Here is a 63763-nt window from a genome sequence, read left to right on the forward strand (position 1 = left end):
TGCATCGGCATTGAATACAAAATGCACAAAACCGACATAAGTACAAGAAGAGTGAATCAACTAAGAGTTTGTGGGTTTAGCGGCTCCTGGCAGACCAGTATTAGATTCCGATGCACCTGTGCAGGTTTACTGTATCCCTTGGGCCTTCACATTGACCATGAAACAGAGAAATTGCATTGGGATTAAATACTAAAGTCACAATGACAACTTAAGCACAAGACGTGGGAAACTTCGAAGAGTTTGTGCTTTGAGCGTCTCCTGGGGGACCAGTATTTGATTCCGATGCACCAATGCACGTCGACTGTATTTTTCGGACCTTCGCATTGACCATGAAACACAGAAATTGAATCGGGAATGAATACAAAAGGGATAACGCCGACTTAAGTACAAGAAGAATGAATCCTCCTGGAGTCTGTGCTTTCAGCGGCTCCTGGGAGACCAGTATTAGATTCCAATGCACCAGTGCAGGTTTACAGTATCCCTTGGACCTTCACATTCACCATGACACAGAAATCGCATCGGGATTGAATAAAAAAGGCACAATGCCGACTTCAGTACAAGAAGAGTGAATTTTCTAAGAGTTTGTGGTTGGAGCGGCTCCTGGGAGACCAGTATTAGATTCCGATGCACCAGTGCAGGTTTATTGTATCCCTTGGACTTTCACATAGACCATGAAACACAGAGATCGCATCGGGATTGAGTACAAAAGGCACAATGCCAATTTAAGTACAAGAAGAGTGAATCTTCTAACAGTGTGTGCCTTGAGCGGCTCCTGGGAGACCAGTATTAGATTCCGATGCACCAGTCCAGGTTTACTGTATCCCTTGGCCCATCACATTGTGTATGAAACACAGAAATTGCATCGATATTGAATACAAAAGGCACTATGCCGACTTAAGTAAAGGAAGGTGAATTTTCGAAGAGTTTGTGGTTTGAGCGGCTCCTGAGAGACCTGTATTAGATTCCGATGCACAACTGCAGGTTTACTGTATCCCTTGGACCTTCACATTGACCATGAAACACAGATATAGCATCGGGATTGAATACAAAAGGCACAATGCCGACTTAAGTACAAGAAGAGTCAATCTTCTAAGAGTTGGTGCTTTGAGCGGCTCCTGGGAGACCAGTATTAAATTCCGATGCACCAGTATAGGTTTACTGTATCCCATGGACCTTCACATTGACCATGAAACACCGAAATTGCATATGGATTGAATACAAAAGGGACAATGCTGACTTAAGTACAAGAAGAATGAATCCTCTAGGAGTTTGTGCTTTCAGCGGCTCCTGGGAGACCAGTATTAGATTCCGATGAACCAGTGCAGGTTGACTGTATCATTTGAACTTTCACATTGACTAACAAACACGTTAATTGCATCGGGATTGAATACAAAATGCACAAAACCGTCATAAGTACAAGAAGAGTGAATCTACAAAGAGTTTGTGGGTTGAGCGGCTCCTGGCAGACCTGTATTAGATTCCGATGCACCTGTGCAGGTTTACTGTATCCCTTGGATTTTCACATTGACCATGAAACAGAGAAATTGCATTGGGATTAAATACTAAAGTCACAATGACAACTTAAGCACAAGAAGTGGGAAACGTCGAAGAGTTTGTGCTTTGAGCGTCTCCTGGGGGACCAGTATTTGATTCCGCTGCACCAGTGCAGGTCGACTGTATTTTTCGGACCTTCGCATTGACCATGAAACACAGAAATTGAATCGGGATTGAATACAAGAGGCACAATGGCGACTTAAATACAAGAAGAGTGAATCTTCTAAGGGTTTGTCGTTTGAGCGGCTCATGGGGGACCAGTATTAGATTCCGATGAACCAGTGCAGGTTTACTGTATCCCTTCGACATTCTCATTGACCATGAAACATAGAAATTGCATCGAGATTGAAAACAAAATGCACAATACCGACTTATGTAAAAGAAGAGTGAATCTTCGAAGGGTTTGTGCTTTGAGCGGCTCCTGGGAGACCTGTATCAGATTCCGATGCACTAGTGCCGGTTGACTGTATCATTTGGACATTCACATTGACTATGAAACACAGAAATTGCATCGGGATTGAATACATAAGGCACAATGACGACTTAAGTACAAGAGAAGGAACCTTGTAAGAGTTTGTGCTTTTAGTGGCTCTTGGGAGACCACTTTTAGATTCCAGTGCACTTGTGCAGGTTTACTGTATCCATTGGACCTTCACATTGACCATGAAACACAGAAATTGCATCGGGATTGAATACAAAAGGTACAATGCCGACATAAGTACCAGAAGAGTGAATCTTCTAAGAGTTTCTGCTCTGAGCAGCTCCTGAGAGACCAGTATGAGCGGCTCCTGGCTGACCAGTAATGGATTCCGATGCTCCAGTGCAGGTTTACTGTATCCCTTGAACCTTCACATTGACCATGAAACACAGAAATTGCATCGGGATTCAATACAAAACTCACAATGCCAACTTAAACTCAAGAAGTGTGAATCTTCGAAGAGCTTGTGCTTTGAGCGTCTCCTGGGAGACCTCTATTAGATTCCGATGCACCAGTACACGTTTACTGTATCCTTATGACCTTAACATTGACCATGAAACACAGAAATTGCATCGGGATTGAATACAAAAGGGACAATGTCGACATAAGTACAAGAAGGTGAATTTTCTAAGTGTTTGCAGTTTGAGCGGCTCCTGAGTGACCAGTATTAGATTCCAATGCACCAGTGCAGGTTTACTGTATCCCTTGGACCTTCACATTGACCATGAAACACAGAAATCGCAATGGGATTGCATACAAAATGCACATTGCCGACTTAAGTACAAGAGGAGTGAATCTTCTAAGAATTTGTGGTTTGGGCGGCTCATGGGAGACCAGTGTTAGATTCCGATGAACCAGTGCAGGTTTACTGTATCCCTTGGACATTCTCATTGACCATGAAACATAGAAATTGCATCGGGAATGAATACAAAATGCACAATACCGACTTAAGTACAAGAAGAATGAATCTTCTAAGAGTTTATGCTTTGAGCGGCTTCTGGGAGACCAGTATTAGATTCCGATGCACCAGTGCTGGATTACTGTATCCCTTGGACCTTCACATTGACCATGAAGCACAGAATCTGCATCGGAATTGAATACAAAAAGCACAATGCCGACTTAAGTACAAGAAAAGTGAATCTTCTAAGAGTTTCTACTTTGAACGGCTCCAGGGAGACCAATATTAGATTCCGATTCACCAGTGCAAATTCACTGTAACCCTTGGACCTTCACATTGAGCATGAAACACAGATATTGCATCGGGATTGAATACAAAAGGGACAATGCCGACTTAAGTACAAGAAGGGTAAATCTTCTAAGAGTTTGTGCTTCGAGCGGCCCCTGGGAGACCAGTATTAGGTTGCGATGCACCAGTGCACGTTGACTGTATCATTTGGACCTTCACATTGACTATGAAACACAGAGATTGCATCGGGATTGAATACAAAAGCACAATGCCGACTTAAGTACAAGAAGAGTGAATCTTCTAAGAGGTTGTGGTTTGAGCGGCTCCTGGCTGACCAGTATTAGATTTCGATGCACCAGTGCAGGTTTACTGTATCCCTTGAACATTCACATTGACCATGAAACACAGAAATTGCTTCGGGATTGAATACAAAACTCACAATGCGAACTTAACCTCAAAAAGTGTGAATCTTCGAAGAATTTGTGCTTTGAGCGTGTCCTGGAAGACCTGTATTAGATTCCGATGCACCAGTGCACGTTTACTGTATCCCTATGACCTTCACATTGACCATGAAACACAGAATATGCATCAGGATTGAATACAAAAGGACAATGCCGACTTCAGTACAAGAAGGTGAATTTTCTAAGAGTATGTGGTTTGAGCGGCTCCTGAGATACCAGTATTAGATTCCGATGCACCAGTGCAGGTTTACTGTATCCCTTGGACCTTCACACTGACCATGAAACACAGAAATCGCATCGGGATTGCATACAAAAGGCTGAATGCCGACTTAAGTACAAGAAGAGTGAATCTTCTAAGAGTTTGTGGTTTGAGCGGCTCATGAGAGACCAGTATTAGATTCCGATGAACCAGTGCAGGTTTACTGTATCCCTTGGACATTCTCAGTGCCCATTAAACATAGAAATTGCATCGGGATTGAATACAAAATGCAGAACACCGACTTAAGTCCAAGATGAATGAATCTTATAAGAGTTTATGCTTTGAGCGGCAACTGGGAGACCAGGATTAGATTCCAGTGCACCAGGGCAGGTTGACTGTATCATTTGGACCTTAACATTGACCATGAAACACAGAAATTGCATCCTGATTGAATGCAAAAGGTACAATTCTGACTAAGTACAAGAAGAATGATTCTTCTCGGAGTTTGTGCTTTGAGCCGCTCCTGGGAGACCAGTATGAGATTCCGACGCACCAGTGCAGGTTTACTGTATCCCTTGGACCTTCACATTGTCCTTGAAACACACATATCGCATCGGGATTGAATACAATATGCACAATGCCAACTTAAGTACAAGAAGAGTGAATTTTCTAAGAGTTTGTGGTTTAAGCGGCTCCTGGGAGAGCAGTATTAGATTCCGATTCTCCAGTGCAGGTTTACTGTATCCCTTGGACCTTCACATTGACCATGAAACACAGAAATTGCATCGGGATATAATACAAAATGGACAATGCCCACTTAAGTACAAGAAGAGTGAATCTTCTAAGAGAAATTGGTTTCAGCGCCTCCTGGGAGACCAGTATTAGATTCCGATGCACCTGTGCACGTTTACTGTAACCCTTTAACCTTCACATCGACCATGAAATACAGAAATTGCATCGGGATTGAATACAAAAGGGACAATGCCGACTTAAGTACAAGAAGGTGAATTTTGAAAGAGTTTGTGGTTTGAGCGGCTCCTGAGAGACCAGTATTAGATTCCGATGCACCATTGCAGGTTTACTGTATCCCTTGGACCTTCACATTGACCATGAAACACAGAAATCGCATCGGGATTGAATACAAAAAGCACAATGCCGACTTAAGTACAAGAAGAGTGAATCTTCTAAGAGTTTATGCTTTGGGCGGCTCCTGGGACACCAGTATTAGATTCCGATGCACCAATGCAGGTTGACTGTATCATTTGGACCTTCACATTGACCATGCAACACAGAAATTGCATCGGGATTGAATACAAAAGGCACAATGCTGACTTAAGTACAAGAAGAATGATTCTTCTAGGAGTTTGTGCTTTGAGCGGCTCCTGGGAGACCAGTATGAGATTCCGATGCACCAGTGCAGGTTTACTGTATCCCTTGGACATTCACATTGTCCAAGAAACACACATATCGCATCGGGATTGAATACAAAATGCACAATGCCAACTTAAGTACAATAAGAGTGAATTTTCTAAGAGTTTGTGGTTTGAGCGGCTCCTCGGAGACCAGTATTAGATTCCGATGCACCAGTGGACGATAAATGTGTCCCTTTGACCTTCACATTGACCATGAAACACAGAAATTGCATCGGGATTGATACAAAAGGGGCAATGCCAACTTAAGTACAAGAAAAGTGAATTTTCTAAGAGTTTGTGGTTTGAGCGGCTCCTGGGAGACCAGTATTAGATTCCGATGCACCAGTGCAGGTTTACTGTATCCCTTGGACAATCACATTGACCATGAAACACAGAAATCGCATCGGGATTGAATACTTATTGCACAATGCTGACTTAAGTACAAGAAGAGTGATTCTTCTATAGGTTTTGTGGTTTGAGCGGCTCATGGGTGTCCAGTATTAGATTCCGATGCACCAGTGCAGGTTTACTGTATACTTTGGACCTTCACATTGACCATGACACACACAAATCGCATCGGGATTGAATACAAAAGGCACAATGCCGACTTAATTACAAGAAGAGTGAATCTCCTAAGAGTTTGTTGTTTGAGCGGCTCCTGGGAACCCAGTATTAGATTCCGATGAACCACTGCAGGTTTACTGCATCCCTTGGACATTCTCATTGACCATGAAACATAGAAATTGCATCGGGATTGAATACAAAATGCACAATACAGACTTAAGTACAAGAAGAGTGAATGTTCTAAGAGTTTATGATTTGAGCGGCTCCTGGGAGACCAATATTAGATTCTGATGCACCAGTGCTGGTTTACTGTATCCCTTGGACCTTCACATTGTCCATGAAACACACATATCGCATTGGGATTGAATACAAAATGCACAATTCTGACTTAAGTACAAGAAGAGTGAATCTTCCAAGGGTTTTGTGGTTTGAGCGGCTCATGGGAGTCCAGTATTAGATTCCGATGCACCAGTGCTGGTTTACTCTATCCCTTGGACCTTCACATTGACCATGAAACACAGAATCTGCATCGGAATTGAATACAAAAAGCACAATGGCGACTTAAGTACAAGAAAAGTGAATCTTCTAAGAGTTTATACTTTGAACGGCTCCAGGGAGACGAATATTAGATTCCGATTCACCAGTGCACATTTACTGTATCCCTTGGACCTTCACATTGAACATGAAACACAGATATTGCATCGGGATGAATACAAAAGGGACAATGCCGACTTAAGTACAAGAAGGGTGAATCTTCTAAGAGTTAGTACTTCGAGCGGCTCCTGGGAGACCAGTATTAGATTGCGATGCACCAGTGCACGTTGACTGTATCATTTGGACCTTCACATTGACTATGAAACACAGAGATTGCATCGGGATTGAATACAAAAGCACAATGCCGACTTCAGTACAAGAAGAGTTAATCTTGTAAGAGGTTGTGGTTTGAGCGGCTCCTGGCTGACCAGTATTAGATTTCGATGCACCAGTGCAGGTTTACTGTATCCCTTGAACATTCACATTGACCATGAAACACAGAAATTGCATCGGGATTGAATACAAAACTCACAATGCCAACTCAACATCAAAAAGTGTGAATCTTCGAAGAGTTTGTGTTTTGAGCGTGTCCTGGAAGACCTGTATTAGATTCCGATGCGCCAGTGCACGTTTACTGTATGCCTATGACCTTCACATTGACCATGAAACACAGAAATTGCATCGGGATTGAATACTTATTGCACAATGCTGACTTAAGTACAAGAAGAGTGAATCTTCTAAGGGTTTTGTCGTTTGAGCGGCTCATGGGAGACCAGTATTAGATTCCGATGCACCAGTGTTCTTTTACTGTGTCCCTTGGACCTTCACAATGACCATGAAGCACAGAAATTGCATCGGAATTGAATACATAAGGCACAATGCCGACTTAAGTACAAGAAGAGTGAATCTTCTAAGAGTTTGTGCTTTGAGCACCTCATGGGAGACCAGTATTAGATTCCAATGCACCAGTGCTGGTTTACTGTGTTACGTGGACCTTCACATTGCCCATGAAACACAGAAATTGCATCGGGATTGAATACAAATGAGACAATGCCACCTTAAGTACAAGAAGAGTGAATCTTCTAAGAGTTTGTGGTTTGAGCGCCTCCTGGGAGACCAGTATTAGATTCCGATGCACCAGTGCACGTTCACTGTATCCCTTGACCCTTCACATTGACCATGAAGAACAGAGATTGCATCGGGATTGAATACAAAAGCACAATGCCGACTTAAGTACAAGAAGAGTGAATCTTCTAAGAATTTATGGTCTGAGCGGCTCCTGGCTGACCAGTATTAGATTTCGATGCACCAGTGCAGGATTACTGTATCCCTTGAACCTTCACATTGACCATGAAAGACAGAAATTGCATCGGGATTGAATACAAAACTCACAATGCCAACTTAACCTCAAGAAGTGTGAATCTTCGGAGAGTTTGTGTTTTGAGCGTCTACTGGGAGACCTGTATTAGATTCCGATGCACCAGTGCACGTTTACTGTATCCCTTTCACCTTCACATTAACCATGAAATACAGAAATTGCATCGGGATTGAATACAAAAGGGACAATGCCGACTTAAGTACAAGAAGGTGAATTTTCTAAGAGTTTGTGATTTGAGCGGCTCCTGAGAGACCAGTATTAGATTCCGATGTACCAGTGCAGGTTTACTGTATCCCTTGGACGTTCACATTGACCATGAAACACAGAAATCGCATCGGGATTGAATACAAAACGCACAATGCCGACTTAAGTACAAGAAGAGTGAATCTTCTATGATTTTATGCTTTGAGCGGCTCCTGGGAGACCAGTATTAGATTCCGATGCACCCGTGCAGGTTGACTGTATCATTTGGACCTTCACATTGACCATGAAACACAGAAATTGCGTCGGGATTGAATACAAAAGGTACAATGCTGACTTAAGTACAAGAAGAATGATTCTTCTAGGAGTTTGTGCTTTGAGCGGCTCCTGGGAGACCAGTATGAGATTCCAATGCACCAGTGCAGGTTTACTGCATCCCTTGGACATTCACATTGTCCATGAAACACACATATCGCATCGGGATTGAATACAAAATGCACAATGCCAACTTAAGTACAAGAAGAGTGAATTTTTCAAGAGTTTGTGGTTTGAGCGGCTCCTGGGAGACCAGTATTAGATTCCGATGCACCAGTGCACGATAAATGTATCCCTTTGACCTTCACATTGACCATGAAACACAGAAATTGCATCGGGATTGAATACAAATGGGACAATGCCGACTTAAGTACAAGAAGAGTGAATTTTCTAAGAGTTTGTGGTTTGAGCGGCTCCTGGGAGACCAGTATTAGATTCCGATGCACCAGTGCACGATGAATGTATCCCTTTGACCTTCACATTGACCATGAAACACAGAAATTGCATCGGGATTGAATACAAAATGGACAATGCCGACTTAAGTACAAGAAGAGTGAATTTTCCAAGAGTTTGTGGTTTGAGCGGCTCCTGGGAGACCAGTATTAGATTCCGATGCACCAGTGCCGGTTTACTATATCCCTTGGACCTTCACATTGACCATGAAACACAGAAATTGCATCGGGATTGAATACAAAAGGGACAATGCCGACTTAAGTACAAGAAGAGTGAATCTTCTAAGAGTTTGGCTTTGAGCGGCTTCTGGGAGCTAACTCGATACAATACACGTAAGAAGTGGAGAGCAACCTGCACTGGACACCTCAAAAGGCAGAACATTGGGAATTATTGTAGATGTAGCTAAATGGAATATCTGAAGGGAAGTAACAAAATAATGTGTTCTAGGATGGGACAAACCTGCCCAAGTCCTCTACAAAGGATACCAAGGGTCTAAATCATGTTTTGATAACATTTTGTATTTAAAAATATTTGTGTGTATAAATTGTTCATGTTGATGTAAATTTGACAATTTAAGAAATGGTCATGCTTAGGAACAATGTAAGAAATAGGTGTTATGTAAAAGCCAGTGTGCTTTTGTTTGAAACGAAAATGGTTGTGGGGAGTGGAAAAGGTGCGAAAGGCGAATTGGCGTGCTACCTTGAGCAAGTGCGGGAAGTAAGTCACACAGTCTGTAGGCAGCAGTGATTGAGGTAACTCCTTTGTGGAGCAGAAGCTTTGCCTGCAAATTTTCATAAAAATGCCTCGGTTGAAGACTGCAAACAGCTTACAGCATAGCTGCGAGTTGTTGAGCTACTGTATGTAAAACTGAATGAAGCCAAGAAGAGAAATTGAGCCCATACAGCAAGAAACTTGCAGGCCGTAGTGTGGGTAGTGTAGCCGTCATAACTGTTCGCCACACCCAAGCCTACAGCCACCAGATAAGATTTTTTTTCTATTTTTACCTTTGTACAGCATGAACCATTAATTTAAACTGTGTTTTAATAATCATTCTTGAACTTTATGGAAACTGGCTCACCCTGTCATTTCATCCTAATCATGCATCTGTATAGGGATCCTTCCTGGTGTTTGATTAATCTGAGTGTCCTGTTTTACAGACTTATGAAATGCCAAGTTAATATAAAGAGGCACCATTTAAATTGCTTTAGTGTAAATAATAAAAATGTTTTCTTAACTATTGCAAAGTGTTATAGTTTGCTTACATAAAATTCAATCAGAGTGAAGTGCCAAGTTAAAATAAAGAGGCACCATTTATATTGCTTTAGCGTAAATAATAAAAATGTTTTCTTAACTATACCAAAGTGTTATAGTTTGCTAACATAAAATTCAATCAGAGTGAAGCCAAGTTACTAGAACCTGTTAGATGGCTAATTCAAAGAATAATAGCTTTTGAAAGTAAGTTCCACCAAGAAAGAGGTTTTCTTTAAGTGAAATGTTCAGTTAAAAAGTGTGTGCTTTAGTGTCTAAGTTTTTAAGTTTCTTGATTATGGAAAGTGCTTTTCTAAAGGTTGTCCCCTCCACTCCGGCTAATTTTTTTTACCTTCCTTGAAGTTATCTACTGGGCTTTTTCTTTTTTAAAAACATAATACATAAAGATGTAGCCCAAAATTGTTTAAGTGGTGTAATTTATTTGAAGAGCCAAACCAAACAGTAGCAAGAAAGTAGGCAAAATTCACATTTCTGCTTCTCCAATACTTCACTATTTCATTGCCAGGATAGGTTGGTGACCATTAAGTACATGTTTTAAACCACTAAATGAACTTGGAAATGAGTTGTCCTAGCTTCAGTATATTATTATTCATACTGTGTTTCTATCTAGCCACTGGGTAAGATCTTAGGAAAAGAAGTGAATAGTCCAATTTACTTATCCATTAGACGCAACACACGGTAAATCCAGTAAGAAGGATAACTCTATTGATTATCTTTTCCTATAAACAGGACTATCCTTCCATAGTGCATTTTATTTGGGAACTAAACTAAATTTTAGTAAGAGGGTTATACGTGGCAACATAGAGACAGGGTTTCTGTTATTTACGTAAAAGCATACTAATATCATAATGGTAGTGTTATAAGGTCCTATTAATGTGTGGTCATGACATTTGTTAAATGTCTCACCACATTCCTATTGAAACTATTTACTCTTCTTGTAAATAACACCTATGACAATTTTATACAAATGTCCACTAAGACTTTGCTCGTCAACTTTCATTTAGGTAACAGCGATCTTTTAGATGTATTTAAATCAGTACTGTTAAGAAATACTGACTAGCTTTATTTTCAAGAATCTCAAGTTTAAGTTATACATACTGTTATCCTCCAATAAGAATCATTGGCCGATTCTTCATCTTTGACAGGTTCATCATGCCTGCAATGCAAAACATTATCTTTTGTATTAACAGATGAAATCCAACTTTTTAAATTTAATAAATGCTTATACAAACATAAAGTTTCTTCAAAAAATGTATTTCTGACAACTTCTTGTCACAGATAATTTTCACTGAATGTTGCAACCCAGTTATATTGCTGATGAGAAGCAAATGTTGATCTTTTCCCTCTCTTCCTTCACCATCTCCTGTTTTGTTCACCTTGACATATTTCTACCAAAAAGACTACCCCAATAGATCCACTGCTTATATTTAACACACAGTAAATTCAGTGCAAATATTTCCTTAACACAGGATGTGCATTGACGAGCTTGAATTAATCAGGAAAATATAAACAGATACTAACCATTCCACAGCTCTTACAAAGTACTTGCATTAAGTAATCATCAAAGCTACTTTTTGTACAGCAAGAGGACTAACGGTCAAAATGGTGCTACATGCTACAGGCAGTGCAATACAATTTATTTTACTCATTGCTAAAGCAATAAATGTACTTATAAAAATATTCAGACTTAGACTATAATCAAATACACAGAGAGAAAATATTCTAACTAAAGAGATATAGCAGCCATAGGCAGAAACAAATAAAAAAACTGATACTAATCTTAGCTTTGAGGACCAAAAGTTTATTCATCTGGAAAACGTAAAAAGAGAAATGAGACTGTTCAAGAATTAAGGACAAAAATTCAGGATCTTGAGTCAAGGAAGATGTACGGTTAAATGAATGAAAAAACTAGACTGGACATGATGAAATTCATTTGCGAAAGAGCAGCAGATGATGTAATTTTAAATGCTGAGAAATAAGATCTCTTCAAGAGGAGCCACCAAAAGGTCAAATAAGTGAAGAACAAGCTGAAAATACCGGTAAATGGGCTAAAATGGCGGCAAATAGATAAAGGTAACAGAAAGAAAGTGCTGAAGAACAGGCAACCAAACAACAACAACAACAACAACAACTGCACATTGTAGCAATATATAATAGCAGTCCCACAACATCTGGAGGAAGATTTTCCACCAACAGAGCAATAAATTCATGAAGCCATCAAATCATTCCAAAACTTCAAAGCAACAAATGAAGACTCTACTGCAGCAAAATTATTGACATAGTCAGAACACACAAATGATCTACAACTGCTGTTTGAGAACATTTGGAAAGCTGAAGAGATTATGGAAAGCATTAATCCACAGCTATGAAAAAAAGGGGACACACAAAATGTCAACAATTGCAGAGATGCCTCACTTCTGCCAGTGGTATACAAAATATTATCAAAAATTCTCTGGACAGAGTTGTAGAAACTTTAGACAAATAACTGGGAGAATCTCAAGGAGCTCTAGAAAGAGAATACCCTGCACAGAACAGATGTTTATTAGAAAATCGATAATTCTCCACATACTGTTAATCACCAAACCTATAATAGTATCACGTATTGGTTTCAAGAAAACATTTGATTTGATAGGCAAAGAAATTATACGTAAAATCATCAAAGAATTTTGTGTTAAAGCAAACATAATCCTCAAAACACTAGCAAATAGGATGACTAAAGCTAAATTTATGGGAGAAGTATCTCAACCATTTGAAATAAAAACTGGTGTTAGACAAGGGGACAGTTTATCACCTTTACTGTAACACTGCATTCTAGAACAAATAGAAAGTATCTGGAATTTGGAGAAAAAAAAATCACAAAATTGAACCAATAATTTTAGGACGAAAAACAAATGGAATTAAGGTAAACTGCCTGGCTTCTGCAGATGATTCTGATATACTTTCAAAAAATCTGACAGACAGTTATTGAAAGAAATCTTTTGGAAGAAGTAGCAAAGAGAGCTGGTCCCAAAATTTCAGCCGAAAAACCAACATTGATGACAATTTCAAACAATGCATCAACATTCTTAGAAAAACAAAAATGTAAAATAGCATTAGTAAGTAAATTTAAATATATTGGACAAACTGTACAACAAAATGGACTAGAAGAATTAACAGTAGATGCAAGAGTCAGCATACTGGAGAGAGCAAATCGTTTGACAAAGGATATTTACAACAAGAGATGTACAACTAAAAAAACAAAACTAAAACACTATCCCACAGTGGTAAGACCAGGATGTTTATATGGATGAGGATGCCTAATGATGAACTATAAGCTGGACAGAACAGAGGTTCCTCAAAGGAGCATTATTAGAACATAATGGTTGCAATACAAGCTACAGATGGCTGGAAAATGAGAAGTAATGAGGAGATCTACAAAAATTTTGAGAAAATATCAGAAGTAATGGATAAAAGAAGATTAATCTTTTTTGAGAGACCTCTACTGAATGAGTAGTTCTGGAAGAAGGAATCAATGATAGCATGGATTACAGAAATAAGAAAGAAACAACATCAAACAATCAGAAATAATAGAAAGAAACCTTTTTACAGATAAAATACTGAATTTAAAAGGATCATCACCTCTCCAAGATCAAAATTAATTTCATCCCTCTCAATAAGACCATGAAAACCGGAAATAAAATTCATAAATATGATATTGCGAAGCTCAAAATCAATCAAAACATATTGGAACAATGCCACCAGTAACTGACAGTTGAATCCCATAAATGGGCAGACATTGTCTCCATGATCCAACAAGCAGCTAATACTACAATCCTGACAGCTAAAAAGAGGAATCATACATGGTGGAATGAGGTTTGTGGTAAGGTGGTGGCCCAAATAGCAAGTGCATGGAAAAAGTGGAACTCTACCAGGAGACCTGATGATTTTGATGTATTCCATGAAGTTCGAAAATATGCAGCCAGAACTCTACGAAGGGCTAAGCAATTGCAGAGAAACAGCAGTTAGAACAGATCGATCAGCGTTTCCAGATAAAAAATGTCAGAGACTTCTATCAGACGTTCAAATCGAATTTGAAAGGATACCAAGCCCCTAGTTTTTGTTTTAGAGACGAAAATGGAAAGCTCAGTGTTGTGTACATAGTTCTGCGTATTCAGCGCGTACACAAATTTCCCACTAGAGTGCGCCCCGCTAAGCACAACAGCGCAGGCGCAGCGCTCGTCCATCTCCGCACTACGAGATGGCGCTGCCATAGAGACGGACCAAATTCTGCTTCCGCCGATCCGCTTATTAATATGTAACGCAGCCAATGAGATTGCTGCTAACATAGAACACTTTCTCCTCGCGCATCACACTCGCGCAGTGATACATGAACGTGCGAGGTATTATAACAAATGTTAAGACCTTCGATCAGTCAGTCTGCATTTGTCTGCACCAGTCTGTACCAGTCTGCATTAGTCTGTACCAGTCTGCATTAGTCTGTACCAGTCTGTACGAGTTCTACAATTGTCTGTACCAGTCCATAGTCAAGATTCAGTCTGCGCCTAATAAGATTACCATTTTCCTGTACATAGCCATGAAGATAAATGTATAGACACTTTTGTCAAGTATCCGAGATATATGTGAGAATAAGATTAACGTACCAATACCAAAGGAACTTCAGATTGTCAATTGTAAATAGCATCCAGAACCAAGTTAAGTAATTTTTATATTTGTTATTATTTTAATAAATGTATGTGAAAATTAATCAAGTTCTGTTTAAAGTTGGTCACCGTCAATCTGCTACTCTAAGCGTGCAAGTGGCATTTCTATCGTCTGACCTAATGGCAGAAGATAAACACGCCATGATAAGACCACGAGACATATTGCTGACACTCGCTTACTTCGTTAGAGCAACAAGTCAAATAATCTGATGGTGTGTGTACTGAAGGTCTTACAGTACGCACACCACACTTGGCCTGACCAACAAAGAAAACTGCAAGATAATGTCTCGTTACTTTGAAAACCTACTTAATTGTGATGAACCGAAAGAAAGATTCCCTGTATGTGCCCCAATCCACAAACTACCCCTCATCTCCATCTAGTAAAGAGGAGACCAAAGATATCATCAACAACTTTAAGAATAATAAGGCAGCTGGAGAGGATTCAATAGTGGTGGAACTACTGAAGCTGGCAAATAATGAAACTCTAGATATACTAGTCCAACTTTTTGAGGAGATCTGGAGAGCTAGGATGATACCAACTGAATGGCAGTCAGTTTTAATCCATCGTCTACACAAAAAAGGTGATATATAGAATGTCAATAACTATAGGGGTACCTCATTAGTATCTGTTCCATATAAGATTCTCTCCAAAGTGATACAGAATAGAATAGAAGATTATTGTAACCAACTGACTGGGGACTATCAAGCTTGTTTCCGAAAGGGCGATTCTTGCGCAGAACAGATCTTTAACCTGAAGAACATCATCAGGTACAAAAAAAATTGGAAGAAATAACTATGTGGTCTTGTTTGTTGATTTTCAGAAAGTATATGACTCCATCGACTGACAGGCATTAATGAATATTTTGGAAAAGTTTGGGGTGGATAATACATCAAGAAAGCTGATCAAACAAACTCTTGCTAACACAGTGTCAAAAATTAAATTTATGGGTGAGGTATCTGAACCCTTTACAATCAGAACAGACATAAGACGAGGAGATGGACTATCCCTCTCCTTTTCAATTGTGTCTTGGAAAAGGTCATTCGAGAGTGGAGAAAGTTATTAGCCCAAGAAGAAACAAATGAAGAGTGGTTCAGACTTGGTCCTAAGAACAAAGGGGTGTGCATTGACTGCTTAGATTTTGCGGCTGACCTGGCCATTTTTGCTAACAACATAGAGTCAGCAGTCAACAAGATAAATAGGCTGTCAGAAATTGCTGAAAAAAGTTAGACTCCAGATCTCTATTCAAAAGACAAAATATATGACGAACATCTGTGACGGACCTGAATGGATGATAACCAACCTGGGAAAAAATCGGATGAGTTAAGAATTTCAGGTATCTCGGTGAAGTCATCCACCAGGAGAATGGATTAAAAGAAGAAGCAACTGTCGGGATGAGGAAGTTAGACCAAGCATACCAACTGACAAAGAATACTTATAACAAAAAGTCTATGAGTATATGGGCCAAGTTCCAACATTATAATACAGTTGTAAAACCTGAGGGCTTATAAGCATCCAAAACTTTGACCACGAATAGGCAAGGTCAAGCTGAGCGGCTGGAAAAGCGTGAGTGTAGGATATTAAGGAAAATCCTAAGGTAATAGATGGGTCGATGGACAATGGCGAATGAGAGCAAATGAGGACTCGTGCAGCAAGACAGAACCTGTCACAGCATCCATTACGAAGAAATGATTGTTATTTTATGGTCATCTCATGAAAATGGACGGTGATCGAATAACAAAAAGAATGCGGAGTTTCATCCTATGTAAGAAAACGAGGCCGAGATGGTTCAAAGAATGTGAAAAAGATCTTAAGCAGATTGGTATCTCAGAGAGAAATTCCTGAAAGGAACAAATTTAGAAGATTGGTGACCAACTACCAAGGTTTTAACATGGCATCAACATCTGAAAGACAGTGAGGACCATTATCTGAAGGGCATAAAAAGGCACTTCTTGGAGGGGCTCAGAAGATACTGGCAGGAAGTCAAAGCTGGAGCAAGAACAAGACCTGGCACTAGAGTGAAGTCGGTTGTTACCACGCAGTCCGTAAAGACTCACCTCGATAAAAAAAATAAATAAATAAAAATAAAAGGCTTTCGATGCAGAAGAAATAGGGGATTGAGAACAACACGAATAGAATTTATGAGGAGGAGATGGACGAGTACTGGAAAAACAGGAGACGACAAGGGAAGAAGAAGAAGTGAAGTTATTACATGACGAGAGATGGTTATTGGATTTGATTTGATTCAGTTTTCGTTACATACACCGAAAAAATGAGATGATTCTCGAGGGTGTGGAACGTGTCAGAATGTATAACACAAAACATTTTAATATAATGAATACTAACCTGATCATTTGTCACGAGATTGTCAAAATAGGTGAATACAATACAGTAAACTGGAAAAGCTAATATTTACAGAATTAATACACTGTCAGAATGAAACATTGTTATGCACTATTAATAAATTTATCATACACAAAATACCTAATATTGTCTGTTGCAACCAAGTGCTGTCAAAACTTAACTCTAACATATTTTTACTTAAGCTGGCCTAACAGTCTCTGTTAGGTTAGTCATCTATAGAGTAGAAGGCATTGCCTATCAAAAAGTCATTCAAACTCTGTTTAAACTGTGCTTTATCTGAAACCAAGTTTTTAATGGTTGCTGGTAATTTATTGAAAATGTGTGTTCCTGAATATTGGACCCCCTTTTGGACCAACATAAGTGATTTTAGGTCTTTATGTAGATTGTTCTTATTCCTAGTATTGATAATATGTATTGAGCTATTTGTTGGAAATATAGATATATAACTTGCAACAAATTTCATTAAGGAGTAAGTATACTGAGAAGCAATGGTTGGAATTCAAAGTTCCTCAAATAGGTTCTACACGATGTTCTTCAAAGACTGGTCCCAGATACTCCATTGCACCATTCACCGAACCTGATAACCCCGAGCCGTCAGTAACAAAAATTAAGTCTTGCTTAAGAGATTTACAACACTACATGCACTTGTTACCAAAGTCTCATTTACTTTTAGAACTATCTGTTCCACTTCCTTTTTGGCCCCACTTCTCTCTGTCTTCACTATATCCCATACAGTTCTTATTTTGTTGCCCGATACAATTATCTTTTTCTCTTAATAAAGCTACTTCGATTTCTGGATTACTTGATTCAACATTTTGCAGTATTCTTTGTAATGCATTACAATGCTAATATCAGAAATGTTCCTAGATAGTAGATACAGTCTCCTTTTTGCCCCACATGATATCTTTATTCCTTGTGTAATCCATGGTTTATCTTTTGACTTCTGTGTGATTTGAGTTACCTTTAGAGGAAAACAATTTTCGAATGAGGAGGTAACTTTATTAATAAATGCTTTGTATTTTCCATTTGAGTCAGGTAAACATCTCTCCAGTTCATGTCTTTGAGGAATTTCCTGAATTCCTCAATTTCTGGCTGATTTATTATCCTCCTGTACTCAGATTTAATATTTTTTTATCCTGACAAGTTTCAACATTTAACACAAGATGCTGCACGTCGTGATCAGATAGTCCATTTACTATTGGTTTTGTGATATGACTTTTTTCCCCTAGATTTGTTCATAAAGATATTATCAATAGCAGTCTCAGAGCACTTACATATCCTAGCTGCAAAGTTCACAATAGGAACTAAATTGAATGATAGTGTTAAAAACACCAGCAACCACTATTTCCTCTTCTTTTTTTTTTTTTTTTTTTTTTTTACAGAAGCCATTCCTTTTGCTTTGTGAAATGAAGCACTGCCTAGTTCCAAAACACAGGACTACTATGACAAGGTGAAATGTTCTCAGAGTGCTACATGTATGATAGTAAATGTAATCAGCACTATAGTTGTTTTCTGAGTAGTTATGCTGTGTGTGTTTCATTCAATCAGATGAAATGGAATAAAATGATCAATTTATTTATTTGGGCTCTTTATCACCAAGATACATTCAATGTTGGTTGAGGTTCATCTTTTGAATTCACTCCAGTGTAGATTGTCAAAATTTTATCAGTTGTCAAAGTACTTGTAACACAGTTTCCGAATTTACTGCCATCCAGGAAAGTCTCGCACTCAAATTATTCTCAGCGACTGAGAGCTGGCTGAAACCCAGAGTAGAAAGCTCTGACATATTTAGTGATTAATGGAATATATATCGGAAAGGCAGGTTAGACACTGTAGGAGAGGGAGTGTCCATTGTCTCTATTGAGGTCAAAGCTGATTGTGACAGTGAAGTATAACAAGTCTACGTGAAATCACGTTAATTAATGGATGTTTTAATCAGCCACCCGGTTCTGCTATGACAGTTTTGGAGCCATTCAAAGAAAGTCTACAGACAGTAGCACGTAAATACCTAGATCATGCAATACTAGTTGGATGTGAATTTAGCCTACTGAGTATAGATGGTAGCCTATGGCTTCATTGCAGGGGGTGCAGTCAATCTTGTGAAGCACTTTTGAATGTGGTTTTCGAAAATTGTCTTGAGCACCTAGTTTGGCACGCCACATGCAATGAAAATATCTTAGACCTTGTAGTTACAAACAGGCCAGATATCATCAATGACTTCAGCATAGAGATGGGGATTAATAATCATGATAACATCATAACAACTAAGGTTACAAAAATTAATAAATCAGTCAAGAATGCTAGGAAAATGTTCATGCCAGAAAGAGCAGATAAGCAGATGTTAGCATCTCACTTAGACAGAACTGACATCAGTTACTTCCATTAAGATGGACGTAGAGAGATTATGGTCAAAGCTTAAACAGATCGTGAATTGCACTCTCAACAAGTCTGTACCTAGTAAACGAATTAAGGATGCAAAAGAGCCACTGTGGTTTAACAATGAAATTCGGAAAATACTGAGGAAGGAAAAGCTACTGCACTCTTGGTTCAAAAGAGAATGCCAAATGGCAACAAGGAAAGGTTACTACCACTGTCATACCTCAGCAAAAGATCTGGCTGAGAAGCAGGGGAAATTATTGTCCTATGTAAAATCACTAAGTGAGTCAAAGGTTTCCATCAAGTCACTTGACCAGTCTGGTGTGGCAGTAGGAGATAAATGTTTTAAATTTTGCATTTAAGAAATCATTCATGCAAGAGAATCATATAAACATACCGTCATTTAACAATAGCACAAAGACACCTAACAACAATCACCACAAGAGGCCAGCGCTAGCACAAGTTGTTCACATGATATTCGTTGGACTGTTACCTGTAAACACGTGCCATGTCAGTGCTCTTGGAAGAGAGCTGTGGCAGTGACACGGCTCTGTTGTTGTTCCTGTGTAGTGATCTGCAAAGACGAGGGGGGGGGGGGGTCGGGTCCAGATTCAAGCAGTGATTAAGTACTTCATAAAGAAAGGTATGAAAGCGAACGACATTCATGCCGATTTCCAGAATACACCAGGGGACTCTGCTCCTTTGTCTTCAACTGTTGCCAAGTGGATAAATGAATTTAAATTTGGTCAGGAGAGCTTAGATGATGATCATCCATGAATAGGTCAGCCAAGATGTGTCACTACTCTAGAAATCATTGCAAAAGTGCGCATAATGATCAAGGAGGATCACCAATTTAGAGTGCATTAAATTACTCACGCTTGCCAGATGTAATCTGAAAGGTATTCACAAGATGGGTGCCGCGACTCTTTACGCTGGGTCAAAAACGCATAAGAATGGACATATCACAACAATGTTTGGCCTGTTTTAGGAGAAACAAACAAGATCTTTTGTGCTGGTTTGTGACCACGAGGAAACTTTGGTTTACTACTATACCCCAGAGACAAAGCAACAATCAAAGCAGTGGAAACATGCTGAATCTCCTCCGCCAAACTCCTTCAGCGGGGAAGGACATGGCGTCAGTGTTCTGGGATGCACCACCAAATTCCTTCAGCGGGGAAGATCATGGCATCAGTGTTCTGGGATGAGAAGGGGATTCTGTTTGTACATTATCTCCCCACTGGGCAAACAATTACTGGAGAGTACTATGCTAACCTTCTGGACAAATTGCAAGAAAAGATATGCAAAAAAGGCCAGGTTTAATAAGGAAGAAAGTCATCTAGCATCAAGCCAATGCACGCTCGCACGCATGTGCCATCGCCATGGTAAAATTACACAAACTAAGGTATGAATTGTTGCCACACGTGCCTCTTCCCTAAACTGAAAATTTTTCTTTGTGGATGAAGATTCACTTAAATGAAGAATTGATAGCCTGAGTTGACAACTATTTTGCAGGCCTGGAGGAAAATCATTGTCGAGATGGGATCAAGGTATTGGAACACTGTTGGACCAAGTGAATTAATCTACAAGCAGGGTACATTGAAAAACAACAAAGTTTCAGTGACTAAGTACTTTTTTTCTATTCTGTTTCAAGAACTTTTCAAACCACCCTCGTAAGCATCTCTGACACATTAAATAATTAAAAACAAATAAGTCGCCAGTTGCAGATGGAATCTCAATTTGGTTTTACAAAGAGTGCTATATGGCACTGGACCCTTACTTAGCTTGTATTTATTGTGAATCTCTCACCCAGCAGAAAGACCTAAGCAACGGGAAAAAAATACAGAGGCGTCTCCTGTATATACGAAGGGCGAAAGAACAGACCCGCGAAATTACAGACCAATACCCGTAACATCAGTTTGCTGCAGAGTTCTTGAACATATTCTGGGTTTGAATCTAATCAGTTTCATAGAGACCAATAAGTTTATGTCCACAAATCAGTACAAAGCATCGCTCATGGGCAACTCAGCATGCTCTTTTGTCATACAACGTCTGTTCAAAAAATTCCAGAACTTTGTCCACAAAATTTTCTATGCTTATCTTTTAGTTACTATGGATTGTATCCTTTGAAATACTCTCCTCCACAATTGATACACTGCTCCCAATATCATTTCCACTTCCAGCAGCGGTCTTGACACACCTCTTGCTGGGTCGCATAAAGTGCCATCTGCGAATTTTCTTCTATCTCATCTACCATTGGAAACTTCATCCTTTTCAACTTTGGAAATAAAAAGAAGTTTGCAGGGGTCATACTATTCTCGCAAGGAACATCTCATTCTCATTTGTGAGATCCAAAAAGTTTTTTTGGTCTTGACTCATGAGCCGTGGAATGAACTTGGCGGCAACACAATGCATTCCAAGATGCTGTGTCATTTCATAACATGATCCAATTGAAATGTTACATTCTTCTACAATCTCTCGGACAGTGAATCTTCGACCGGCACACACAATTTCGTTGACGTTCCTGACACAAGCATCACCAGGGGACATCTAAGAGCGTCCTGAACAAGGATCATTTTTGACTTTTGTAAAGCCATTTTTAAAATGTGTGAATAATATGTAACACCGAGTATGGCTTAAGCACTCATCGCTATAGGCTCCCTGCATCATTTGGTGTGTCTCTGTAAAGGTTTTCTTGAGTTTCACGCAAAATTTAATGCAGATGCATTGCTCCTCTAACTTTGCCATCACAAAATTCACAAACCCAGATTCCATATTTCTTGATTTCCGAGAAGCATTTGACATAGTGCATCACTGCAGACTTTTAACAAAGGTACAAGCAAATGGAATAGGTTCCCAGACATGTGAGTGGCTCAAAGACTTCTGAAGTAATAGAACCCACTACATTATCCCGACGGTGAGTGTCCATCAGTGACTAGGGTATCATTAGGATCGTTCCAGGGATGTGTGATAGGAGCGCTATTACTCATATTTTCTATGTGCATAACTGATCTGATGGACAAAGTGGACAGTAATCTGTGGTTGTTTGCTAATGATGTTGTGGTGTATGGAAGGTGTCATCGTTGAGTGATTTAGGAGGATAAAAGATGACTTGGACAAAGTTCCCAGTTGGTGTGATAAATGACAGCTAACCCTAAATGTAGAAAAATATAAGTTACTGCAGATGAGTTGGAAAAACAAATCCATAATGCCAGAATCCAGCATTAGTAGTGTCATGAATGAAGAAGTCACATTGTTTCAATATCTGGACATAACATTGCAATGTGATATGAAATGGAACAAACTTGTGAGGGTCATGGTAGGGAAGGTGAATAATCATCTTTCGTTTGTTGGGTGGATTTTACTACAGTGTGGCTCAGCTGTGATGGACATCACATATAGGATGCTAGTGTGAGCTCTTCTTGAGTACAGTTTGAGTGTCTGGGATCCACAAGGGGTCGAATTAAAGCAGACATTGAGGTAATTAAGAGGCAGGATACTAGATTTGTTAACAGTAGGTTGAAACAACAACATACAAGTATTATGGAGATGTTTCTGGAACTCAAATGGGAATCCCTGGAGGGATTTTGAGGAACACTGTGCTGACTGCAGAACAATTCTGCTTGCACCAACATACATTATGCATAAGGACCACGAAGATAAGAGACGACAAATTAGGACTCATAGAGAGGCATATAGACATTCACATTTTCCTCACTCGATTGGCAGATGGAACGGGAAAGAAACTGACTACAGTCGAATTAAAATTACTTGATAGTTGGCACTTCAAACGCCAATACGAGTAGTCAGCGTCACACTTGAACTGTCTGCTGTTGCCAAACTCCACCAAAATTGGCCAGTCACTTCCAATTCCTGGTTCAGCATTCTTTCTTGATGTATTTGTATCCCGAATTATGAGCCCGACACTTTTATTATGTATTTCATGACACGCAATAACTACACCAAAAACAACACACATTAACAATGCTAATGAAAGACACACATTTCATTCATAGCACTAACCAAACACTACCGAATAACTCAGCACAAGGTGTAATTCAGTATCATACATATAGTTATCATATTCACAGAGATCATCTTACATTAGATAAGCTTTTCACTACACTGCGTGAAACTGAAATTTTTAAGGTTGCAATTCATAGTTGCAACTGGGTCACTACATTCACATATATAAATACTTCATGCAGTGCTGTGGCATAGCACAATGGTTGGCAGATTAATCTAATGTGTAGCATGTCGTAGGTTTGAATCTCATCAATGCAGCAAAATTTTTATTTCTAAATCTAACCAAAACAGTGTGATTATTATTTTCATTCAATTAATTGCTTTAAATATATATATTTTTTATTTTTAATACTTTGCTGCATCATTTTTCATCATTGTTTTGACTGTTCTATTTGGTCTTATTTGTCTTCCTGTCATTATTTCTTCATTTGGAATCTGCCTCAGTCATCTATAATCCACGACCAAGTGCCCACATGGACAGTTCACTGGTTTCTAACATGGCAGCATGTGCAACTAGTGTAAGGATAGTTACAGGTAACAAATGACATGGAGAAATTTCAATTTGCTTTCAGCCCTGAAATTGAGTTTTTGTTGTCTTGAGTTTACCCTTAAGGGTTAGCTTTAATCGCCATGATCAAAGTGATCATGATATTAGTACTGCTGCAGACTGTTGACCACAATTTTCTCGGCTGGGTTAGGACACAAGTTTACAGTCAGGGATACAAAAGGGGTCGTCTTCCCCAGTTCAGTCACTGGTCACTTTAAATCAATAGTCGACAGAGTATCCAACATTTCTGACATACCTTGCACCAGCCACTAGAAAAATTGCTCTGTGTTAAACATTTAACATAATTTGTGAAGTGAGCCGCTTGTTTGTTGTCACCTGTAACCAAACGGTAGCTGGCAGCCAATGTGGCAACATTGTTGCAGCAAGTGATTGATGTCAACTATCAAGTAATTTTATTCAGACTATTGTAGTGAGACAGGGTACCTTCTGCCATGCACCATATGGTGGCTAGTGGAGTATGTATGTAGATGTGGAATCAGTCTTTCCTTCTCATCCCATTTGGAAAGTCACCCTTGATCTGCAGTTCTGGATAACTTTCTCAAAATCTACCCTTTTTCCTAGACCTATCCTTCACCCCTCTTCCTTCCACTTCAACCCTTCTGCCTGAAGAATGAGCTACTGGCTCTGAAAGCTTGCCCCTGCAACTACTGAAAAGGCTGCTGCCCCTCTTCAGGAACCACATGTTTGTCTCGCCTCTCAACAGATATCCCTCCATTGTGGTTGCACCTACGGTACGGCCATCTGTATCGCTGAGGCACGCAAGCCTCCCCACCAACGGTAAGGTCCATGGTTCATGGGGGGAGTTCCTTCATAGTCAACAGTTAAGGAATGGGTGGCTGAATTCATATGTGACATATGTCTCTGTAAGATGACTCATGAACAAATTCCTAGAATTACAATCAAATATGAAAATGCTGAGAAAGAACACAGTGTGATATTGCAAGATCAGTAATTAAAAAGATGTGCAAAACAGTTGATGCCGTGGCCGTACCAGAAAGTGAGTGGCATGTCTGTTGAAGCCTGACTACAACCTAATGTGAAAAACAATTTGGGACAATCTGACACACAACTGATTCTATGCACCAATCTGTTCCCGTGGATGAGAGATGACTGAAATGAAACAGCAGTTGCACAAAAATAGCCAAGGTGACTTCATCGGAGAGAAAGAGTGGTCATTGTTTTCTAGGATGCAAAAGGGATTTGTATTGTAGATTAGCTTGCAAGACTGAAACAATACCTCACAAATACTATGCAAGTATTCTGACTCAACTGGATGAAAAAATATGGAGCCAAGACCCAGGGGGGGGAAAAAAAAGTTTATCGTCAGTGAAATGCATATGGTCACAAAGGCACTTTCACAATAGGAAAACTGGGAGTTTCAAGTGTGAAGTCTTCAAATATCTATTCCACTCTCCAATTTTTTCACATTCTGACTTTAGCTTCTTCTTCTTTTCTTTTTGTATGAATGATTCACTTAAGACTACATGCGTCACACCTCAAAACCGTTTTGTGAGTCAACAACTGGATATGTTTTCACTGCTCTGTCTCTTGTAACTCCGTTGGACATGGAGGTAGCAAATGAGGATGTAGGATGTCCATGACATACTGCTGTGCTGTCCGAGTGACCTGAAGTCATATCCGATGCTGCCCCACACGCCCTCTCCCTATGTCGTTGTCATACTCACTGACAACTGTCATCGTGGGTCTTGCAGAATGTGACTCACTGCTGATCACATGACAGGTGCAGGTGTCAAAGGGTTACAATGTGCTCGGCGTACATTACAGCAATTCTCCCATGAGCTCGTCAGACACGGTCAACCGGAAGCTTGCTGACAAGCACGCCGCCCTTACGTTCCCAAGCAGTCCAACATGGGGCCACTACCACATCTGAATGTCTCACAAATCTGAATATTGCATAATTCAATCAGCCTGGCAAATGGAGACACACAATTGGGCCCCTTCAAATTTTGTTACGTGCTGATAATGCTGACTCACAGAAGTACAGGGCATCTGTGCCCTCCACAGGGATCACTCAACATCTTACACTCTTCACATCTCTTATAGCTCCTACCATTCACGGTAACAATCCGAGACACAAACAAAGCTAATGCAATCTGGTGGCCTTTGTATCCATTTCAGAGAGTTGCGACTCTCATAATTTACCACTGGTATGCACACTCGTGAAACTATGTTGCTTCAGGGACCTTCCCTTTTTTCTCTTCAAGCAGTTTAGTTCTTTGAATCCATTTTTCTTGTAGCTCAGAATAATTATTTTATTGTGTAGCAAACTTACAGACTAGCATTCTGATCTGAGCTGTCGGAGTCGGCGGTCATGTGTGTGTGAGGTGTGCTTGCTTGTGTGAATGAATGGTGTGTATTTCTATTACTTTTTCTGATGAAGGTTGTGGCCAAAAGCTTATGTGTAAGTGTCTTAACTGTGCCTGTCTGCATTTTAACGTGCCATCTTTATGGTAATTAGCACTCTATCTTTTCCTACACTGCTGATATTCCAACCTGGAGTTTCCATTGTTTGAACTTACGGTCTACTGTTTTATGTTGCAGTGCACTTCTACAAGTGTAATACACAAATGTTGCCTTAGGAAAGAGTCACAATAACATCCATGTCTACCGTTTACTCTTTTTTACGAAATAGCAAGTCACACTCGAAATTTAACTTAGCCAATGAAATAAGTTTGAAGATTTATTGTGTGTAAAAGACACGAGGGCCCACTGTGTAGGAAATGTGTGAAGTTCTGTGCAGAGACGGAGTTATCCACAGACGCGGTACGTCTGGGGAGCTATACGGGTGTTAAAACATCGCCACCTGCTGGGATGAGGGGCCACTTACTCTGAGGTGGCGCTGTGCCAGCAACGAGCTCGACCCATTGATTAGCACCACAGATGACAATGAGCAACCAGCTGCTTCTCTGTGCAGAGATATAAAATTTATCGATTTTGGACGTCGGGTGACAATCTGTCACATGGAGAACAATGTTTACTCTGGCAATTTTAACACTAATCTAGTGTTCTGCAACATATTAATGTGAAATGTTGTCTATGATGTTGAGGAGTGTAAGTTAAACTGATATCTGAGAATTTGTTGTTTTTGTGGCACTATCTGGAAAATGGCCTCTCTTGCAGCTCCAAGCATAAATGTCAAGTGAAGAAGAATAATTAGCACAGCACAATGGAACTGAGTAGGGATCTGGTTTACTGCTCGGCCACTAAATTACCATATCGTGAGTACACCAGAAGAGACGCTGTACACACTTGCATATACTACATACACAAGTACAAGCATCGATCAAGCTACTGTGAAACTGCACTCTGTGTGACTCATCACTACATCAGAATACTGTAAATGTGGTGATTCCAATTCCTTAAGGTCTCTTCCTGTTTGTTTTCATCAGTTGGATCTTATTTTTCAAGTATGTGGGAATCCAATGAGCTGCCGGTTTGGATACATTCTTTCTGTACGTCCCACAAGTTGGATTCTTTGGAGACACATTGTAACAAGAGTTTTTAGGAATTTGCCTGGAGATTTCAACTGGGTTCTGTGTGATGTATTCCATCTTTTATTCTTGGACCTAAGATTTTTACTACAATTTTACATTCTTCTAATTCAGTTTGCTGTTTTCATGTCTTGTGTTGGACAAAGAGTCTCTCTCATGCATAAAGAAATTCTAATTTGATCACTGTTGTACAATGTTAGATTTTAGAGTTCCAGGAAAAATACTTTTAGTTAACTGAGAGACAGTTTGTATTTTCTGAAGTCTGGATTCTATGGCCTTCTTTTCATTATGATGTTCAGTGGTCTTTTTCACCTAACTATTTAAACTCTTTAACACCGAATACCATGTCATTGCCTATATAAGTTCACCCAGTGCCATTTTGGTATCATCCAAGAATTTTTTCTCCAGGTGAAATTAGTAGTCCAATTTTCCTAGCTTGCTCCCTTAATATTTCAAATTGCTTTAGCACATCAGTGATGTTTTTGTCAATTAGTATTATGTCATCGGTATAGGTTACACAATATAATTCTATCTTTAAGTTTACGTTCTAGTCAGTGTAATAGTGCACCTGCTCTTCTCCATTATCTTACAATTTTCTTAGGGGCATAGTTGAATAGCAATGTGATATGCCATCCCATTTTCATATTCTTATGTCTGTCTTAAATTACACTGCTTGAAAAAAAGTGAGACACTCAGAAGGTGGGGAGAAAACAAATTGAAACATAGCGAATTTAGAGCGTATGTGATGTTATTTCAGTGATAACAAAACAGAGTCAAATTTATACAGAACTTATCAGTTTGAGCCCACTTATCAATACAGCAATGCACCCTGTCTGGTCTGGACAGTGCGGGAGGATGTCGTAAAGCTGCTGCATACCCTCCTGAGAAAGGTGATCCACAACTGTTGTAACTGGACATTGCAATCATGGATACAGGCAGTGGGATGGAGTTGACGTCCATGTTGGTCCCATAATGTTCTATCGGGGACAGATATGGGGATTTTGCTGGCCACAGGAGTATATCAACATCACGCAGACAATTTAAAGAGACACATACTACATGTGGACAAGCACTGGCCTGTTGAAAAATAGCACCACAATACTATTACACACTGCTGTACCATCAGAGTTCCCTCGGCCATTACAAGCCGTGACCTGAAGTCATACCCAATGGCTCCCCACACCATGGGACTGCTTTGTGACCCCCCCCCCCCCCCCCAAATGTGGAAGAATGGGACCTCTCCCCATCTCCCCGGGTCACTGTCAAACTTCTCCACGATAGTCATTTGGAGCAGTGCAGGACTGGGACTCATTAGTGAACACAATGTGACGCCATTCATTAGCAGTCCATACTTCTTGATCATGGCACCACTTCACATGCAGTCATTTGCTTGGGTGTTAATGGCAGCCTATGCGCAGGACGGCAATTCCACAGTCTGGCTGCTCCTAGCTGTATGATACAGCATGTTGCAAGGAGTCTATTACAGTGAACTCCTGTTTATCCAAAATGATCGGGACGGTGGCCGGTTCCGATAACGAAAATTTCAGATAAATCAAAGTCCCCCTGTTTTCACATGTGAACACTCCAAATTGCATCAATATTGCGAAATACGATCGTAAAACGTGCGTAGGGTATGTAAAACGTTACTGATATGGTTGCAAATAACCCTGCACTTTTTTACTGAAAAAATTGTGTTGACATGTTAAAAAGGCACCAAACTATGATTGAAAACTCAAAGTTTTTAAATGCTGTATAACAAAGCTCGTTTATTTTGCATTCTTACAGAAAAAATCTCCCTTATTTGGCAGCAGGAAAAAACAGGAGTTTTAATTTTATTACCTACTCTTTTGAATAAAAAATAAACTACTGAACAAAAATATGAAACAAATCTAGAGATAACTCAAAGGAACGAAAAGTCTGTCTAGAAGAACTTTCAAGAAAAGTAAAAAAAAAAAACTTTTTAAGTTATGGACATAGAAGTTCTAGGATGCTTCATTAGAGTTTATTTTTTGGTAACGAAGTCACAAATGTCTTTTTTTTTTTTTTTTTGTTTTTTTGCTTGAGAAACTATTTTTGCAACAATACATCTCCAACGTTGAAATCAAACTATTTCAGGATAAATCGTCTCCTCCTATTGGCTGATGTACTCCAGGGCAGTTTGGATCACTTCGTAACAGAATGTGTGAGGAATATTTTTCTCTGATTCATCATCAGAAACATAGTCTTCTGACACTTTATGATCGGTCACAATTTGGACGATTTCATCCTCAGGCACATGAAAAAATGCCATTTTCCATCCACTCTTCAATGTCTTCGAAGTGTGTGTCTTTACAACCAGCTTCTCCAGTAAATTCACCAAAATTATGTCAGCCTGAGTTTCGGTGTTGCCTCCTCCTTCCCACCACTTAGGTTGCCTTACGATCTAAGAGTTTTTTCCAAGACCCAACAAGAGGAAGTGGAGGAATTAGACTCCAAGCTTCAGCAATCAATGAATGACACTTAAAACATCGATTTTTTAAGAGCTTCCACAAAATCATCTGCAGCATCAATCACCTAGCATCTTGCGTCTGTAATGTTTTTCCATCGCCTCAAGAATACCTTGGTCCATCGGTTGACATAGAGATGTGACATTTTGTGGGAGAAATACAACTTTGATATCCCCATCTTGCAGATCACCTGGGTGATAAGGAGCATTGTCCACAAGAAGTAGCGCTTTTCGAGGAAGTCCATTTCCTTCCATGTAATTTACTACAGCTGGAACAAACTCTGCCTGGAACCACTCTCTGAAGATGGCACTGTTCATACATGCCTTAAGACTGATTCGTGTACCTCAGTGGCAAAGCTGGTTGGTTGGTGTCTAAATGCTCTTGGTGTTTTGGATTTGCCAATTAAAGTAAGACACAGTTTATGATTGCCAGTGGCATTACTGCAAGCGAGGACAGTAAATCTTTCTTTGATATTTTTGTATCCGGAAGCCATTTCTTCTTCTTTAGAGGCAAGGGTTTTCGTAGGCAGCATTTTGTAATTCAACCCAGTTTCATCACATTTGTAAAGTTGATTGCCAGTATAACCTCCTTTGTCAATGATTGTGTGCAGTTTCTTCTTAAAATCAGCGTAGCAGCTTCATCCCCCGATAATGATTTGGCACTGATGGCAATTTCATGAATGCCATGCCGCTTCTTGAAACGATCCTGCCAGCCATTACTTCCGAGGAATTCTTGCTTCTTTCCTTCAATCAGCTCATCAGCTCATTTTGACAAAGTAGAGGACCTGAAACTGACACACCTTTGGCTCTTATTTATTCGTGCCACAAAAATAATGCCTCTTCTAACTGAGGATGTGCACCTTTTCTCATTGTTTTTCAAGATTTCACTGCGCTGCCCAATGCTTGGATGGAACAAAATTTTTCAATTCCTGATCGATTTGTCTTCCGATCAGTAATTGTACTCCTACTCTGCAGCAACTTTTGTGGGTGGCTCACCAGCTTTGATGTACTGACAACAAGTGGAAAGTGTTAGGCGGCGCACTCTAATTGTCAGTTTCGACAGGACTACGTTGCGCTGCATAGAACAATACTGTATGTACTGTACTTACAAGGAGTTCCAATAGATGGCAGTGGCATGAAACCATGCAATACGAATAAGAAACACACTAGAGCTTCAACCAACACACGCACGAATTGACAATACTTGGACTTTTGACACGCACCAGTGCACTGATTAGCACTAGATTGCCAAAAAACACCAGCAAATGCTTGGCTCCAGGTGCATGCAAATTGAAACTTGTCAAGTGTCAATGTGTCAATCTAGCTAGCCAAAAGTGTAGCTGCACGAGAGTTTACTGTACTTGTTCTCAGATGGCAGTCACAGACGTGAACAGGTTACAATGTACTCAGTACACTACACAGTGATGCTCCCTTGTAGTGGTCTGATGTAGTCAACTGGAACGTTGATTTTGAGTATGCCCTTACTTTCCAACATCAGGCCACTATCAGATCCAAATACTCCAAAAATACAGATGTTGCAAGGTTTAACCAGGTGACCAAATGGACATCCACAATGAGGTTTCTTTCAAACTCTTATCAGATAATGCTGTCTCACACCAATATGCAGCACCTTCATATCCTCCAGAGTGATGATTCAACATCTGACGCTATTCGCATCCCCTATATACCACATGATGCTTGCTAAACAGCAATAAAAACAAAGAACACTAATGAATAATGAAGGAAAAGACAGACTGTTACTTACCATAAAGAAGATACCTTAGGCTGCAGATGGGCAGAATTAAAAGACACTTACATAAAGCTTTCAGCCACAGCCTTCACCAGTAAGTAGTAATCTGTCTTTTCCAACATTGTTGATATTCCTACTGGAGTTTCCATTATTTCAAGGACACTGATGCTTTTCTGTGAGTGTTTCCTTTATGATGTTTTCTGCATTTTAGCTTCTCTTTTAAAAAGAAAAAAAAAGAAAGAAAGAAAGAAAGAAAAAGATTTGTTGCTGGAAAACTTCTGAAGTCCAATAAAGGAGTTACAACAGCCATATATGGTTATCTGGTAGACCTTGCAGAACCAAATTCTAGGGCTGAAATGTATTGTTGACCAATGGGCATTAATCAGACTGAATACTAAATAAAAAATTAAATCCAATTTTACACAAACACAGGTTCTATCACTGTTGTTTTTCGTTCTATTTTGCTCTTATGTTTGCTATGACTTGTTAAGCAGAAATTTTCTTTCTATCTATAGAGTTACATTTGCTGTAATGTATCTTACCTGCATGTTGTTACTTCTTTCTTCTCACTGCTGCCCCAATCATGGCAAGCAAGTCATCCTCACTGCATTTGCTTCGTATTGCATCTCTGAAACAACAGTTAAAACACCCGTTAAACAGTACCAGGCAATTACCACACAGTGAAATGTTGGTACACTAAAAAGGAAGAAAATCTTTGCAGAAATCTTCAACAGTAATCTTGTAGTCTGTAGTAGGCAACAGCAGGATAACAAACCCACTGGACAAGAATGGGAAAGTCATGATAGAAGTTACTTTTATTTTTATAAATAAACAGGTATCTTACAAAAATGCTCAAGAGTATACATAGGATCTTGGGCTGAAGAGGTGGAGCAGAAACTGACATTAGTTTTGTTGAAGAGGGAGTAGTGGAACACAGCACAATTTCTTGCAAAATGAAGCCGAATTTATTGATAAACTGTTAATTAATTGCCAAGCTCACTAATGTGACCATTTTACAACAGGTACTTACTGCTTGGAGTATATGTGAATTTTCAGGCTTGCCTGATAGATCTGTTGCAAAAACACTTTGGGTTCCCCACCAGATAACATTATGCAAGTCCCTCCATTAATATTTCAGTGACACAACATTTTGGCATCTTCAGGTGGTGGTGATTTCCACCATCACTGCTGCAAGATGCAACTGGCAATTTCCACGTGACAGCTTTGAAATTTATCATGTGGATGACTATGACCATCATATTTAGAATTCAGAGGATTTCATAGAATACCTGAAGATGCTTAAACTAGAACTTTCAGATCTTTTAGTTAGCTCAAATGTTATATCATTACTTACAAAAGTGCCCCTGCAGCCCTCATTAGAGATTATTAGCAGCAAGTTTGAGAAAGAAATTGTGGTGCTGTTTAAACATGTGCATACCTCATCCTATTTCTTATGTAACACCAACTACTTTGATCAAGTGGACAGTGTTCCCATGGGAGACCCTCTATTTCCCTTAGTAAATATCCAACATTCCTCCTTCTGGCAGAATGCTGAAGAGACATTTGTGGTGTGGCCCACATAATACAGACACTACCCATGTTCCTGCAGCATTTGCACTCACTCCATCTGAATATTCAGTTCACTGTGGAAGTACAATAAGATAGCAGCTTACCATTCCTGGATGTCACGGTTAGAAGAAAAGCTGACAGAACACTGGGGCATAGTCTCTACTGCAAACTGATACACGCAGAGTTATATTTGCGGTCCAAAAGTTGCCATCACCCTGCACAATGTGGTAGTGTCTTACACTCCCTGGCACATAGAGCACACGTGATCTCAGATACCGACAGTCTGCCTGGTGAACTGTAACACCTAAGAACAGTGTTCCAGCAGAATGTTTATTCTTGTAAACAGATTTGCAATGTGTTCTGAGCAAAGCAAGTTCAGTGTAGGGATGTAAATGAAGATACTTAGACAAGCACTGCAAATGGCTTTCTTCCCATATTTCAGTGGCATGTTTTCAAAAATAGAAAGAATCGCTAAGAGAAACAGAATCAAGTGTGTTTTTCGCCTACCAGCAAAACTAAGGAATTGTTTGGGTTCAGTTAAAGACAATCTTGACCTTAGAAAACACAGATCATATATAAGATCTGATGCCATTATGGGAAATCTTATATAGGGCAGACACCTCACATTGTGCAAGAACACTGTGTTCAACAGCGCTGACAAAAATGCCACCCAGTAAATTAGTGGTAGCAGAGCACTGCCTGAATACAGGGCACCACACGTTTCCCAAGAGGACTGAAATTTTATCCTCAGCATCATCACTCTAGGATTGTGTTTTTAAGAATGAGGCATGTATCCATACGATGGGCAATCTTACCAACAGGAATATGGAATTTTGACTAAGCACTGCCCAGAATCCAGCACTGACTGCCATGAAATTAAAACAGTAGAAACCAGATCCTCCGATGTATGACCTGATGCAGCACCTTGCAGAGAGTTAATTCAGCTTTTAACCACACGAGTGTCCAGAAGTGCAGTCATTGCCCACAACACATAAGCAGAAGGCTACTATGAATGGCATTTCCATCCAACTGGGAGTGCCTGTCCACACATTCGTACTCCTGCTTCTAGCCTGACAAATTTCAATTCTGCTGTGCGAATATCACCAGTCACATCTTGCAGCAGTGATGACAGGACCCACCACTACCTGAAGATGACGAACAGTTGTGTTGGTGAAATCTTGTGAGGCTTGCACAAAGTTATTCAGTGGCAAATCTGAGAAGGTTTGTATACATTATTTTTCTGTGATGCAGGTAATGTGCAGCAAAATGTGATAACTTTCTGCATTTGCCTTTTTATACATTTCAAAATACCCCAAGAATTGGTGATAAACACTGAACATATGACGTAACCAGATGACATACCCCACAGCATGTGCAGCAGTTGGGGCTGAGTGTAAAGGAATGATTGAGCAGTGCAATACTTTCATTTGAGCAAACAGAGCAAATTTCGAAAACATTTTGTAAATATGATCTGTTGTAAATGTAGATGTTACAAAATTATTGTCCCTGCTGTAATCAAGCAAAAGCAGTTCTGATTTTGTGTTCTTTGCTTCTGTCCCTTCTCTTTTTGTTTACAGACATTAGGTAGTAAAGAAAACAAAGGTCATTTAATGGCAATGATGCTATTCTGAAGTTTATACTCATCTACTTGTTATGCAATATGGTAGGTTTTCATTGTACTGTACTTTGCAAGAAATCAAGGAAACTGCAAGACCGGTAAATAAAATAATAAACTTCAATATAAATACATAATTGTTTAACACAATGAAAAAATACTGCCTGCCAGATGCAAGACTCAAATCCTGAACACCATCACTAAAGTCGCACACATGTGTCCGTAGCCACAATGATATGAATACTTGACTTGGGTTGGGATGATCAAGTGTGACAGGCCGAGAGGCTCAACCACTGCAAGCATGGCAAGGTACATCATCTGGTGACATTTGTCATTCGCTTTTGACACATTTCCCAACATTTGTATCGTATCCAACATTTGTGATCCCATGTGTCTTGTATTAAATTACTTGTCTCAGGGTCATCTACAGTGCTTTGGAGGTTTTTAAATGATAATACGCATCACCCTGTCTGTGTGTGTGTGTGTGTGTGTGTGTGTGTGTGTGTGTGTGTTTATATATATGAAACAAATACTAACAAAGAGATAGAGGGCCTGGCCAGTACTTACCTCAGCTCAGTACAGCCGATAGATACACAAAACAGAACAGAAAATTGACGTATCCTAGCTTTCGGAACTTCGTTCCTTCATCAGGAAGGAGAGAGGGGAAAAAAGGGGAAGAAGGGAAAGTGGATTCAGTTATTCACAACCCAGGTTATGAAGCAACAGGGGAAAGGTAAACAGGAAGGGTAACAAAGATGGAGGCATGGATGTCAGAGGGAAGCCAAGGTGGCTGTAATTACTGTGCCAGCTTCAAACCAAGGAGGATGAATACAGAAGTAAAGAGGCACATAGTATAAAGATAAACGCAACTGTGTAGGATGAAAAGATGCGTGAATGGCTAAAGAGGAAAGGGAAAGAGGAGAAGACTAAAGAGTAAATGGGAGTGAGGTTGGTTAACATATGTTCAGTCCAGGGGGATGGCGGGATGAAAGGATGTGTTGGAGTGCAAGTTCCCATCTCCGCAGTTCCGAGGTACTGGTGTTGGGTGGGAGAAGCCAAATGGCACATATGGTGTAGCAGGTTCCTAGGTCCCTAGAATTATGCTGGAGGGCATGCTCCGCTACTGGGTATTGGACATCTCCTAGGCGGACAGTTCGTCTGTGCCCATTCACGCGCTCAGCCAGTTTAGTTGTCGTCATACCAAAGTAAAAGGCTGTGCAGTGCAGGCATGTCAGCTGATAAATGACGTGTTGTCTCACATGTGGCCCTGCCTTGAGTTGTGTATGTTATACCAGTAGCGGGGCTGGAGTATTTGGTTGTGGGGGGATGCATGGGGCAGGTTTTGCATCGGGGTCGGTTACAGGGGTAGGAACCGCTGGGTAGAGAAGGTGGTCTGGGAATATTGTAGGGTTTGACAAGGATGTTACGGAGGTTAGGGGGTCAGCAAAAGGCAACTCTGGGTGGTGTGGGGAGAATATTGTCAAGGGATGATCTCACTTCAGGGCTTGACTTGAAAAATTCATATCCGTGGCAGAGTAATTAGTTGACGTATTCGAGGCCAGGATAATATTGGGTGAAAAGGGGGATGCTTCTGTGTGGTCTGGGGGTAGTAACATTGTTGTTGGGTGGGGAGGAATGTATTGCTTGGGAGATCTGTTTGTGGACAAGGTCTGCAGGATAGTTGTGGGAGAGGAAAGCACTGATATACAATATAATACAGGGAAACATTCCAAATGGGAAAAACATATCTAAAAACAAAGATGATGTAACATACCAAACGAAAGCATTGGTATGTTGATAGACACACAAACAAACACACACACAAAATTCAAGCTTTCGCAACCCACAGTTGCTTCATCAGGAAAGAGGGAAGGAGAGGGAAAGACGAAAGGATGTGGCTTTTAAGGGAGAGGGTAAGGAGTCATTCCAACCCCGGGAGTGGAAAGACTTACCTTAGGGGGGAAAAAGGACAGGTATACACTCACGCACGCACACACACACACACACACACACACACACACACATATATCCATCCGCACATATACAGACACAAGCAGGGTATATGTGCGGATGGATATGTGTGTGTGTGTGTGTGTGTGTGTGTGTGTGTGTGAGTGTGTGTGTGTGGCATACTGATCTGAACTATGCAGCCTTCAAATGGAAGTTTTTTGATCACTCCTTATTTTGCACCCTGCCACCTTGGCAATATGTACCGCAAATCATCAGACAGACAACCTTCCTGCATGCTTCGAGCATCCCCTGGTGCTGTTCCGAACCAATGCTAATCTTTGTAACTGTGACGAGCAGTGTGCAGATTGCATGTTTGTATCCCACAAAGAGGTGACAGTTCCCAGTGGCATGAATGGTTACTGTTTATTGACTGTCACTGAGTTGGTGAGTCATTTGCTACATTGTGGCCCACCTGTTCACTGCTAAAGCCATGCTAGTCAGTGGTAACCCCAGTCAATGATATCCTGTTGCCCATAGCAGTTCACTCTGCTGATTGTGGTAGTATTTTCCTTGAATAAATCTGCTCACAGTACACCTTTGACACTGTGGTACAAGAAAGCCCAATGACTACACACCCTTATAGAATATGTGTCTTGACCCATGGGTACCCACGATATGGCAGTGATAAAATCACCCTGTGATCAACTGTCACACTGCAGCTGTAAGCTGCACCTCCTTTTTCAGAATACTCAGGTTTATTAATTTGAAGTAAATCAGATCTTTTGAAGGAAGATTTAACAAAAAGAGCACATCCAGGAAAGGATGAAAGCATGTCTAATTAACTGGAACACAAAATTAATAATTAGTGGTGACAAAGATCCTCTGCAATAAAAAATAATGTCCACTGACTTCATGTATTAGTCTTCAAGTGACAGAATATATGTAATGGTGTCCTTCTTATTTACACTGATTAAACAATGTAAATTCCAGGTAGGAATATCAACAGTGCAGGGAAAGATAGATCACTATTTACCGTAAAGAAAATAAAGTTGCACACAGGCACAACACACAAGCAAGCACACTGCGTGCGCACGCACGCACGCACGCACACACAGAGAAAAAAAAACTGCCAAGTCCAGCAGCTAGGGGCAAGCTGCTGGAGTTGGCAGTCATATGTGTGTGACATGTGCTTGCCTGTGTGTATGAATGTGTGTGTTTCTCTGTATCTCTTTTGCTGATGAAGGCTGTGGCCGAAAGCTTTGTGTAAGTGCCTTTTTAATTGTGCCTGTCTACAATGTAACATGTCTCCTTTACAGTAAGCAGCAATCTATGTTTTCCTATATTTTTCATTTACACAGATGTAATTAACAAATCAGAGTCTATTTATTCCAGAGAAGTGACAGTTTGTTCATGACAGTTCAGCACAAATCTGATTTTTTATATACAGCAAGGCTACCTATAAATTATTCTGTGTGCCAGTGTTCATGCTGACTATAGGGATTCACACTGATCATGAGTAATTTGACATCTGGTCCTGTAAACTTACTTCTGCTCAACGTGAAAAATTCTCCAATCCACGTTTTGTAATTAACCTTAACATATAAAATAATGCACCCTTCAATATAACTGCTTATTGTCCACTTCCCATCACTCTATTCCCACTGTCAACCCAGCTGACCTCTACTTCTAATCCAAAAACCATGGTTGACTCAATGTTTGCTATTGCAAGCTATTGCTATTGCAACACAAAAGTGCCAGAGGCACTTATAATTAACTTATAATTAAAAATACTAGAAAGTAAGGCTCACCGGTTAGTTCATGTTAAGACAAACACTACAAGTGTCTAAGACACTGCGCTCTCACACAAGTACGAGGTCTGAATACATTCCAGTTACGATACACTAAACTATTTCATTCACGGTTGCAATATACATACTCTCTCCCCAATAAACAGAATAGTTATAACTCAATTGTTCACAAGTGTATATTATGACTCTTGCCACAGCTATGCAGTCAGTATGCCACAGGCGTGCCATAGAAAGGGATCAGGTTCAATTCCTTGTAGAGCCGGGAAATTCTGGTCGGTGGACAGACTGGAATAGGGTACACTCTGCTTGTAGTTCCAGCTGAGGAGCTACTCAAGTGAGAAGTAGTGTCTTCAACTTCTGGAAGTTGATAACAGCCTGGAGAGTTGTATACTGACCCCCTAACTCTCCATAGATATATAGTAGAGGACATCTCTCAAAGAGCATTGCGTGGTCTTCTGGGCCCAATGCAGAGTTCCTTTATCAATGTATATTGTATATCACCACTTGTACACACTCATCAGCACAGTACCATATTGTCTCTTCACGTGGCAAATTTTTATTCCCTTGTTTCCAGATCAACATTTTTCCTCTTCTTCTTCTTCTTCTTCTTTTTTTTTCTTACTATCATTTCTTGTACCACACATATTCCACACGGTTTATGCTCACTCCTTCAATGATGCTGCCCATCCTTCTCTAGTGTGCGAGTTGTCCCTGCTTTCCTGCGTGTTTGTTGGTTTAAACACCCTTGTTTCAAAAGAGAGTGACAGCTTAGATACAGTCTTGTCAACATTTTGTATTTTTATTTAGCAATTATTGTTTGAGCCTTATAGGCGAATGTCACAAGATATTGTCAACCACTGCATTCACTAGATTGGAATGGGGTTCATGGTAACTTATCAATTCATTTTTTAAGTTGCTGTTATCTTTTTCATCCTATCTTGGACTAGCTTTTCCATACTCCCACTCTATTTTACGTAGTCAAACAGTTATCTGCCCTTGCAAACTTGCTCCTTTACTACCAAGTTAACTAATACTGGGCAGCCTAACAGAAGTTCCAATATCCAGTCTTTCACCACAATTCACCTACACACACTTTTCACTCACTGATTTTCTTTTTTCAATGTCATAAATATTTTGCTTTCACAGACTGCTGTGCTTTGAACATAAAATTGTAGGAACATTTGCCTCACATGTCAGTTTTTTTTTTTTTTTTATTTATTAAAGAATATGTTCCTTGCTTATTCCTATCTGCTTCTGATACATTTCCATTCTCACTTTTATTTTGTTTTGATCCATTTCTTTTTTCTTTGATAGACAAGTCAAACAACAATGGCAATATGTTGCAGCTCCCTGTGTTTCACCCTACTTACTACGAACTTACTTTTCTTAGCTTCCAATTTCATTAGTCATTTGGTTTCTAAGATACTTAAATTAATTGTTTGACCCTGTATTTTTATATCTTATTTTACCTTCGGTTGATAAAGGATTTCTGTTATGCTCACAAAGAGAGAGCTGATTCTTCCCACCCCCTACCCCCCTTACCTTGTCCTGAAACAAACTTATCGCCAAGTATCTTGCAGTTTTTTCCCTATTATTAATCTCTTAGTCTAGTCATCAATTTAAAAGTGTCAGTTGTTGGTCCCATTGTCTAATAATTTGTACATTTATACACATGAAGTTCCAATTTTTATTTGGAACATATAGACTCTGATAATCATGAATCACAGTTCAAATGGCTCTGGGCACTATGGGACTTAAAATCTGAGCTAAGGCAGGATTCAAACCTGCGACCGTAGCAGTCGCGCGGTTCTGGACTGAAGTGCCTAGAACCGCTCGGCAACGGTGGCTGGCAAATCATAGTTACAATCACATGGACAGAAATACTGTGTTAACTTTATTAAAACCTAGGGACATAGCTAAAAATGTCTTTACATAATTTCCAGTCCTGATTACTTTCCTTTAATTTAATCTCACAAATAGGTTAGTGTAACATGATGTTGACAGAGGCAAATTATATATACTCACAAATTATTTAGCTAGAGGTATCTGGTATGTATGTCTGGGAGGGAGGAGGGTGCAAGCTGAAAACTTCAAGAAAAGATTACTCATTTCATACCTGCTGGATTTAACTGCAGTTTATCTCTTCCATATACCAACCACATACCTAATGTGCATGGCAAACAGTTTAAAAGTATTATTCTATACTCAGCATTTGGAACTATCAGTTCCTTCATGAGATAGGAAAGAGGGATAAGTTCCTGAAGGTCTGAAAGGTCACTCGGACTCCACGACTAATGTGAGGACAAGAGGAACGAATGTGTCTATAAGAAGTTTTGGAATTTCACCTCTTGAATGTAAAATACTGATCAGTCTGTCAGTCTTCTAGTAATTTTATGGTTTCCTCACATGAAATTTCACTTGGACACGATTATTCTATGTTTCATCACTCACCTGAGAGATATCTCTGAATTCCCAAAGAGACACACCTCCAAATTGCCATCAGCTGTTATCCGTAAACGGTTGCACGTGCCACAGAAGTGTTCACTCATTGAGGTAATAAATCCCACACATCCCTTGAAGCCCAGGACATGGTATGCCTGCAAAAAGAAATTGTAAAAAAATAGCTACTGCTGTTGTGAAAATACTATAAATGTGTTGCTCACCAAGTGGAGGAAGGAGAAAACGTGCATTAAGGGGAGTTTGAACACCCTATCCTGACAATGTTAAATTTAGTGACTTAACTTCCCCGTATTTCAGGAACAACTGTAGCCATTGACAAGAAACTTTTACAGCACATTAAACTATATGTTCTGAGTCTTACAATAATTGCATTTCAGCCACTGCTTTTGGAAATACAATTTTTTAATTACACAGTTAAAATTTTGTGTACTTTTTTGTATGTTATTCTAAATAATTTTATTTATACATAACATTATGTTTTTCTTTTAGTTAAGAAGACTCAGGATATGTATGTTATTACTCCCTGAAAATTTGAATTCGCTACTCGAAGTAGTTTCTGAGATTTAGGGAAAAATGCAAGAGAAAATGTAAATTTTCAGGAAGAGTTTTTAAAGTTTTAATAGACTGTAACTCAATATATGCTTAACATTTTATTTTTAGTCACTCAGAAGCACCCTGCACCATAATGTATATCATCCTCTTGATCTTTTTTAAGTTTTTTCTTGTTTTCTTCTTTCTGGACTCCGTAGAGGCCAACTGTGCTGCATACTTTGCTTTACCAATGCAAACCTTGTCCATCCATTCAAATTCTCTGATGCAGTTTGCTCCAGAATTAATTCCCATATGTTGTAGCACTTTCACGCTACCAATGTTGCCATCATTAAAAGCAATAACAGCATAACTGACCCCCACTTTAGTGTCTTCATTACGAGAAAATCATTTTCTGGTCTACATCTACATCTACATCCATACTCCTCAAGCCACCTGACGGTGTAGGGTACCTTGAGTACCTCTATTGGTTCTCCCTTCTATTCCAGTCTCGTATTGTTTGTGGAAAGAAGGATTGTCAGAATGCCTCTGTGCGGGCTCTAATCTCTCTCACTTTATCCTCATGGTCTCTTCGCAGGATATACGTAGGAAGGAGCAATATACTGCTTGACTCCTCGGTGAAGGTATGTTCTCGAAACTTCAACAAAAGCCCATACCGAGCTACTGAGCATCTCTTCTGCAGAGTCTTCCACTGGAGTTTATCTAACATCTCTGTAACGCTTTCGTGATTACTAAATGATCCTATAACGAAGCATGCTGCTCTCTGTTGGATCTTCTCTATCTCTTCTATCAACCCTATCTGGTACGGATCCCACACTGCTGAGCAGTATTCAAACAGTGGGCGAACAAGTGTACTGTAACCTAATTCCTTTGTTTTCGGATTGCATTTCCTTAGGATTCTTCCAACGAATCTCAGTCTGGCATCTGATTTACCGACGATCAACTTTATATGATCATTCCATTTTAAATCACTCCTAATGCATACTCCCAGATAATTTATGGAATTAACTGCTTCCAATTGCTGACCTGCTATATTGTAGCTAAATGATATGGGATCTTTCTTTCTATGTATTCGCAGCACATTACACTTGTCTACATTGAGATTCAATTGCCATTCCCTGCACCGTGCATCAATTCGCTGCAGATCATCCTGCATTTCAGTACAATTTTCCATTGTTGCAACCTCTCGATATACCACAGCATCATCCGCAAAAAGCCTCAGTGAACTTCCGATGTCATTCACAAGGTCATTTATGTACGTTGTGAATAGCAACTGTCCTACGACACGCCCCTGCAGCACACCTGAAATCACTCTTACTTCGGAAGACTTCTCTCCATTGAGAATGACATGCTGCGTTCTGTTATCTAGCAACTCTTCAATCCAATCACATAATTGGTCTGATAGTCCATATGCTCTTACTTTGTTCATTAAACGATTGCGGGGAACTGTATCGAACGCCTTGCGGATGTCAAGAAACACAGCATCTATTTGGGAACCCGTGTCTATGGCCCTCTGAGTCTCGTGGACGAATAGCGCGAGCTGGGTTTCACACGATCGTCTTTTTCGAAACCCATGCTGATTCCTACAGAGTAGATTTCTAGTTTACAGAAAAGTCATAATACTCGAACATAATACATGTTCTAAAATTCTACAACTGATCGACGTTAGAGATATAGGTCTATAGTTCTGCACTTCTGTTCGACGTCCCTTCTTGAAAACGGGGATGACCTGTGCCCTTTTCCAATTCTTTGGAACGCTATGCTCTTGTAGAGACCTACGGTACACTGCTGCAAGAAGGGGGACAAGTTCCTTCGCATACTCTGTGTAAAACTGAACTGGTATCCCATAAGGTCCAGCGGCCTTTCCTCTTTTGAGTGATTTTTATTGTTTCTTTATCCCTCTGTCATCTATTTCAATATCTACCATTTTGTCATCTGTGTGACAATCTAGAGAAGGAACTACAGTGCAGTCTTCCTCTGTGAAACAGCTTTGGAAAAAGACATTTAGTATTTCGGCCTTTAGTCCATCATCCTCTGTTTCAGTACCTTTTTGGTCACAGAGTGTCTGGACATTTTGTTTTGATCCACCTACCGCTTTGACATAAGAGCAAAATTTCTTAGGATTTTCTGCCAAGTCAGTACATAGAACTTTACTTTCGAATTCATTTAATGCCCCTCGCATGGCCCTCCTCACATTACATTTCGCCTCACGTAATTTTTGTTTGTCTGCAAGGTGTTGGCTATGTTTATGTTTGCTGTGAAGTTCCCTTTGCTTCCGCAGCAGTTTTCTAACTCGGTTGTTGTACCACGCTGGCTCTTTTCCATCTCTTACGATCTTGCTTGGCACATACTCATCTAATGCATATTGTACGATGGTTTTGAACTTTGTCCACTGATCCTCAACACTATCTGTACTTAAAACAGAACTTTTGTGTTGAGCCGTCAGGTACTCTGAAATCTGATTTTTGTCACTTTTGCTAACCAGAAAAATCTTCGTACCTTTTTTAATATTTCTATTTACGGCTGAAATCATTGATGCAGTAACCACTTTATGATCGCTGATTCCCTGTTCTGCGTTAACTGTTTCAAATAGTTCAGGTCTGTTTGTCACTAGAAGGTCTAATATGTTATTGCCACGAGTCGGTTCTCTGTTTAACTGCTCAAGGTAGTTTTCAGATAAAGCTCTTAAAAAATTTCACTGGATTCTTTGCCCCTGCCATCCGTTATGAAAGTTTGAGTCTCCCAGTCTATATCCGGCAAATTAAAATCTCCACCCAGAACTATAACATGGTGGGCAAATCTACTCGAAATATTTTCCAAATTATCCTTCAGGTGCTCAGCCACAAAAGCTGCTGAGCCAGGGGGCCTATAGAGACATCCAATGACCATGTCTGAGTCTGCTTTAACCGTGACCTTCACCCAAATTATTTCACATTTCGGATCTCTGTCAATTTCTTTTGATACTATTGCACTTCTTATCGCTTTAAACATGCCTCCCCCTTCACTGTCCAGCCTGTCTCTGCGGTATACATTCCAATCTGAGTTTAGAATTTATTAATGTTTACATCTGGTTTCAGACAACTTTCTGTCCTTAGTACTACGTGGGCATTGTGACCGTTTATTAATCAGAGCAGTTCTGGGACCTTTCTATAGATGCTCCTGCAGTTTACTATTAGCACATTAATATTGTTATTCCCTGTTGCATTTTGTCTACTTCTACCTTGCCGCATCTCAGGAGGTGTCTTGTTGGGCCTAGGGAGGGAAGTCTCTAACCTAAAAAACCCACATGTGCACTCCACACATACTCCGCTACCCTTGTAGCCGCTTCCTGCATGTAGTGCACGCGTGACCTATTCAGGGGGACCCTACTTTTCTCCACCCGATAGCGGAGGTCGAGAAATTTGCACCCCAAATCTCCGCAGAATCGTCTGAGCCCCTGGTTTAAGCCTTCCACTCGGCTCCAAACCAGAGGACCACTATCGGTTCTGGGAACGATACTACAAATAGTTAGCTCAGATTCCACCCCGCGAGGCTTTCCGCCTTCACCAACTCCGCTAACCGCCTGTACGAACTGAGGATGACCTCTGAACCCAGACGGCAGGAGTCATTGGTGCCGACATGAGCAACAATTTGCAGTCGGGTGCACCCAGTGCTCTCTATCACTGCCGGCACGGCCTCCTCCACATCTCGGATGAGACCCCTGGCAAGCAGACAGAGTGAACACTGACCTTCTTCCCCGACCTTTCCGCTATTTCCCTAAGGGGCTCCATCACCCGCCTAACGTTGGAGCTCCCAATAACTAATAAACCCCTCCCCCCATGTGCCTGCTCGGACCTTGCTGAAGGAGTGGCCACATGTCCACTCACAGGCAGAATGGGCGATGCCACACGGCCAGCCTCCACACTGACCCTCCGCCTCGTGCGCCGCAAACGCCGCTGAACCCGCCACTCCCCTTGCGAACAGAGTGGCCCAACCGCGCCCGGTACCCGCAAAGATGTGTCAACAGCAGGGTCAGTGGGTGAAGCATGTAACACCTGGGGTGTACCATGCAACGCACCAGACTCCCCACTGCCACTACACTCCGAGGCAGCAGCCAGAAGACGGCTAACCACGGCCATCAACACGTTCAGCTGTTCGCGAACAGTGGCCAGCTCCTCCTGTGTCCGTACACAGCAGTCTCACATCCTATCCATACTAAGAAATCAATTTACTGTAGAGAGTTAATAAACTTATAACTGGACTGCTAATTCACTAAAGGCGGCTGATAGTTGACTAAACTGTGGTTACTAGACACTTCCTGTAGAAAACAATGAAAATAGCACTACCTGTCTCTGGACTGTATTCAAAACAAACACTAGCACTACTGGCACTATGGCTGACTAAACGGACTCTCTCTGACTGTATTCAAAACAAACACAAAATCTATGGAACACTATTACTAGCACTCGACAATTAAAGCTTCCTAAAAGCAAAAACACACGGAAGAAGAAGTGACAAGTAAGAAAAATAGAGTTAAAACTTAAACTAGCGTAACTCACTGCACAGCAGACGTGACGCAGACGGCAGTTACGATGACACTGACACTATAAGATTATTGAACGACTCATTGGGATTTTGAGTCTGACAATGCAGACACTTCTTCAATAATTCAGGATTGGCAGGTCTCTGTAAACAGGTTTTATGATATCCACAACTGCTGCTGGGATAGAATGTTTATGGCTGTATGACCTGTTTGAGTACTGGGCATTGCGGTAATTGCACCATGAACGAGATCCAGGAGGGCAAAGATGGTGTACTGGTTTATCATCAGCTGACAGTCTCTGGAAGAAGGTAGCCCATACTGCCTGCTTCATTTTCAACAAATCCTCAGTATTATTTCTAATGGCAATCTCATAATACTGTTGTAGTTCATCAATCATTTTGTCTGTCAGCCTGCTTCTTATGGTCTTACCACCTGAAAGTTTCTTGTCTCTCAAACTTTGTTTCAACTTCCTCAATCTGGTACCCATCCTCTTCTGGACATGACCAACACGTTCCATTTCTGTGATAAGCTTCTCACCATAAGGCTGAGTGGCTACTACACTGTTATATGCATTTGAGTCTGCCTAACCTAAGAACTTAGTGTAACACACTCGCCTTTAGTTTACAGATCGATTATAAATTTCAACAGCTGCACAGGCCTCCGTACGACTAGTTGTCCTTCATAATTTCTGTCACAGATATGCCCTTCTTCATTCCCTGGTTTATACTTATAACAATGTTTGGTTAAAATCTGGAAATCTATTAGCTTTCCAGTATCCACACTGGTCACTGTAGCAACAGAATTCTTAGAACTGCAGCTGCGCTTCTACCAAGTGCCCCAAAAGCTACTGATATGTCAATCATACCATCGTTTATTTCAGCAGCTTCATTTGCAGCACCCTTAATTGACTCACATGCAGCTGATTTCACAGCAGCTCCAATAAATCCTGCATACTTGTCCATTTTACAAAGTGGGCGTGGCATATACATCATGACACACATTGTTTCTGCTGCAGTGTGTCCTTTGCCAATAGCTCTCAATCCATAAAACCACCTAACATTTATTTCAAAATAATTATCTTTACACTTATCAGAATTTCAAAATGAATGAGTATATTTGCAACTGGCAGAATTAATGATAAGTTTCCTGGCTTGTCCATTTGATACCTCAATGTCTTCATGTAAACTAACTGGCCCTCCACATACATACAGCACACACATTCACATAACATCCCTATTAGGATGTGTAAATGTATCAGAATATAACCTAACCTACCGTTTACATGAGGTTGTTTTGAGATAACTGTGTTATTACTATGTTTCATTTTAATCTTCGAAGCACTAATGGGTGTTTCTCTAGATACTCATGAGTTTGCCAGTATTTCATTGTCTGTAACTTAACACACCACATGCTGAACACAATGTTTCTCTTTATTCAAAAATTTATTACCATGAAACCCACATTTCTTAAAAACACTTCATTTTGGAGTCATACTTTTTGAGAAATTTACCAGCCTATTCGTCACTTTTCCTCGGAAAAACGTTAGCACTTCGATATACAAAGCATGTTTATACTATGAAAAGATACGATCCTATTTTTGACACTGCTACCAATACAAACACATAACTTAACCTTCATAACACAGCAATCCACAGCTTTCTACAGGGTGGTCCATTGATAGTGACTAGGCCAAATATCTCACGAAATAAGCATCAAATGAAAAAACTACAAAGAACAAAATTCGTCTAGCTTGAAGGGAGAAACCAGATGGTGCTATGGTTGGCCTGCTAGATGGCACTGCCATAGGTCAAACTCATATCAACTGCATTTTTTAAAAATAGGAATCCCCATTTTTTTATTAGATGTTCATTTAGTACGTAAAGAAATATGAATGTTTTAGCTGGACCACTTTTTTCGCTTTGTGATAGATGGGGCTGTAATAGTCAAAAATGGTTCAAATGGCTCTGAGCACTATGGGACTTAACTTCTGAGGTCATCAGTCCCCTAGAACTTAGAACTTCTTAAACCTAACTAACCTAAGGACATCACACACATCCATGCCCGAGGCAGGATTCGAACCTGCGACCGTAGCGGTCGCGCATTTCCAGACTGTAGTGCCTAGCACCGCTCGGCCACTCCAGCCAGCTGCTGTAATAGTCACAAACATGTAAGTATGTGGTATCACATAACATTCCGCCAGTGCGGACGGTATTTGCTTCATGATACATTACCCGTGTTAAAATGGACTGTTTACCAATTGTGGAAAAGGTCGATATCGTGTTGATGTATGGCTATTGTGATCAAAATGCCCAAGGGGCGTGTGCTATGTATGCTGCTCGGTATCCTGGATGACATCATCGTAGTGTCCGGACCATTCGCCGGATAGTTACATTATTTAAGGAAACAGGAAGTGTCCAGTCTCATGTGAAACACCAACCACGACCTGCAACAAATGATGATGCCCTAGTAGGTGTTTTAGCTGCTGGGGCAGCTAATCCACACATCAGTAGCAGACAAATTGCGCAAGAATTGGGAATCTCAAAAACGTCAGTGTTGAGAATGCTACATCAACATCGATTGCACCCGTACCATATTTCTATGCACCAGGAATTGCATGGCGATGACATTGAACGTCATGTACAGTTCTGCCACAGGGCACAAGAGAAATTACGGGACGATGAAAGATTTTTTGCATGCGTTCTATTTAGCGATGAAGCATCATTCACCAACAGCAGTAACCTAAACCGCCATAATATGCACTATTGGCCAACGGAAAATCTACGATGGCAGCAACAAGTGGAACAGCAGCGACCTTGGCAGGTTAATGTATTGTGTGGCATTAAGGGAGGAAGGATAATTGGCCCCCATTTTATCGATGGCAATCTAAATGGTGCAATGTATGCTGATTTCCTGTGTAATGTTCTACCAATGTTACTACAAGATGTTTCACTGCATGACAGAATGGCGATGTACTTCCAACATGATGGATGTCCGGCACATAGTTTGCGTGCGGTTGAAGCAGCATTGAATAGCATATTTCATGACAGGTGGATTGGTCATCAAAGCACCATACCATGGCTCGCACATTCACCGGATCTGACGTCCCCAGATTTCTTTCTGTGGGGAAAGTTGAAGGATATTTGCTATCATGATCCACCGACAATGCCTGACAACATGCGTCAGTGCATTGTCAATGCATGTGCGAACATTACGGAAGGCGAACTACTCACTGTTGAGAGGAATGTCATTACATGTATTGCCAAAGGCATTGAGGTTGACAGACATCATTTTGAGCATTTATTGCATTAATGTGGTATTTACAGGTAATCACGCCGTAACAGCATGCGTTCTTAGAAATGATAAGTTCACAAAGGTACATGTATCACATTGGAACAACCGAAATAAAATGTTCAAATGTACCTACATTCTGTATTTTAATTTAAAAAACCTACCTGTTACCAACTGTTCGTCTAAAATTATGAGACATATGTTTGTGACTATTACAGCGCCATCTATCACAAAGCGAAGAAAGTGGTCCAAGTAAAACATTCATATTTCTTTACGTATTACACGAATATGTAATAAAAAATGGAGTTCCTATTTAAAAAAACACAGTTGATATCAGTTTGATCTATGGCAGTGCCTTATAGCAGCCCAACCATTGCGCCAGCTGGTTTCCCCTTTCGAGCTAGACAAATTTTGTTCTTTGTAGTTTTTTCATTTGACACTTATTTCGTGAGATATTTGGCCCGGTCACGATCAATGGACTACCCTGTATATAAAAAATTACCGATTTTATTAGGTCTTGAAGTAATGCATGTAAAAATTTTAACATTTTCAACTGGTGTAGATTATATTTTAGAAAATAAAATAAAATACTTCCCACGCAAGTTTATAAGTACTATACATTTCATTTTATTTGGAAAATTGCAAATTTTATAATCAGATAAAAACCCGAAAAAAAGAACAAGAATGTTTTCCCCTTCTAACTCCCCTTAAAGTTACGGAAATGTGCTAGCTTTCGGAGCCAGTGGCTTCTTCTTCTGGCAGAAACAATGAAGGGGATGGAAAAGGGAAGTAAGAAAAGGATTGTCAAGGTTTAGGAAATGGGGAGAGTTGCAGAAAAGCTGCAGAGAAACCCAGGCCAGGACAGACTTACTGAATGGGATGAGAAATATGTAACTAACCCAGTCCATCTCTCATACCACCAGCAGATGTGAAGTATTCTTGTGATTGGTAGTAAGCCATAAACATTAAATTATTTTCAATGTATGTTCATATGTAATACTTCACGTACCTTTGAGGTATCATTGGGCCCATTGGGAAGAGGATCAAAATCAGGCCACTGCTTTCTAATTATTTGGAGCATTTCACTAAATGAGACCATCTTCCCATCATTCCATTTGTTGCCGCTGAAAGGCATGTACTCGATAAATCTTACATCAACATTTTACTCTTTTGTTAACTCCACAAAACTGCACACTTCATCTTCATTAAAATCTCACATTAAAACACAATTCATCTGTGGAAGAAAGACACCATTAAAAACTTGGTATCAGATAAAGCTTGGTTTACACAGAGTTTGAAAGACTTTTCGATAGGCAACTCATCCTACTCTATAGATGAATATCTTAACAGTGGCTGTTAGGCCAGCTTAAATAAGAATGTCTGTTAGATTTCAGTTCTGAGAGCACTTTGTCATAACAGTCAAGATTATGTACTTTTTGTTTGATAAATTTATTAATAGTGCATAACAATGTTTCAGTCTGACAGCGTATCAATTCTGAAAATATTAACTGTTCCAGTTTGTATTGTATTCACCTAGTTTGACAATCTCCTGACAAATGATCAGGGTATTCAAATGTTTTATATTTTTTATGTTATACTTTCTGGCATGTTACTCACCCATGAGAATCATCTCATGTTTTGGGTCTTGGAACAAAAGCTGAATCTAATCTAATCTAACCTACAAAATAATGGTTCTACAAGTCTGTTGTTATATTTGTATACCTCACTGATTCTGTTAAATTAATCTTTTTCTCTCTTTTTAGAGAATGTGGGAATTTATCTTAGCATGCCAAGCTGTTAACCTTCTTAACAATTTACGAAAATTAAACTACATACATCTCCAATCTTTTTCCCCACTCCAACGCACACATCTTTTGCTGAAGGTATTATTTTAACTATTACATTAAATTATGAAGCTTTCTTGAAACTGTGCTGCCATTTGTGAAACAACTTTAAAAGTGTTCTCAAGATAAAAGGTCTTCACAAAAAGAGCATTCAGTATCTGTGCAGGTGGTAACACTGACAGCCTTCATATAAACAAACCCAAATGGTAGAACATCCTTATTTACACACACATGCAATGGTAGAAAAAAGGAAAAGAGCACACCTTTCATTCAAGCATTGAATATATAAACTGATGAGACAAAACACTATGACCTCCTGTTTGATAATGTGTTTGTCCACTGTTGGAACACAATACAGCAGTGATTTTGTGTGGGACAAGTTCAACAAATTTCAGGTATGTTCCCAGCATTATGTGAGGTATGTTCCCAGCATTATGCAGCACCACATGTCTAAGCACAGGTCATGTAATTCCCATAAATTGGAGATCAGTGGTTTCTGGGTGCAGAACTGGTATCTGATAGCATCGCAGATGTATTCCATCAGATTCAGAAGGGGTGAATTTGATTCTGGCCTCGTGACACTGAAAGTCATATTGTTGAAACATGTCACCTTCATTAGGGACAGGGTGCGGACAGTGCACAATAATGTTCACACAGAACAAAGCTGTTATGGAGCCTTCAGTTACTACCACAGGACCCACAGAAGACCAGGTGAATGTCCTCCATAGCATAATATTGCTCCCACTGGCCTACATCTGTAGCAATGTGCACCTTTCAAGCACCAATTCACTCTGTTGACAGTGTATGTGCACAAAACCGCCAAGCAGGTGTAATGCGAAACATGAATGATTCAACCAGATGACACATTTCTATTGATTCACTGCCCAATCTCAATGCTCCTGAGCCACAGAAATTGTAATTCAACAGTGTTGTCAACATGGGAACATACAGGTGTTGTCTGCAGCAGAGCCCTATGTTTAACAATGTGCAATGAATGGTGTGCTCTGAAATACTCGTGCTTCCACCAGCACTGTGTCATCAGACCTGCCACAGAAATTAGCTTTCTCAGCCAAATGTCATCTTTTTTAAAGGAACCATCCCAGAATTAGTCTTAAATCATTTAGGGAAATCGAGGAACAGCCAAATTTTGGTGGCCCGATGGGACTCGGGTCCATTGTCCTCTCGAAGGCAAGTCCACTGTCTGACCACTGTGGTGGCATGACCTAGTCTTAATTAAGCCAGAAAATCCTGGGAAATGCTGACATACTTATTGATTTAAGATATAACAATTTAAAACAATCCTTTCATGAATTTCACTACAATTTTCTGCTCTTTTGAAAAAAAATTTCTTTTGACTGTTTTGATGTTGTTTAGTATGTTTAAATAATGATGGCAGTCTCTATAAAAGGGCAGTTTGACTTTTAAGTTTAGTTATACTGTTTTAAACTACATCCTTCATCTATTTGTCCACACAGAAGTGCTATAGGATATAACTTGAAGACTATGGTGAGGTGGTGGGGGACAGTCATGTGTTGAGAAGGTGGTGCTGCCAGAAATGAAGTGTGACACTGCATACAGGGAGAATAAAAATACTCTATTCCATATTCATGTACAATCTAATTCTGGCCCCCATATGGTTTTACTTTTCTCCAATAAGAAAAAAGAAATTGTCAGTAACTGTCTTTATAAGGTCTTAAAAGGAAACAAACAATAGAAAATCTAGGCTGGAATAATGACTATATTATAAAAAAGATACATTGCTATTCACAGTATACAGGAGATGTTAGGTCACAGACAAGCACAACAAAAAGACTACTAAACACGTAAGCTTTCGATCAGAAAGTCTTCTTCCAAAGTGGACAAAACACACACACAAACACACACACATGACCGTTGTTTCTCCCATGATGCGCAGTTGCTCCCAGTCTGGCCCTAGCAGCCAGAGACAGTGGTCATGTATGTGTGATTTGCATTTGCGCGCATATGTGTGTGTGTGTGTGTGTGTGTGTGTGTGTGTGTGTGTGTGTGTGTGTGTGTGTGTATCTGTGTATGTGCATTACTTCTGCAAACCTTTCAGAAAGGACACGGTATGCATTTCATTCAGCAAGATGAGTAATAAACAATATTAGCAATACTGCATCAAACTTGTTCACTTTCATCTTTGGATTAAACATTCGATTTCAGAGAGTACAGAATTTGGCAGAATCAAATTTTGGGGATATGTGGAACTGGGACAGTGGCATATTTTTCACCCATTCAACAAACTAAGCACTGCTCATTGCTACTTTTATTGTGTCTGCTGCTGCAATGCATATATGAAACTGTAAGTGCAGCATCTATGATGGAATAAAATGTTATACAAATGAAACAAACTCTCGTTCAGAACATGTTCTCTCATACACAGTCTATTATTTGGTTCTTGTTGATCATTATCAAAGAAAGCAGCAGTGTAAGTAACAAGAAATAGTAGTCTCTTGCCATTGTTTTGCTAATGAAACGATTTCTCTCTCTTTTCTTCTTTCACAAAGAAAAAGGAGCCACAATTGCACTTTGTGTGCCAGTTACTTTCCAATACATTGGCACCAGCTGATCTTATTTAAGAATACTCAACTTTCGTAGCCATACAGCACATCCTTTGCTTCCTGGCCTAAATCCAAGTTAACTCCCAGCCCCCCTGCCTCCCCCCCCCCACACAAACACGCCACTCCCCCCCCCCCCCCCGTCTCCCCCCCCAAATCAGCTAGTTGTGTGCTGTTATCTCACGTCACACCCTAGTCTATGAGTGCCCAGCTGTCTGTCGCCTGACCCCTCTACCTGCACCCCTAACTAGCCCACAGATGGCTCCCCACTCTCCCACGAGCCACTAAATGCTTCCCTCCAAACCCCTCCCATCTCTCTCCATCTCTCACATTGCCTCAACCCACCCCATCCTACCCCACTCTAAAGCCCCACCTCACTCCAGAACACTCACCGTGGGCCAGTAAAGAGCTGGCAGTTGAGCGACCACAGCATAAGGAGACATGCATGCGCATGTGAGAATGTGTGTGTGTGTGTGTGAGTGTGCGCGCACGCGTGCGCGCGCGCGCATGTTTTCCCTACAGCTAGAAAAAGAAAGTGCATTCTGGAAGCTCGCCAAGCAACGTACCTTTGTTTGGAAGGTAGAAGGCGAGGTACTGGTGGAAGTAAAGCTGTGAGGACGGGTCGTGAGTCGTGCATGGATAGCTCAGATGGTAGAGCACTTGCCCACGAACGGCAAAGGTCCCAAGTTCGACTCTTGGTCCGGCACACGGTGTTTATCTGCCAGGAAGTTTCATATCACTGCACACTCCAATGCACAGTGAAAATCTCATTCTACATACCTTTTGTTCGTGTGCCTATCGATGAGACAGTGCTTCTGCCTTTTGGTGAGCCATCTCCTTTATTCCTAAATAATTTGTAATTTTCAACAGAAACCTTCCATACGTTATTATTGCATCCTACATTACAGTATGCAATTTCCACAATATGTGGTCATCTGTGAATATAATGGGGGTAACAACTGTAGGAGACCAAAAACTGACTGCAGTAAGCAAGTTCAAGTTACTGTACGCTGCAGTAGTTATGCAGAGGTGAAGAGGGTCACACAGGATAGGCTAGCATGGGCAACTCCATGAAACCAATCTTCAGATGGAAGATCACAACAATAAAAACATTTGATTCAGCATACACCAGACTCCAAACAGCGTACACAACCTGTATGCTCAGAAACACAGAAAATCATATTGGTCCCATCAGCAGGAAACTTCAGCCAGTAATTGATATGGAACACTGTGTCGATTTTGTTCATTAATAAAACCCAAAACTGGGGAGTAATAAGAGAGTATTGTTGTAACTTCTTATCAACCTGGTTACCAAAATACATGTTAAGAAGACTGGTAAAGTGTTATTTTAAAGGGGTCACTCCAAAGCACCACGAAAGTATTTGAGCAATGTATAACATTAGAGAATCAGTGCGCAATATTGAAAGCCTATCTACATTATCTATATCTGCATGACTAGTCTGTAATTCACAATTAAATGCTGGCAGAGCGTTCAGAGAACCACCCTCAACCTATTTATCTACCATTCCACTCCCCTACAGCATTTGAGGAAAACCAAACACTTCAATATTTCCGTACAAGCTCTGATTTCTCTTATTTTATTACAAGATCATTTCTCTCTATATAAGAGGGCTCTAACAAAATATTTTCACATTCGGAGGAGAAAGTTGATGACTGAAATTTTAAGAACCTGCTCCAGCAAAATGCTTTTGCTTTAATGACTGCCACCCCAATTCACATGCGATATCTGTGGCATGCACTTTCCTGTTTCCCAATAATACAAAATGAGCTGCCCTTCTTTGAACTTTTAAATGATGTCCTCTGGCAGTCCTATCTGGTAAGGATCCCACACCATGCAGAATGCTCCAAAAGAGGACAGACAAGTATAGTTGTAGATAGTCTCTTTAGTAATCCTAATCTTCTAAATGTTTTACTATTAAATCACAGTCTTTTGTTTGCTTTCCCACCGCATTATCTATATGAGCATTCCAATTTAAGTTATCTGTAAATGTAATTCCTAAGTATTCAGTAGACTTCACAGCCTTTAGATCTGCGTGAATTATCATGTAACCAAAATTTAGTAGATGCCTTTTACTACTCATGCGGATGACATAACAATTTTTATTATTTAAGGTCAGTTACCACTTTTTGCATCATATGGATAGGTAGCCTAAATCATTTTGCAGTTCATTTTGATCATCTGATCACTTTACAAGACAGTAAATGATTTGCAAGACTGTAAATGATAGCATCATCTAAGAGGACTGCTCAGATTCTCTCTTAAATTCTTAATGTAGATCAGCAACAGCAGGTGGTCTATAACACTTCCTTGAGGAATGTCAGATATCACATCTGTTTTACTTGACGATTTTCCATCAATTACTATGAACTGTGACCTTTCTGACAGGAAACCACACATCCAGTTGCACAACTGAGACAATACGCCATATGATTAGAAAATGCTTGTGAGGAACTGTTTCAAAAAGTCTTCTGGAAATCTACAAATATGGAATCAATTTGAGATCCCCAGTCGACAGCACTTATTACTTTGTGTGGCTAAAGAGCTAGCTGTGTTTTAAAAGGTCGATATTTCTGAATCTATCTTGGCTATTTATCAATGAATCATTATCTTTGAGATAATTCATAATATTCAAACACAATATATGTTCCAAAATCCTAATGCAAATCAACATTACTGATATGAGTCCATTATTTAGTAGATTACTCCTCTTTTCTTTCTTGAGCATTGGTGTGACCTGAGCAACTTTTCAGTCTCTAGGTATGGATCTTTATCAAATGAGCGGCTATATATGATTTCTAATGGAGCTATTGTATCAGCATTCTCTGAAAGAAACATAACTGCTTTATTACACTGAGGAGAGCTACTACTAAGTTACTCACAGTTGCAGTTGTTCTTGATTTGAATACTGCAATATTTACTTTGTTGTCTTTGGTGAAGAAATTTCAGAAATCCGTGTTTAGTAACCCTGCTTTAGTAGCACTGTCATCAGTAACATTACCACAGCTATTGCGCAGTGAAGGTATTGGTTGTGTCTTGCCATTGGTGTACTACACATGCAACCAGAACCTCTTTGGATTTTCTTCCAGATTTCAAAACAAAGTTTCACTATGGGAACTATTAAACACATCTTGCACTGAAACCCACCCTAAGTTTCGAGCTTCAGTAAAACATCGCTAATCTTGGAGATTTTGCATTCTTTTAAATTTTGACATGCTTTTTTTCATTGCTTCCGCAGCTGAGTTTTGACATATTTTGTGCACCACCCTTTTAATTTATTTGGTATCCTTTCAATTTATTTGGTATATATCTCATAATTGATGTCGATACTATTTCTCTGAATTTAAACCATGTCTGGTCTACACTTACATAGTCAGACTTGAAGGAGTAGAGACTTAGTAGAGACCGTCTCCTTGGAAGGCATCAAGTTAATTTTTATCTGCTTTCTCATTAAATGCACTATTGTGTAGGGCTGAAAATTAATAGAGATAAGGCAAACAGAATGTGCAAAGTAAGTGGAAATTACTCGTCTCTTCCCCGATTACAGTGCAATAGAAGATACTACAAGATGTTGACAGATTTCCATATCTCGGTAGCTTTATATGTAATAATGAGGTCACAGATGCAGAAATCACCAGCAGAACTGGAAAATCAGTCCATATGGCAATTAGGTCTGTAATATGTCAACAAAGCTTTGACTGTACTCCTTTATCGTTTATATGTGTGAGACTTGGGAAATGTCAGTAAAATCAGCACACAGTCTCCATATTTTTCACCAACAATGCTAGAGATGAATTCTGAAGATGTTAACCCAACCAAGTTACAAACGATGAAGTGCTGAGAATACAACGTCTAGACAGCCTGCACAAAATTATTGTTGAAAGAAGACTGAAGATTGCAGGTTATGTTCTACGCATGTAAGGTGGAAGAATCCCAAAATCAACACTGTTGTGGAAATCAATGGACAGATACAGATGTACAGGAAGTCCTTCTAACACTTGGAACTTTTGCAATGAATCTTCAATGCATGGACACAAACTTGGAGGAAGGTGAGAACGTGGCAGCTGATCGAGTGAACTAGTGGAAACCAGTTCCTTGTATGGTACACAGCAAATCTGAGTAAGTTAGTAAGTAAGTAAGTAAGTAAGTAAAGTAAGTACAACTGGGGATTTTGCAAAATTGTTGGATGATCCATATTATTGTCTATATTTGACACTGTTGGACTTCTACCTTTTCCTTGATGTGTATTCTTCAAATTGTGAGTTTTATGAGAAAGCTGATAGGTACTTACCAATCAACCTTCCCTCACACGAACTGACATTGTCTCTTTGTAAATTCTACTGTGCTAACAATTATCTACTAAGAATCCTCGACTAGGTCTCCGCAGCTCAAATGAGCCAGTTTCTTTTAAATTTCTGTCTTTGGCTATAATTGTCTTCCAAGTATGGTGACACAACATCCTGTCATGAAACTTTTGCCTTTACACTTGTTTACTTTTCTGGACACTGCCTTTTTCTGCACTGTGCACTAAATACACTATGTGATTAACGCCCAATCTCCAACAGCCAATCGTGAACTGTAAACAGTTGTAAACTCTACCAGGGCACATAACAAACAATTAACATTTGTGTTTTAGTGTTCTAAGCTGTGAGGTCATCAGCGGACAAATAATTTAGTACCTATTCCTGGACAGCCGGAGTGGCCGTGCGGTTCTAGGCGCTACAGTCTGGAACCGAATGACCGCTACGTTCGCAGGTTCGAATCCTGCCTTGGGCATGGATGTATGTGATGTCCTTAGGTTAGTTAGGTTTAATTAGTTCTAAGTTCTAGGCGACTGATGACCTCAGAAGTTAAGTCGCATAGTGCTCAGAGCCATTTGAACCTATTCCTGACGTGCTGTTGTTTGGAACAACAACTGACATGATCCAAAATATTACTTTCTTTTATTATAGCTTCACTTTTATTTTGTCTAATGATTACTAATTTCAGTATCAAATTCCATCATCAAGCCACTATATGATCAGAAAGCATAGTGTATCTTTAAAATATTGTTTAATAAACAGATTACCATTATATCATCATTCCTTAAAGTAATGTCCAAAGTGGAAGGACAGATGATTAATTTTGAGTGTATACAAAAGTCAGAGTGCTGAACTGGATATGAAAGAAGGAAAACCAGAAGGGCAGTGAGAGACGGGTTCCTTCTATCACAGGATCATTTAGTCGCTGTGACATCATTACAGATATGCTCAGCAACTCCAGTGGTAGATGCAATAAGAGAGCAGTTGTGCATCATGGAAAGATTTACTACCCAAATTTCGAGAGAGTAGTTTCCGAGAAGAGTCTGACAACATAATTGTTTCTCTCATATACAATTCACGAAATGATCATGAGAAGAAAATTTGAGAAGTTAGAGATAATACAGAAGCGTACTGACAGTCACTCTTCCCAAGCACTGTTCACAAGTGGAACAAGGCAGAGGGGATCAGTTGGTGGCATGAGACGTACCCCTGCCACACACAGTTAAGTGGTTTTTGGAGCATGATGTCGATATGGAAACTTAATTGCATGCATATACACTGCAGATTGACGACATCGCAATAGTAAATCAGAGTAGGAACTAAATAAAATGTTTCAGGCCTTAAATCAAGAAGTGGTAAAACTAAAGCTAAAAATGAATACAAAGAAGACAAAAGTTATGGCTACAGACAAGAAAGGAGGTGGAGGTAGGACTGACACAAGAACAGGCAATGAGCAACTCAAGAAAGGAACTGAAATTCACTATCTCAGTAGCATTTTGCAAGAAAACTATCAATATTTCAAGGCATTCAAGAAAAGAAAAGCACAGGTGAAGAGTTCCTTCCAAAATAAGAAGAAGCTGCAACTGAATAAACATATCAGCTTCCACATTAAGAAAATATTTGTAAAGACCTTTGTGTGGAGTGTTCTGACACACAGATGCAAAATCTGTACATTAGAAAAGCCAAAGGAAGCTCACCTCAAACCTGCTGAAATGTGGTTCTGGAGGAGAAGTACAAGAACTAGCTGCATTGACAGAAAAATTAAAGGAAATAGGAGAGAAGAAAGAACCACTGAAAGTTATAGGCCAGGGCAAAGCAAAATACACTGGACACTTAACTGGAGATGATAATCTTTTAAAAAACATTTCTGAAGGCAAGATCGTAGGTAAGAAAACAAGGGGATGACTGAGAAAATCCTACTTTTACAATATGATCAATGAATGGGATTTTCTTCACACATGGAGATGAAGACAACTGCTGAAGAGAGGAAGCTGTGGCTGCAGAGACAAGGTTTAACCTTTTGGAAGAGTAAGGACAAACTAATACAAAATATGAGTCTGCATGGTAGCTACATATGGAATAAATGACAACTTCTTGTGTGTACTCATCAAGTCACTTACCCCAGTAGGTGTCTTATCTACTAAAAGTAAAGGTCACTGTTGTGCTTTCAATAGATGTGAACTGCACCCTGAAAATGGTATGTCTAGTTTGCAGTTGTACAGAAGCTTTTTATTTTGCAAAATGGTTCAAATGGCTCTAAGCAGTATGGGACTTAACGTCTGAGGTCATCAGTCCCCCAGACTTAGAACTACTTAAACCTAACTAACCTAAGGACATCCCTGCCTAAGGCAGGATTCGAACCCGCGACCGTAGCAGCAGCACGGTTCCAGACTGAAGTACCTAGAACCGCTTGGCCACAGTGGTCAGCTTTTATTTTGCAAAGAAATTTTTGATAATAAGATGAACTGATGCTGGTACTTGCTACTGAAACCAGTAGTACTTAGACACAACAAAAGTGTGACTACAGAATTAAGAATAATTTTTCCAAACAATCGAGTATTTTTTCAAAACAACACCACAATAGAGGAAACTTATTTTAAACTAAAGACACAAAAGAAAAAAAGAGAAACTGTAAAGATCTTGAGTCTCATAAGACTCTCTTGGGAGGAAAATATAAGATATTTAATTGGTAAACTTGCAAGGCATACTTTTTTATGTTGTATAAACTATGAAACTGTTAGCATCGTCAGCAAAAATTTACTTCTTCTGTCTTAATATACCTTCCTTCACTTACAGCTGCAGTGTGGAGACAGGGGTGAGGGTGGGAGCGGTGATGGGGGCGAGGGTGAGGGCGTACTGCTTTAAAATGGTGATTCTTGTATTGATATTCTTAACAACAGATTTATATCTTTTGCTTATGAAAGTCTGCATGCGATGACAGCTGCACTAGTAATACCTTCACAGGGTCGTATTCAAGTTGCAAGGCTAGATCTATGCCAGCCATGACATGCTCCCAGCCTTTCCTCCTCGTGATCTGGTTGTAGCATTGGGACTGCAGGGTGTCTAAGCTGATGCTCAGACCGTCAAGCCCTGCCCTCTGCAAGGCAACCAGCTGTCTTGTCAACATGAAGCCATCGGTTGTCATTAAGACACTTTCGAGATCTTTTATTTTCTTCAAGGCACCTGTGAAACAGCAATTTATTCTAAAGAAACTGAAACAAATAATTTGTAACATTGCTGCTGCATATAAAACAAAACTTCAGTTGATAAATTGAAAATACAAATTCCTTAAAAGTTAACTGTACATTTGCCCTAATACAAAGAGATAAGAAGGGTTAATAAACTGAATTGAAGAATGCAAGTTAAGATAGCAATGAAAAAATAATTAGAGGCATGAGATCACCTACTGCAACAGGGAAATGGGAATCAATATGAACCATTACCCAGCTACTGTCAACTGATTCCTTGTCTCCATGCACACTGTATAAACCACTGTGGGTTGTACGACAAAGTACATTGTTGTACCACACATTATGGTTTTTCCCCATTCAATGCTCATGTGGAGTGTGGGAAGAATGATTCTTTAAATGGTTCTGTGCATGTTGTAATTAATCTTGCCTTCATGGTCCCTATAGGAGTGATACATATGCGGTTATTGTATAATCCCTAAATACCTCACTTAATACAGGTTCCTGAAATTTCATAAGTTGGGTTTTGTCATATATTTGGCGTCTATCTTCACTTGTCTGGCATTTCCAATTTGTAGTAGCTTCTTGATGCTCTCCCATGCATCAAATAAATCTATGATCAATCATGCTACACTATTTTGTATACATTCAATGTCTGCCATTAGCCTTATTTGTTATGTTTGTTATGGGTCATACTTAAGCAATATTCTAGAATGGGCCACACAAGTATTTTGTAAGCAATGTCCTCTATAGACTGATTACATTTTCCAGTATCTTACCAATGAATTGAAGTCTGCATTCTGCTTTGCCTACAAGTGAGTCTATGTCACCATTTCATTTCATCCAGATATTTGTATGAGTTGACCAATTAAAACTGTGATTATTTGATAATGTAGTCATACAATACTGCTCTTTTATTTGTTTTGTGATGTGCTCCAATTTACATTTCTGAAAACTTAAACTCAGTTGCCTATCTTTGGACCAATTTGAAATGTTATGATCTGACTCAAATTTGTGCAGATTTTTTTCAGGCAATAATTCATTATAGACAACTCTATCATCCAGGAAAAGTATGAGGCTCCTTATAATATCATCTTCCAGAACATTAAGGTACAACATTAATGTAATGGTATAAATTACTATAAATGTATAAATAAGTTTATAAGTGTGTAAAATACATTGAACTATTTGTTACAACAAAACATTGTACTAGTATACTCAGCAAGATGTTAAATCAGCAGATAGCTACATTTTATGTTCAACATTTTGTGTACAGCATATATGCTGGAAAGGATTTATACCCAAATTAAATAAATCTGAAGAAATGGTAGGGTGTCTCTGGAAAAAAAATCCATAAAAACTCATACAGTCGAATTTGCTATTATGTCACTGTTACTGAAATATAATACAAAGTAACTGAATTCGATGAACATTCTCAGAGTGCAATATGCCTCAGAGTGAATGCACAGTAATGTCAACATTATTTTTCAAGGCTATGTTTGTGAAATTGGATGAAAGCAAACCACACATTTTGTTCTCAATCTGCGGAAGCATTATGCACTGTGAAACACTGTACTGCTGTTCTACATAAAAGCTGTCTCATTGCCAACATCTTTCCCCTGCTGGCTGTTCTACACTTCTCATCACTGATTCAACATGTTGTAAGATATTTTATGCTGTATGACACCACAGTCCAATCTGGTTAGGATAGCATAAAAATAATATATGAATTTCAGTATTGAAACTGGAACAGCAGAACAGCTCTCATCACACTGGATATCAAATCGAGGTTGGATTACAGCCATGGGTACATCATTTCATGCTACTCAACTGTATGTCATATGTCAGAGTTCATCAACTGTAGTGGCTGGCGACTGGTGGCTAGCGACTGGTGGCATAGGCATCTCTTGGCATCCAGTGAACAGACGTTCTACACAGGTGACAGATTTGAAGAAAATGCTGGATACGGCAACAGTGGAACACTCTCTCTATCGAGGTAGCTCAGTACAGCTCAGGTGATGTGTAGTCTTGCATTATCTTGTTAAAAGATAACATCACGGAGCCCTTGAGAATAGGGCACAGCGATAGGCCTTAACAAAACACAAATGCAATGGCTGCTGTCCAAATTACTGGCTATGTGAACCAGAGGTTGTGACATGTATCCAGTTGCACCCCATACCATAACGTCACATGCTGGACCCGCATGTGAATGACAGGTACAATCTGGCCAGGTGTGTTGGCATCAGAGCCTCCACACACAAGTACATCAATTGTGACGATGTTGCAGAACC

At 39.8% G+C, this 63763-nt stretch overlaps 1 protein-coding gene across 1 annotated transcript; it reads right to left on the reverse strand.

Moving 5' to 3' along the window:
* Positions 1 to 32332: 32332 nt before the first annotated feature.
* LOC124722800 (molybdenum cofactor biosynthesis protein 1-like) lies at positions 32333 to 50676 on the reverse strand. Its single transcript, XM_047247932.1, has 3 exons — positions 50551 to 50676; positions 41174 to 41319; positions 32333 to 32408 (listed from the first exon to the last, which is right to left on the reverse strand). Exons 1-3 carry the CDS (start codon positions 50674 to 50676, stop codon positions 32333 to 32335), a joined length of 348 nt encoding a protein of 115 aa, XP_047103888.1.
* Positions 50677 to 63763: the final 13087 nt, after the last annotated feature.

This window comes from Schistocerca piceifrons, chromosome X (genome assembly GCF_021461385.2).
Source record: "Schistocerca piceifrons isolate TAMUIC-IGC-003096 chromosome X, iqSchPice1.1, whole genome shotgun sequence".
NCBI classification, from domain to species: domain Eukaryota; kingdom Metazoa; phylum Arthropoda; class Insecta; order Orthoptera; family Acrididae; genus Schistocerca; species Schistocerca piceifrons.

What these genes read in the sequence shown, in the direction of transcription:
- LOC124722800 (XM_047247932.1), bottom strand. Translation starts at nt 50,676, where the DNA reads ATGCCTTTCAGCGGCAACAAATGGAATGATGGGAAGATGGTCTCATTT. An exon ending in GGCCCAATGATACCTCAAAG is followed by an intron (nt 41,320 to 50,550) that starts GTACGTGAAGTA and finishes TTCTTTTTGCAG; the next exon opens with GCATACCATGTCCTGGGCTT. An exon ending in AATTCAGAGATATCTCTCAG is followed by an intron (nt 32,409 to 41,173) that starts GTGAGTGATGAA and finishes CTGTTGTTTCAG; the next exon opens with AGATGCAATACGAAGCAAAT.